The sequence below is a fragment of the Juglans regia genome, chromosome 7, assembly GCF_001411555.2.
Source record: "Juglans regia cultivar Chandler chromosome 7, Walnut 2.0, whole genome shotgun sequence".
Taxonomy (NCBI): Eukaryota; Viridiplantae; Streptophyta; class Magnoliopsida; order Fagales; family Juglandaceae; genus Juglans; species Juglans regia.
In genome coordinates, this window is record NC_049907.1 from 15,893,630 (window position 1) to 15,965,718 (window position 72,089).

Consider the following 72,089-nt stretch of genomic DNA (forward strand, 5'->3'; position numbering starts at 1 on the left):
TTTATCTATAGGAGCACCTAGAAGAACTCTACCTATGTGTGTAAAGCCAACCGGTTTTGTTAGGCTTGGTAAAGCCACCTATAGCACTCATGAAGTTGGGGTAACGCATGTGGCCAATAATGTGCAGTTGGAAAAAGAAACAGAAATATATATGTTGATATGTGTTAGTTTGTGAGTTCTATCAATAAGTATGATAGTTCAAGGACATAATGGTTGTAGAGCATAAGTAATAAGCTCTATTATTAAAAAGCTATTTACTGTTTGGTAACTATGTCTAAAACACTTTCAAACATGTTACAATTATTTCGAAACAATATAAAAAAGTGTCTTTTGAGGTAGAAATGACAAAAAAAAGTCATTTGAAAGTTGTGGTGTCGTGCATGTGATAAGATCAAAGGGCAAAGTTGTAATTATCTAAAAGTTTTATGGGTATCTTCGCTCATTGATAGTCTTTTTTTTAATTGGAACTACGTTTCACATTATTTGAAAAATCACGTTTGAGGAAAAGTAACAAAATGATGTTTTTTCTCAAATGGACTTTTTAGCTTATTTGAGATTAAAAAGTACTTTAATATGTAACACCCAAACAAACTAATTTTATTGTTAAAGAGCTTTCAAGTACTTTTTAAGACCCCTAACGCAACCCCAAACAGGCCCTAAATTTTCTCAAAATTGTTCCACTTCTTAACCAGGTTTTACAAAAGAGTATAATACTTACAATATAATTATTAGTAGGAATATGACAAAGAAAATAAAATTATTTTGGGAAATCTAATCCTTTTGAGTTGGATTAGATAACAGGGGAAACCCGAGCTTTCCTGTCCTTAGTTTTCTGTTACTTAGCTTTGTATGATATTGTCCAAATTTTACTCTTAAGCTTGTTCAAATACCCATCTGATTATAATAAATGTGAGTTCTCAGCATGCCCCAGATGAAGCAAGGACTCATCTACTGTTATTATGAAATTTAAGATTTCAATTATGTTCTCCACCCCCCCACCTTCCCCCGCTCACACACAGTACTTATGATGGTTGAGGTTATATGTTTCTGCAGAAGGGTGAATTCATCAATTATTATTATTATTATTTTAAAAGTAAAAATATTGTATATATTAAAAGGAGAAACACTTATTTGAGATTAAAAAGTGTTTCTGCAGAAGGGTGAATTCATCAATTATGACCCCTGAGAACACTGAGCTGATTCAAAAGTCCATTTACACCCTGATTTTTACCTTGAAGAACGTTGAGGTAAGATCCTATTCGTGCCTCAGTTTACTTTACTAATTGTGGAAGCTGAGTAATTTTTGTGCAAATCGGGTTTCCATTTTTTTCTTCTTTTAAACAATGCAGAATATAAGCTCTGATGTTTTGGGATTCACGGGTGATGAGGCTACAAGACGGAATTTAAAATTGCTCATCAAGTCCCTAAGTAGGCTATTGTGAAGACATTTAGGTGGTGGTGGTGGAAATAATCTTGTAGCTTACAGCAGTAAATTAAAAACACTATCCTCCATTTATCATTGTGGAGAGAAACCGTAGTGTTTGCTTCTTATGGCCTTTCGTGTATCTTGTTCGCACGGAAGCGCTCAATGGTATTATTCTACATGCAGCAATCTCTTGTCTCGGCGGAAATTTTAATACAGGTTTTGTTTTGTTGACTGCTTTTCCTTTCCTTCACTAGAATTAAAAACGTGGATGACTTTCTGAGGAATCTGTGTTGCTATATTAAGAAAGAAACTAGTGGTGCACTTGCACAATATGCAATAAAAAATTATTCATTTTTAAATTATATTTTATTTATTAACTTGATTGTGAAGTTGTTTGAACATGATTTCTTTTGCTACTAATTTTAATATATACTGTATAAATGGAAGATTAACTGTTTCAACCTTTACAAGTATTTTAGATTTATGGTCTCTAAATACAGGAATGGATTTGTCTCAACAGGAGCAAAAAATTATTGCTTCAGAAATTATCTGTAGAGGAAAGAATACAAATGTTCTTGACATTATTAATTTATGATAATCTTATGTGTGATGAGAATTAGAGACCTTTCTCTCAAAAGTCTATCAATCTCTATCTCTCTGGGACTTCTCTCTCTCTCCTCAAGCTCTCTCTCATCGTGCTTCCTTCGGGCGAGATTGAGATGGAGGGGTTGGGGCAAGAACGAGTTCACTTAGTGAATCCAGTTTGCCACATAGGGTGTAGGGTGTGTGATAGTGAATAGTGGTTGATTGGTAGATTAATTAGATTCCTTTCAAATTATGTATTTAACTCAATAAAGAGAAAACGAAATGTTATGTATGTAAGGAAACGAAGTGTTCTTGGTCTTTCAAATTCCATGATCTCTTACATTATTTTAAATTTATGATTATTTAACATATGAATGGACAATATGGCTCAACAGAAACATAGTTGCAAAAATTATAAATCTTATAGATAGATTGGCAAATAGGTTTAGCTTGGAGGGACCGTTTGTTTCCAGGTGTTCCACTTCTGTTTGATGAAAGCTTATGGATATTTCTCATGCTAATGGTTCCTATCAAGTTTCAACTGTAGTTTAAGATTGTGACCAACTTGTAGCCCTACAAAATTAGGGAGGCTAGATAGTTTCTACACTACAACTTTTATGAACATGAACTCGTTAGCTGGCAAATGTGTTTGTGTTATCAGCTTTTCCAAGTTTCTTTATACGCTTTCCCTTTGTAGGCTTTGTTATCAATGAAGAATGCTTCCCACTTTAGCAATTTTTTTTTTTTTTGCAAATAAATTAATAAAAAATTTATTTAAATTACTAAAATTAAAATTAAGTGAGTTATTAATGTGGAATCTGTAACTAATTTATTAAAAAAATATTTAATTATAATTATATTTATGATGTTGATAGTTATTACTTACTAACTTAAACTTTAGTATGCATGATTATTAATAATTTCCTATATTAAAAATTAAAATTCTAACATTTTATATATGCTTAATGAATATCAAATAATTTCATTGTAAATAAATTATTCATGCTTGCTTGCAATTTAGGTATTTAAAAACAAATTACCTAATTATTAATTACTTTAATTAAGTGTAAATAGTAAAGTATGTATGAATGTTTTATGTATTTACATATATTATCATATGATTTATAATATATTATTAATTAATAGCATATATTATTTTACATTTCATATAGTCGGTTGTAATCGATTAGATGAAAATTACATAATTAACTTATATAATTACTATATAAAAAAATATTATATATAAAAAAAAAATATTTCAAAAAATATATACACTAATTCGGTCGGTTTTGGTCCAGTCCAATCCAAAAATTACAGACCTCGGGACCGAAATTGACCACAAGAATTTTTTCAGTCCGGACTGAAAATTCTTCAGCCCTAGTTGTATGAATATTTTTGCTCATTGATAGTCTTATTTAAGATTGAAACTACATTCTACATTATTCAGAAAAGCAAATTTGATATTTTTCCTGAAACGTATTTTTAAGCTTTTTTATATTAAAAATTACTTTAATATGTAAACCCAATAATCTAATTTTATCATTAAAAAGTGTTTTAAGGTTATTTAAACACTTTTTACTATTCTTAACGCAACTGATCCAAATAGGCCATAAGTTCTTTAAGAACCACGTTTTTTTTTTTTTTTAACCACACGCGGTTCTTGAATGCAAGAGAGATGGTCATGCATCATATGCATAGAAGAAGTCTTTGTTTTTGTAAGTGCTTCTACATACCCTATTTTATTGCTTGCATCATGGCCCTTTTGTGGTTCTGATGCTTTGACATTAGCTGATAGAGATCAATAGCTAGGATTGCTACTGCTAATTATTTTGACGGAACGTCTATCATACTTATTGATAGAACTGGTGAACTAACACATATCAGTATATAGATTTCTATTTCCTTTTAACTTATTTTGACGGAAAATAATCATTTTGACTAGAAATAACTGACAATAAATAAGTAATTTTCTTGTAGTGCATGCTATAGATGGCTTTACCAAACCGGTCTAACTTTACACATAGGTAGAGTTCTTCTAGGTGCTCCTCTATGTAAATACACATTTTATATTATGCGAACTCATTAAGAATTTTAATTTGCTCAACCTTTCCTTTTCAGTAATGCAAGTCTAGCACTTGCACTATGCATGCTAATATCATCATCACCAACATGACTCTGTTTTTTCCCCACTGAACATATATAGGTTGGGTTTCTATTTCTTAGGTTTCGTTTGGATAGTGAAAGTGTTTCATCTCATATTATCTCATTATTACAACTTTCTCAAATTTTCAAACAAAATATAATAAACAATTCAACTTTTTCAATTTTCAAAATAATAATAATATTCTAATAATATTTTATTTAATTTTTAACTTTTATCTCAACTCATCTTATTTCATCTCACTATCTAAACGTCACCTTTAGAATCATCTCAAGTGTTATTGCCCCGTAGGCTTACGTATTTGCTTCCATGGGAACTTAGGACTTGAGAAGGGTTATTTGCCCGTAAGCTTGGTTCTTTACCCCTCACTCATGAAGAACATGGCATTTAGGTTTGTGTTTTCCTTCCTTGGGTATAATTTAGCTCTTAGGAATGGTTATGACCTGCTGGTGGGATTGTTTGTCTCCCCTTTGGGCACTTATCATGTGAAGGATTTTCATTCAGACTACGTAGGCTTACATTCTCCTTAGTCCTTGGTCCTTCCTATATAACATTGCACTTGGGCTTTTGGAAAGGGTAATCAATCTATTGATTTGTAGCAAAAGAGAACATAGGCTTGTGCTTACCTTCCCCCAAACTTGAGAATGGCTATCAATGCAAAGCCTATGGATCATTGGATGGCCTGGCCCCAGGGAAATATTACCATTGTAAACCATCTTGGTCATACACGCCATTTTATATTTCCATTTAGGAGGACAACAGCTCGCCTGACTAGCCATCTTGTGCCTCTTTTGATGTCTTGCACCAAAGAAAGAATTGATGTCCATAAACTTCGAACCTTTCTAGCAACACAACCTGAAATCATGAAATGATTGAATTTGGCCCTAAAACAATATATTAGGCCATATGGATGAACCATACAAAAGATTCCAACACAAGTTCATTATAGGGAGAGCTTTTAAACATTTTGGAAGTTCCTAAATTCCCAAACAACCTTCCTCTAATGGCTTGGAAGCACTCTCCCAAGTAAACCCATAGATCTATCTCCCTAGAAAAGATTAGATAATCGATTAATTAAAGAAATACTTTTAAAAGGAACATGCAATATTGAAAGCATGTGGATAGACATTTATTGCTAACGCACGTTTAATAAACACAAGATTTCCTCCAGTTGACAATAACCTATGCTTCCAACTCGCAAGCTTCTTCTTAATCTTTGAAATCAAAGGATAAATCATACTACTAGTTACCAAATAAGAACAAGGTTCATGTGCCAAGTGTAAGAATGGGTATTATAAGACTCTAAATATGGTAGAAGACCATCTATTCATTAAAGGAAGTGATAAGAATTATACGCAATGAATATTTTATGGAGAAGATAAACTATGGAATGGATATAACGTTCGTGACAATACTAATGAGAATGTCTGGGTATAAAATGTTGATGATGTTAAAGAAATGTTAGTTGATATTTATATGGGAACATTTATGGATGCTAATGTAGAAGAATTTTCCACCAACCAAGGTCCTACATTGGCAGGGTCGGGAAATAGAAATTTTGAAGAGTCATAGGAAGATTCTCAACATCAACTTTATCCAAATTGTGTGAAATTTTCACAATTATCTTTCATTGTGAGGTTGCTCCATTTGAAGACAGTTAATAACTGGAGTAATAAGCCCTTTGATATGTTGATTGACCTGTTGAGAAAGACACTTTCCGATGGAGAAACGTTACCAAAGTCATACTATGAGGCAAAATAATTAAGCTCAAGGTTGGGCTTTAATTATGATAAGATAGAGGCATGCAAAAATGATTGCATGCTTTTATGGAAATAGCATATCGGTAGGCAAGAGTGTCCTATATGCAAAGAATCCAAATAGATTGAAAATGAAAGAAAAGACAAGAAAATTCCTCATAAGGTGTTGCGGCATTTTCCATTGAAGCCAAGGTACCAAAAATTGTTTATGTCAAAATAGATAGTTGCGGATATGAGGTTGCATAGAGAAGAACAAGTTCATGATTTGAATAATTTGAGGCATCCAACCTACTCTGTGGTTTGGAAAGAATTTGATAAATCACATTAATGGTTTGTTTAAGAATCTTGCAACATTTGACTTGGACTGATAATAAATGGTTTTAATCTATTCGGTAACATGATTATCTCACAGCGTGTGGTCAGTAATACTTATGTCGTACAACCTACCTCCTTAGAAGTAAATGAAAGATTTGTACTTCATAATGATCTTACTTATTTTTGAAATTAAGACATAATATGGACATCATACACATTGAGAAGAACATTTGTGATAATATGATAGGAACGATGAAGAATATCAAGGTAAAAGACAAATGATACAATCAAAGCACGAAAGAATTTGTATTAAATGGGTCTCAAGAAGGAACTACACTTAAAAGAGATGGTGGTTCTTATTTAATGTCACATGCACCCTACACATTTTCAAGTGATGAGAGAGAAAGTTTTTGTACTTGGATAGAATCTATAAAGTTCCCTAGCGGTTATGTTTCAAGTATTTCTCGGTGTGTGAACTTCGCTAATCATAGAATATCAGGAATGAAAAGTCATTATTGTCACAATTTTTTACAATGGTTACTCCATGTTGCAATCTGTGGGTACTTATGAAAAGATATAAGGATGAGATTGATTGAACTAAGTTTTTTTTTAAAGAATTATGTTCACGGATGTTAAATTTAGAGGTTTTGAAGCAACTAGAATGCAAGATTACCATCATTCTTCATGGAAGCAAGAAAACTCCACAATGAGCTTCAGTTGTATGTTTAATGTTCAAAATTGAATTAGATGTCATTTTGAGTAAATCTAATTATTTGTGGGGGACATACAGTGAGTAAAAGTTCTATTAAACTCTGTTTTGGGATGAGGTTAATTGATGATTTTGGTTGAAGGCTGACGAGCATAAAATTAGGCTTCAATATGCACTTAGTGATATGTTTGTGTTCATAAAATTCGCATTTGACGTTTTCTTGGGTTTACAATGTGTTTAATCATATCCTAAGGTCATAAATTTATTTATAATATAAAATACATGTAGTTTGTGAAGTCAGGTAAATTGTGAGGCCAAAATACAATTATTGAAAGTTTAGGGGGGGAATGCAATTTTTGAAAGTTGATGGGTTGTTTTGCTATTTTGCTGCTTTTGGAAGTCCATGAATTTTTTTTAATAATATTCTCATGATTAATTAGGAAGTCTCTAACCTTAGTATACATTTATTTCAACTTTTGAAGATTTCAATGTTTAAACTAAGGACAGTCTGTAAGTTAGCTTCTAGCTTACTTATTGTTTATGATAGTATGATGGATAATAAATGTTACAGTATGATTCAATGATTATGCCCTAAACTTTCATTGATATTTGAGATATTCATGTCATGATATTCTGTCATCTCTCATGAAGCATATATACATGTCATAAAACATGAGTCAAACATGTAAAATATTTTGTCACGAACCCAATGCTAGGATGGGGATTATCCTAGTAAAACTCTCATGTCCACTCTGGACGAAATCCATTTGTGATGGAACTGATCTAGATGAGATTATGAAGTTAATACTTCAATATTTGGATTTGGTTTTTATTATAATGGCAGAACTGCAAGACCTTTGGTTGTTAAGTTCTCTGTTTGAAACTATGTATGGTCTAGATGTTTGTACTTAAGGAGTTTCCCACTCCAATACGATATTTTATGTTTTAGGTTATGCCTTTTTTATGGATAATGAACAAATATGTATGTTCAAAGTTATGAAGAATATTTTGAAATTTTAGTTTATTCTAGTACATATCTTAAGTTGAAAGAATTCCTCCTTGATTGGAGTGAAGATGAAATAAAAAAGAGTGTTAAAGCGAAGTTACAAATAAATTACAATGACTATCATCATGCATTGCACAAGATATTCAAGAGATATTCAACAAAAAAAGAAACGGTTGCTCATGTTCTAGATGATTTAAGTCAAGCTAATTGGGAGATATTGTGTGATTGATGGCAGGCCCAAAATACAAGATATCTCATATTTTAAAACTATTAAGGAATGTTAAAGTTTGTAACGTATATATTTATAAGCTATTGTGTTAGGTAGTATTAATTCCATGACCATTAACACGCATGCAAAAAAAAATTGTTTTCTTCACTAGAAAACAATATAAATTGATGTCTATATTATTTACACACAATGTAAACTTTGACATTCATTTTAGCCCAACTTTGCAAGCAATTTATCATGATTTGTGTTTGTTTCAAAACCTAAAATTGGGTCTGTATTTAATGGTGGGTGTTGCATATATATATATATATATATATATATATATATACACGTATGTGATGGGTCTATCATTAGCCCAACTTCTTGAAGAAAATATATTTTTTGAATTGTAATTAATACATCGTGATTTTTAAAAATAAGTGAGTTTTTTTAATCTTGTTTAGTCTTTTGAAACGTGGGGAAGATACTACTTTAATTGATTTTTGTAAACTCGCACACTCGAAAGATAGCTCTTTCACCATTCCTATGCAAAAGAATATTATATAAGTAATATTGTATTTTTTTTTCTAGCCAAAGGTTTTACTTCAAATTGAGTCTTGATGTTTTCATTACTCCTCTAGCATGGAGACGCAATGTTTCTAGTTTTTTTTTTTTTTTCTTTTATTGGTGTGAGGAATCTCATATTTTTATTCATTGTCATTATCTAAGATATTATATAGAGTTCAATTTTGAGTTAGAGTTAGGATATGGCATCTTGTGTTATTTGCTTATTAGAGTCTATAGATGACCTGATATAGGTAATTTAATGTTCTATGCAAAGTTGTTTTTTATGTGCGAGAGTTTGGTTTGTAGATTGTTGTTTATTAGTAATTTTTAGATTTGGTGTTTTATGGCACAATGTCATTAGATTGTTCTTGCATTATTAATTATTGTGATTATTTTTCAAAAATGTATTGAAAATCTAAGATTAGACCTCTTGTTCACTTATTTTAAGTATGGTTGTAAACTATGCTATGCAACAATAAATAAATAAATAAAGTTTAGATTTCAACTTTGGTACCATACTTATCGTTGGTTCTTTTCTTTTTTGATATTTTATTTTGTTAATTGACTTTATTTTACTTGGGTTATACGTTGGACTTGGACAAGCACAATGCATATATATAATGTAACATCTCACTCCTCACGATTAATAATAAAGTCACTTTTAAAAATTTTCAAGAGCCGGAGTGCTATTACTAAACTTTGACTTAAAAATATTTTTTTTTATTCTAAAAGAAGCGCCAGGTACTAAGATTCTATAAATAAAATAATTTTTTTATTAAAATACTGAGATCATAAAAAAGAGTGTACTGAAGCATTTATTAAAATTTCTCAAAGTCCATGCCATAAAAATCATAACTTAAAATCTCTGAACATGATCTAGGCCATTGTCATGCCTCCCTGGACTAAGTCTTGTCTTGCAGCTCTATCGTCATAATTATCATGACCTGGATGGTTTAAAAACATAAAAATAAACTAAAATGAATTCATGACTCAGTAAGAAACTCATCATAACGTAAACATACTTAACATAAGATTTTTCATAAAATATTTCATGCTGAGAACTTAAAATAATGACTGATTATATTGATGCTTATCCTATGCATGACTGATTTAATAATAATAGTTATAATACTAGTTTAAAAGAACTGGCTTTAATAATAATATACATAACTAGCTAATATATGTTAATCCTAATTTATGATCAAGTCACTTACCTTGTAGTGTTGCTTCATAAAATTTTCGACACAAAATTGATCATGGTGCTGAACTAGGAGGTTTATAGTTTTTTTCCAAATAACACACAAAATGGAGATATTTATAGAGAGATTTGGGAGAGGGTGACAACCAGTTTGAGTTGGACTCAATTAATACATGTAGTGACACTAATTACGGCGAACACTCGGTCGTAATCATCTAAAACGAGAGTTTGCATTTAAAAACATGATCTAGTATAAGATTGACAATGACTGAGATTGTATAGGGACTTCATCAGTGATGATTTTCAGTTGAAATAAACTTCTAATGGCCGCTATTTATATTGTAAAATGAGTCTAACTCATTCAATAAATAATAAATGAGATTTAATCTAGTTATTGAGTCTAATTAAAACTCATAATCAACCTCAATAATTTATCGCTCATATGCTTATCCAATATGGCCCATTAATTATAATTTAGGCCCAATAAGATTTTTCAATATTCTGACCTTAAAATTATTTGGCCAGATCATTACAAACTCCCCTCCTTATAACAATTCCGCCCTCGAAATTTGTTAGATCTCAAATAACTTACATACTTATCCGCTACATGTTTTTCATGTCTCTTTACTCCTCAATCATTTAGTCAAACCTAATTTTCAAAAAAAAAAAAAATCGATCGTCTCATATTTTGGTCCGATGCCTCACTAATCTTTTAGGTGTATACGTTAGCACACTACGTGTCAACCAACATACACTTCAAATTCAATTCAAGCGTAAACAAATATCAACCTTTACAATGTGATTGATTTGAAAGCCTAATAATAAATTCACCCAACAATTATCTTAACTCCACATACATTAGTAACTAACGATCTCAATAGAAATACAACTTTGCACATGAAATAATAATAACAAAATTCACAACGTAAAATAATAACTTCAATAAATCGTAACCTAAGATTCTCCAAAGTTCGGATCCTAAATCTTACAACTTATATTTGGTGATAGAATAACGATACCTATAGAACATAAAAGTACCGACAATCATCATGAAATACCATATACCATACATAAATTTATGTCATAACTTCAAAACCCACTAAATTCATCCCTAATTTCTTCAAATAAAACTCTACAAAATATAAGATTATTTCCTTGTGAACAAGATGCATTATCAATCTTAAAACCAAAGGTTCCTTACCTCATATTTAGAAACTTCCTTACCTTATGCGCTAAAACTTTTACACGTAGTAGGTGTAATTTGACATACATATATTTTAAATTTATCATTCTTAATTTTTATTAGTACAATAAATATTAAAAGTTAAAAATAGGCTTGGATATGCTTTGAGGAGACCTTCGCCTAGATATGTTTTTTTTCATTTTCAATTTTCAAAATTCATTTTTCCTTGTAAAAAGTTTTTTTCTTTTGAAAAGTCTACAAAATCTTCGGCCTGAGCTCTGATACCAACTGTAGCATCCCATTCTCCATGGTTAATAATAAAGTCACTTTTAAAAATTATCAGGAGCCGAAGTGTTACTACTGAATTTTGACTTAAAAATAATGTCTTTCATTTTAAAGGAAGCGTCAGGTACTAAGATTCTATAAATAAAATAATATTTTATTAAAATACTGACATCATAAAAGAGAGTGCGCGGAAGCATTTATTAAAATATCAAAACCCGTGCCATAAAAATCATAACTTAAAATATTTGTACATGATCGAGATCATTATCACGCCTCCTTGGACTAAGTCTCATCTTGTAGCTCTATCGTCATAATTATCTTGACTTGGGGAGGTTTGAACACATAAAAACAAATAAAAATGAGTCCATGACTCAGTAAGAAATCCATCATAACGTAAATATACTTAATATAAGATTTTCCATAAAATATTTCATGTTGGGAACTTAAAATCACGACTGATCATACTAATCCTTAAGTTATGCATGATTGATTTATCTGAATTAACTGAATGATCTGATTTATTTGACTGATTTGACTTATCTGGTTGGCCAACACACTTAACCATGTGTGCAAGGTTGTGCACTAACTTCCATTGCTGCAACAAAGGAAGCCAACTGTACAATACTTTAGCATACTATGATGGACTACACTTGAGTCTTTGGCTTGCACGCCCACCCTAAAACTACATTGAGGCTATGCATCTGAATGACCATTTGATTAACTGTTATGAGATTATCTTACACTTGATCTTATGAAAGCTTACGTGTCTTGTGCAACGTGAAATGCATGAATTTATAATACATACATAACTATAATATGCGGAATGAAATATGATGAATGACATGCTTGTAAATATCATGACATGTGTGGTACGTAAATACTAGCTTCGAAAGAATTGGTTTTAATAATAATATATATAACTATCTAAGGTATGTGTGAGGGGTAAAATAAACCAGGCCCAAATTTATTTTCAAGGTTCAGCCCATCAAGGGAGTCATCACTAGAAGACAAAAAGAGAGAGAGGGAGAAAGGACAAGAAGGGACAAGGGGTGAGGGTGTCAGGAGAAAGTAGGAAAGGGAGAGACGGTCAAATACATAAAGCTAACATCCCTCACCACTATCGGCGCACGCATGAAGAGGGTTAGATAAAAGGGACTGTTGCCTAAGGTTTTGGGGATTTCTTTTCTTTTGGGGGGATTGCTTCTTCAGCCTCTAGACAAAGAGCTCCAGAGATAACATCTTCTCCAGTAAGTAAATCTCCAACTCCCATTATACAGTGAGAAATGAAATGTTATGAGAGATTGTAAACAGCATATTATAGTGGAATCTCCACTCCCCAAACTCTTATGGACATAGGCCTAATATCGAACCACTGTGTCTTTCTTATTTTTTTTTTACATTTAAATACTGTTCACCTCCATGGATGTACATACCGACACAGTACAGCCGCACCGAATCATCGCGGGGGCTCCACATGTCACTAATTGAGGCCCAACCCAGCTCAGCGCGTCTGGGAATGGATCTTTCTTCCCTTCCGAGCTGCACCGTTTTGGGGCATTAACAGTATGTTAATCCTAATTTATAATCAAGTTACTTACCTTGTACTGTTGCTTCATAAAAGTTTCGATACAAAATCGATCATGGTGCTGAACTGGGAGGTTTATGTTTTTTTTTTTCCAAATAATATGTGAAATGAAGATATTTATAGAGAGATTTGGGAGAGGGTGACAATCAATTTGAGTTGAACTCGGTTAATACATGTAGTGACACTAATATGTTGAACACTTTGACGTAATCATCTAAGAAGATAGTTTGAATTTAAAACATGATTTAGTAGTTCATTCAATATAGGATTGGTAGTGACTGAGATGTGTAGGGCACTTCAATTAGTGATGGTTTTAAATTGAAATAAACTTATAATGGCCGCTATTTGAATTATAAAGGGAGTCTAACTCATTTAATAAATAATAAATGAGATTTAACCTAGTTATTGAGTCTAATTAAAACTCCTAATCAACCTTAATAATTTATTGTTCATGCGCTTATCCAATATGTCCCATTAATTATAATTTAGGCCCAATAAGAATTTTCAATATGCCGACCTTAGAATTTTCAATATGCGCTTATCCAATATACAAATTTATTTTTCTAAGAAAGACTTGCTCTTGCTTTTGTAGTGTAAGATGAAAGATTTATTGAGTAAGAGAAATGCTACCGGATCATCGTAGACTATATAATATATTTTCAATAAGGTTTTGGGACATAAACCTGGATATGCCAAAGGATTGAAAGATTATGGTGTGCCTATTTCATCATGATCTTCGCATTTGTCCAAAGTCATCCAACTCACTCAACAAGTAGAGAAATACAAGAATAAGATGAAGGTTTACAAGGAGAAATGGAAACAATTGGTGAATATGGTAGATGATAAAGTGAATATGATTGTCGCCTCTCAGAAATTATAGTACAATTAGATTCTCATAGAGTCCTAAAAAGACATTCTATTTTACATTTCTTTTTTAGTTTGCAAAGAACAAACTTTATTTGAGCGTTTATGAATAATGGTAGATTTAAGTAATAACTTTTGTTTTATGCATCTTGCATTATTACTAGAATTTGTTTAAGTTTTTTTTTTTCAATATTGATTATTATTTGGTATAATGAAAAACTATGCAATCATACGTTATGAAATATATTTTTCATTAATTCTAAAAGCACATCACCATTTATGATGATAAATATTTGTTGCTGATTTTAAATCATGGTACGTGGTGATGAGAATTAATCGTTGCCAATGGTAGACAATACTGACAAATTTAACTTGTTACTTAGGCTAGACTCATTGTTATGGTATTATTTGTGATAAATAGATTTTGAAGGCAGAAGTTAACTTTGCAACAACAAAATTTCTTCACAAATAGTTTTCTATTAGTGACAATTACTTTGGTCACTAGAATGTTTATATTCGCGGCGACACAAATTGTCTAATATTAGTGATAACCGTCACAATTACGTTAATTTTTGGGATGATTTTGATTTAATGGGGATTTTTGGAGACCAAATCCGAGATCCTTTCTATGACAAAAGACGAAAGTATCATCACTAAATGTGGTACATTTTGCAACGGTGTGCTTTTATCGTTATTAATAACTTTTAACTACGATTTTTTCAAAGAGTGTGCTACGATTTTTCTCTTTACAAAAAAATATTTGTGATGAAAATTCAATTTTTAGCAAATATTTTTTATTTCTCTCGAAAAACTTTATTTCTTGTAGTATATATACGACATTTGAAATCTTTATATGTTTGTTTTTTTAACAAATATTAACTTGTGACCCCCACAAAGTTGAAAGTATTGCACATGTGGATGAGTTGAAGTTGACTCTCAAACCTCCACCTTAAGATGCATTGATTGAGGAAAGAAAACCTCTCGAAGGTGCAATAATATATCAAAAGGTTTTAAGATTGAATTGTAATTCCTCAACCCTAGCAAAGGGACAACTAGGTCTGCGGCCTTAGCAAAACGAACCCAAGCTTCATAGGCTACGTTCAATAGGATCGTGCTTTATAGAAGGTGTACGATGAGAGATCCTTTCATCAAGGAAATTTGATATTTTTTTTTTCATATATATATTTTTTATATTTTAAAATATTTTAAAAAAGTTTTAATATTCTTAAAAAACATTTTTTTATCACTAAATAAAAAAAAAATGAATCGGAAAAATTTACCACCTCTCGGCCCAATAATTTTCCGCGTGCAATACTGAAGTCGGCTCATTGTTGATTTTCCCTAATCTTTTCTTTTTTGACTATATATCGTGCTTCACTTGCTTTATTATTATTATTGACTATATAAATATATAATTATACTCACATTTACATTGTATTAAATAATAACATTGTGTAAAAAATCCTAGTGCCTCTTTCCCTCCTCTCTCTCTCTTTCTCTTCTCGTAAAAAATAAGAGCTTCAAATTTGATTTTCGTTCTCTCTCATTTCCTCATTCCTCCATTCACCCATCTTGTTTATCAATATTTATTTTTTCTTAGTTTTATTTTATTTCATTCAAGGCTGAAAATGACATATCTACAGCTTTTCGGTAACTCCTGAGAGACACGCGCGGTATAAGCAGGTTCACAAATAAAAAATTGTTTGGAGGAAAGTGGTGGTTTTGCAAAAATCACAACTCGTAGTTCTTACGCACAACCCACATTTGCGCGTGGTCCTCACGTGCCACCCCTTCCGACAGTTCTTCTCAATATACATGCCAAATTACCAAACTCGCCATCACCAGATCTTTTAGATATGACCTTTGTGACTAAAAGGAGACAAGTGTGTTACGTTCACAGGCCATCACAGATTCTGAAATCTACTGGAGTTAGTCTAAATTGTAATCTGTCCTTTTTTCGTATCTATCTTATTGTTTTCATTTTTTGTTTCCTTATTGTTAATTAAAATAAAAAAAGAGTTCGTCTTTCGGAAGTTTGATTGTAAATGTTGAGTCATCTCTTTCTATTAATGGTAAGATTGAGTCTCTGTTTAGACAAAGAGTGCTGTCTCCTGGACGCTTATCTGTAAAAAGTATCATCAGTAATGAAAACAGACCAGTCACAAAAGGAAATAATGTACTAGTACATGGATATCTAAATGCATTACTTTGGTTTATTATATCATATTTGATATGGAGATATTTCAGAATGTATTCAGTCATGAATATAAGTTTTTCAAATAAATGAATGATGACATTTTCTCCTAAAAAAAATAATAACATTGTGTACTCGTTTCCATGGAGAAAATTCACCATCAATAGTACTGAATTTATTGGGAGCAATATTGTCAAGACAAATGAATATTATCAATTTAGCGTATTTTGATTATTGATTTCTGAAATTGATTAGTGAAATTATCAAACTTTCGAAACGGAAATTAGCCATTTAAAGTGAAATGGAAAAAATCATATTCCAATCTATGTTTCAACTAATGAAAAGTGTCTAAAACTCAAATACGTATGCATATACATATACATATATATACAAGCACATACATATACATATACATATACGTATCCCAAGATCATTTAAGCTTAATACTAATTAATTTGGGACAAGTTATTGGATCATTGTCAATTAAAAATTATTGGAGTATTGTTAAGTATAGAAATTTTCCAATAGACTGCTCTGCTTAGTAATAAGTGTGATTAGGAAGCTAAGCTTCTTGCTTTATCTTTCATTAACTTTGGTAAAAGAAAATCATTACAGTGCTTTAGTCATATCTCTAATATCTTAGAGAATACTTTTATTCTCTGTTTTAAGTAGTGCTGGAGCAATCTTCCCTGTCAAGACTATATGACTATGATTAGGTAATGAGTCCCCAACTCATGTGTCGGCAAAGCTTGTGGTGGTGGGTGATCATTACAACAGAGGAGACTTATTTTTCTGACCCTTTTAAAATCTCCCCCTCCCCCACTTTTTTTTTTTTTGATGGCCATAGGAGAATCCCTATTTATAATGAATGAAATTTATTGAACATTATTATAAGTACTGATATAATGATTGAAAAATTTTACTCATCATCTTCGTATTATACATTATACATAATGATTAATAGATAATATTGCGTGAACATAATATATATATATATATATATATATATATATAACATAACGATAGATACAATTTTAAGATGTGCAAGTCATATATATTCATTTTAAAAAAAAAATATGAGATCCATCATTGACAAAGAAAAATAATATTTACAGTCATAGAGTGCGTAAACGCCGCGCATTCTTTTTAAAAAAAGTAAAATGTTATATATAGTCATGAGTTGTACGAGCATTGTACGCTCATTGTAAAAAAAGTAAGGTCTACTATTAAAAAATTAATTTTTTTATATGAGTTCTATATTTACTCACTATTTTTCAAAAAGAGTATACGTCACTTGCGAACTCTACGACTGTAAATAATATTTTTCTTTTTAAAATGAATGTGTAGTATTTGCACAATCAATAACTATATTTAACATTATTTTTTTCATATATATATATATATATATAAAACTGGAACGGAATGAAATATGATATATAACATAAATTATTTCAATATTTTTTGAAATACCCCACCACCCATTTTCTGAATTAAAGCCAAAAAAATATGCTGGAAACCAGTAGGGTAGTCTTTGCTTGCCCGCGTTGTCCACGTTGATGTTAATGCAGTGACCGACTAGGTTAGGTATATAAGCCTGCAACCATATAAGGACAGGACTTTCCTCATATAAGGAAGGTAAGGGAATTGAGAATAGGAAAGTTCAATAATTACTACCTTTTAGGTAATTTTATTTATAATTATAAATTATGTAATTACAGCATAATTATTTTTAAAAAAATAAATAAAATATGAGATTCATAAAAAAAAATTAATAATAAATCTCATTCTTTTTTAAAACGATTACATAATATTTATGTACTTCTTAATTATATATAAAATTACTCAATTTGCATACGAATAGTTTACATATTCTTATCTACATACGAATAATAAGAGTAACTCCTTTTCCATTTGAGTTTTAAAATTTATTTTCCGTGTCTATCTCTTTCGTATCTAAATACATTAACATTAAAATTGAGTAGTAAGATAATCTTAATTCCAACAAATTTTACCAAAATATTTCTTTCCATATTGGGTTATGAGTGATGTGTTCTTAACGATAAATACTGTTTAGCAAGTATTTGAAGTAAAATCAATACTTTTCCAATTAAGCACCTGAATCTGCATTTGGCAACTAATTAAAGCGAAGATGAGAGTGCATAATGAGTTAGTAATAAATTCCTGACAACCAAGCAGTACAGTGTCAGTGTGGCATTTATTTGTATGTATGTATAGACAATATGGATTAAAGGGTTTATATTTATATAATACAATATTCCTACTGAATGAAAGCTATTTGCCTATAATATATTGTATATAGCTAACACTTTTATCTAACTCAACGCTATATATTAAACAGCTGTTTTTGATCACCCATTAAAATTAAAAAATGGTTATTATAATATCTAAATCATGGCTTCTTGCCATGTGGAATTAGCAAATCTAGCTGGTGATGGTCCAGACTGTTATGAAATTTGGAATTGATTCTATAGAACTAACTATTGGAAAATAACTTTTAAAAAAGTGTTGTGAAATTTAAAAATAATATAAAAATTAAGGATGCTACCGGCACCTCCTGGATGGGGGCCGCCAGCTCCACCCCTTCTCCCCCCGCATGGGATGGGGGCCAGGAGAGTTGGGACCCCGATGCTTGACTCCACCCTCCGTGGGCAATTGCCCCAATCCTCATGCTAGGGGCGGATTGGCCGCCAAGGCCATTAGCATGCTAGGGGGTGGATTGGCCCCCAAGGTTATCTGCCCGCCCCTCCCAAAACTCCCCACCACCCAAACCATCGCTGACAACCAACCAAAAAAAGTCCAAAACAAAAATCAAGTAGAAAGAGAGAGAGAGCAAGAGATACCTAATGCTGGGATGTCAAGGTGACAACATGAGACAACAACGGACGACAACTAGCAAATGGCGAAACATGGAAAAAGAGAGTTGAGACCGACATAGATAGAGACCACGAGACAGTGTTTAACTTTTAAACTAAACTTAATGTAAAACGACGTTTGTTTTATTAAAAAATGAGTTACATATATATAAACATATACTAGGTCGGGTGACGGGGTAAATCCCGAGCCCCATCCCCTAGTGGCGAGATGTGTGCGGGCATCCGCCCACACATCTATTGTTTGCGGATGGAGCACCCTAATAAGAGATAGCAATTTCTTACACAACTCATGAATTTGATAAAATACCCCACATGAAATATAAGATTATGATTAAACGTTCATATCGATTTTATTAATAAACAAGTCAATTTCCACAATCATTTAGGTTATTCGATGTAATTGGATTCGAATGCTTTTTGTTTTTTTCATTTCATGTTAATGTTGACTGGAATCTCAAATATCAACCAAAAACTTGAAAAGGTTAGGTAATATTATTGTGTACAATTTAGATGGGTAGGGTGATTGGGTCCACAAGCGTTGCCTATCACATGTTAGTAAGAAACATAGAAACAAAATGAATAAAAATAGAGGAAGCAACCACTTCTATTATCTTGGGGGATATCATATGACACCCATCTTTATCAAAGGTAGCCGACAAGCCATGTACCTTGTTCCTACCTCTCCCAATCCATTTGCATTACAAATACACTCATTTCACTTATTAGATATACACATAAATTTTATATATAAAGAATTTATATATTTTATTTGAATTCATAGAGAAGTTGAATAAAATATTATTAGAATATTATTATTGATTATAATAATAAAATGAAATGAATTTATATGAATTTTCAATCCATGTATTTTAACATAATACGTTACTTTTATTATAGAATAAATTTAATAATCTTTATAAAACTACTTCAGCATATAAATTTAATTTTGTAAATTTTTTTTTTATCAAAATGTCACTTCTTTGCTAAATTGATAACCAGCGGTCCAGCACCCAAATTTTTTCTGAATTTTATAAAATAATTAATAAATAAATAACCCACAAGAAAGATCTTTATTTTTTTCACTGCCAAGATTTCCCGGTCCAAGTTCCAACCAGAATTTCCGAGATAAATTTGGCTTTCACTGGAGTTGTCAGCTTCAAATTTCTGTACGCTTCCCATCATTTTTAAGTTTAATGTGTGAATGTGTTCGTGTGTCTACATGTGTGTCGCAGTCTGAACTCATATCATACCCTCGGACTCTGACATCTGCTTGTCTTTAATTTTTTTTTTCTTCTCGCTAACTTGCAAGAAGCAGACATTAATGATTCTCCCCCGCATCTTTTTCTGTTTCCTACAAATTTTCAGCACCATCCCCATATCCAGTACAAACACTTTTACTCGAGACTTCTGCCCCTTATTTTGTTCCGGGAAAGTGCCTTTTACCCTTCTGGATTTTTTCAATCTTTTGGCTCTCTAGCCTACACTACAAAACCCTGCCAAAACAAAGAAATTTCGGATACGTTTGTGGATTAAAACTGTAGAGATTTAGCACTGCCAAGTGCCAATTCTTGGAACCCAGTTTTTTACTTTTCTGGGCTGGGTCATATGATTAAGGTATTGTTTTGATAACTCTACCAGGTTGGTGTCTTTTTTTCTTTTTGTTTGTTCTTTATTTTTTGGTACCGGAAGCTCAGACCTTACAAATCTGCATCTCAAAACGGTGCGAGATCTTTTCAGATTTGGTGTTCTACGATAAATCCCATTTTTCGTAACGGAACTTCATGTGGGTCTAAAGTATAATCCCGGTTTGCCTTCTCTGCAAGACATCAAAGTCCATACATTTGATACCTTTTCCCGAAATGGGGATTGAGGAAAACGTGTTGTGAGAAAATATTGAAGATGTCAAGATTATAAAAGTTTCTGCAAGATATTCGTGTTCACATCTAAAGTCTTCGAGATTTCTACATCTGGGCTTTCAGTGTAATGCAAACTGAAGGCCCCAAACAAACATGGCCAATCTTGTTCCTGGTGTCCTCCTCAAGCTTCTGCAGCACATGAACACAGACATAAAGGTTGCTGGAGAGCACAGGTCATCACTTTTGCAAGTTGTGAGCATTGTTCCAGCGCTTGCCGGCGGTGAGTTATTCTCAAACCAAGGCTTCTATCTCAAGGTCTCTGATTCCTCTCATGCCACCTATGTATCTCTCCCTGATGAACATGATGATCTGATTCTTAGTGATAAGATCCAATTGGGTCAGTTTATTCATATTGAGCGCCTCGAAGCAGCCTCACCGGTCCCGATTCTGCGTGGGGTTAGGCCCGTCCCAGGGCGCCACCCCTGTGTGGGAAGCCCTGAAGATATTGTTGCTACACACTCATTGGGATTTCTGAATAATAATTCTTCTTCAGGCTTGAAATCTGGGGAAAAAGTGAAATCACCTAAGAAAGTCTCAGGGAATAATCATGTTTGGGAAAAGGAAAAAGTTAAAGAGGAACAGCAATTGGATAAGAAAATGAGATCTTTTACGAGATCGAACTCACAACCGTCGAAACCGGCTTTGAGTTTGGATGTAAAGAAGGAGTCTTTGGGGAGACTGAAATCGTTAAATTCACGGTCTATTCCTTCTTCTCCGACGAGCTGTTATTCGTTGCCGACTTCTTTTGAGAAGTTTGCTAATGGGGTCAAGCAGCAGGCAGAAATTAAGGGGGGAAGGAAGGCGGCAGCCAAGTTGGGAGTGTTAGAGAAGGTGAATGCCGTTTGCACTAGTCCCCTTCCCTCAGGGAAGAAGATAGCCATGGGAAATCCAATTAAAAGTTTTGTTCAAGGGATTGAGCTGGGGGCCAAGGCTCTGAGGAAGAGCTGGGAAGGCAATTTGGAGGTGAAGAGTAGAGAGAGTTCAAAATTAAGGGCCACCAAACATGATCTGACGCCTGAAGTACGGAGTTCTGTAAGTTCTATCATTCTTTACTTAATATTTTTTTATAGAATAGTTGCTTGATTAATGTACTCATCATTTCAAATGCTTTGGCAAATAAAGCAAGCGGTTAGAAACAAAAAGTAGCAAGCAAGGAATTCATGCTCCTATTTGTCACTGAAATGAGACTTTCTCAACCAAAAGATGCCCTGCATAATCGGGCTTACTATAGTTTTCTTCTGTTGGCTCTTTCACGTCATCTCATCTTCAGTGACGGTATTTTCAAATTTTGATGCGTACAGTTCAATCAAATATCATCCCACTGTGCATTTCTCATCTGAAAAACCCGAAGTATTTATTTAGTTTCCTCATTTAATCTCGTTTATTTCTGGCTCTGAAAATCCCAAGGATTGCATATTTACCCTTATCTTTCATGTTGAGATATGGGTTGTGGGAAATTCTTTCTTGCATTTCTCCGATTGTTTCACTTCCTTTTCTTTTATTTTCTTTGCCTCCTTTTGCACTTCTTCAGGTCAAACAACTATATTTATCATCTAATCAAAATGTATTTGCCAGACTCCTAGAGTAAGTACGTCATCAAGGATAACTACATCATCAAGATTAAGCACATCAAGTGACAGGTTGCCATCCAAAGAGGAGAACGTGGTCCAATCATTTAAGGGTGAAGTTAAGGTTCAATTGTCTGCAAAGAAAGTTTCTGCATATGGAACTTGGGGCGATGAAGAAAAGCCAAGTAAGCAAACAACTTCTGCTGGAAAGAAATCATCCAGAGAAGTTTCTAGTAATGGACTTCCTGGAAACTTGGTTAAGGTTTCCCTAAATAGTAGAAGATTGACAGATGGAAATGTGTCATGGACTTCACTCCCTTCATCTCTTGCAAAGCTTGGAAAGGTATAAACTCCATGACATATTGTAGATATCTCAAAATTCAGCAAGAGGAAAAGAAAAGGTTGCCTTTGAGTGTTTGCATTTGCTGGCACATGGATCAGATTTTTCACAGGAAAATACACTTTAGCCCCTCCCAAATTACTACTCTTTGCTATATGACCACCAAAGTTATCACGTAATCCTCCAATTTAAAAAGTTTGTTGCCATTAATCCCCTCTTTTAATATCTAACCATTAAGATGGACAAAATAGGTGACATAAGAAGATCTTAATGGCTGGATCTCAAAGGAGGAGGCTAAGTGCGAAAGGAGTGATACTCTGGTGGATAAAGTGACAAATTTAGTAGTTTGGTCGACAAGTTACAAAAGAGCGGTAGTTTGAGGGATAAAGTTTAATTTTCCCAATTTTTATTCACTCCGTAGTCTGAATTTCATATGTATAGGTACCTACTTAAATGATACCCAGATTGGAAGATAAGCTCTATGACTTTGCAATTTCTTTTTCTTATTCTGTTCTTCCACATTTATTATGACAGGAAGTTATGAAGCACAGAGATGCTGCACAGCTGGCAGCAATAGAAGCTATTCAAGAGGCTTCTGCTGCAGAGACCTTACTTAAATGTCTAAGGTATACTTACTCAAATGGAAAAAAAATATTTAGAAAATAAGTACAGGTTGTGAAACTAGAAATATCTTTGTTATGCTGGATAGTTGTAATGAATCATTGCTTATGATTTCTTGTAATTTTTCTCAATCTATCCCTTGGTTAATACCTTTACTATCATATTCTAAATTGAACATTACTGATATTACCCTGGAGGGCATGATTATGTAAACTTTATATCCGGAAGTTATGCAGTGGTGGTGATTATAGATGCATATGCTATTATATACACTGTGAAAGATCTGTTGGCTCTGCTTGATTAGCGCTCAAGTGTTCTGGCATAGAAAAACGTAGTTGTAAAAGTGAAACTGAGCAGAGAAACTGGTGGTTCTGGCGGGCTGTGTATAGTCATACAGTAGCATTATGTTTGAATATATCCAATGGCGGACTGATTACTATCTGCTAGAGTAAAAGTTTCATCCACCAACCTACGGAAGCTAAGCTCCAAATTGGGTTTCTAGCAACCTTGAGCAATTTGAGACGGCTTAGTTAGACTTGCAAATAGTTGAGGATGATAATGACATTTTGCAGCTATGGTAGCATTATCTTTTAATAAGCTTTCTTAGACTATATTTAAGACAATAATGTAAACTGGAATGGTATGGCAAGGAATTGAGTAAAAGTGTTTGGAGTTTGTTGATCTCTAGCAAATTGGATTCTAGACTCTAAGGCAGACCTGCCTTTCTCCCACTGTGGCAAGGACCACAAATTGTGATTATGGAGGCCTTGTTCATGAGTTATTCCGAAGGAGTGAGGTTTTCTCGGATATGAACTGATTGGATACAAATCTTTGATCTTGAGTAAATATCATTTTACAGGAGGGTTTCTTTTATAGGTATGGTGCTCTTGGTTATAATATATTGTCTAGGCTAGGTCTCTTTTAGGCGCTGCATTGTAATGCATCATCCATCAATGTGCTTACTTCACAAGTTAATCCATTCATCCTGTTATATTATTTTAGTTTAAGGAATCTAGGGAACGGAGAAGCCTGAATTAGGAGAGATGCTTTAAAATCTGAAGTTCTTTGGATCACTGTATCTAAATGACTTAGGCCTCGTTTGGTTACAAAGATAAGATGAGATGAGAAATTTGTAAATAGAAGTGAGATAATTTGTGAATAGTAGTGAAATGGTTTGCGTTAAGATGCTTTATGGATTTTGGGAACGGAGAGAGAAAAAGTTGAATAAAAAAATAATAAAGTTAAAAGAGGGTTAAAATATAATTTTTTACTATTATTTTTGTTTTGAGATTTGAAAAAGTTGAATTGTTTTTTTTGTTTTGTTTGGAAGTTTGGGAAAGTTGTAATGACTAGGTAATGATTAGATGGAAAAGCTGAAAATTTGAAATTGAAAAATGTTTGTGTTTGAATGGTGTTTGGATGTTGAGATGAGATGAGATGGGATGAGATGGGATGTGATGGTTTGAAAGGTTTGTGAAACCAAACCAGGCCTGCCTTTTGACCTTGCTTCCAGTTAAGAGCAGTATGTCATATAAACAAATGTTGCAAAAAAAAAAGAAAAAGAAAAAAGAAGATAATGTTCGGTATGAGTGACAATACAAGATAGAAGGAGAATGATTTGAGTTCAGGTGAAGTAAATCTACCTCGGTTGAGGAAAGATTGGACAGGGTGATCAATGGCTTGATCTTGCGCAATGAAACTAAGGGCTGTACCACTACAGTCATTCATAACAATGAATGGTGGTACCAGGGGTAAAGAATGCAAGTCAAGATTAGGAAAAGGTTAATTACCTATGACAAAATCATGGATAGCTGCTACATATGGAGTTGGTGCAAATACACAATTGTATTTGTGAGAATTGGGTGATAGGGCTTTTTCTTATATGGTGATGACTAGACTGGGTTATGAAAGAACTTGGATGAGCCATGCTCCTCCCCCATAGCAGGAGCAAAGGTAGAGCCATGCTCTGGAAACTTCAATAAGTTTAGGAATCCAGAAAGTATGTTTTCAATATATTTGCCTTTTTTTTGCCAAAAAAAGGTATATAATTAAGAAGGGAGAACCTTCAGAATCCCATAAGATAGTGTAAGGGCTTAAGTGAGGGTCGGATTAGCTCCCTCAAACTGATTGGTCTTACCTCTGAGTGTAGAGTAGAAGCCGAGGAGCCCATTCAAAGAATTGTATTTGAAATTAAACTACGTTGGTCATCATGTTGCTGTTATCATCTTGGTATATGGAAGTGATTGACTTGATTTGTAGTACACCCTGTGCAAGACATCTCAGCTCTTAGATTTTAGAGAAAAATACAAATATGAAACATTGTATGATCAGTATTTATCATCATTACCATCATTTTCGACAGCAGAATCTACAATAAGAACAACAATTCCTTGCATCAGAAAGAGCCCCTATTACTCAAATTAATATAGGGATTTTTTTATAATTTTGGAGCTTTGTCAATTTGGATACTGCACAACCTTGATCTGTAGAAAAATATGGGTTTTCTTCTCTTGATGATAATGTTGGTTGTGAGACACTGATCATTTAGGCAAAATGAATTGATCATGCTTTTGCTTGTAGCTGAAGTTCAACCCTACAGATCGCCTTTATAGTAATTTTTTGGGAGGGATATAGTTTTATGTTTACATTTTTAATTACAGTCTAATATTTGTAATCTGCTATATATTTCTGCTGAGATAATGCTTGTTTGAATTTTCATTTTTGCAGCATGTATTCTGAGTTAAGCACCTCTTCGAAGGAAGATAACCCTCAGCCAGCAGTTGAACAGTTCTTGACTCTTCGTGCAAGCTTGAATAATGCTCGCATGGTGGCTGATTCTCTATCAAAATTTATTCCAAGCGGTACCTCCCCAGATCATTCAGAAAGCCTATCAGAAGAAGCATTAAAGGCCATGCATGACAGGCGAAAACATGCAGCTTTATGGGTCCAAGCTGCATTGGCAACTAATCTGTCCCATTTTTCTGTTTTCAGTAAAGGACCTTCCTTGAATCAAGTTCCAGCTCCAACTCCCACTCAAAGTCAGAAGACCCTTCCAGTAAACCAACCAATATTAGTCCTAGAAAACTCTACCAAGAATGCCTCAGCAAAAATTCAAGGTAAAACCCGCCAAATGGTAGGTTCTAAGCTTTCACAAGGAACTCCTCGTCGGCTAGGGGATGTGTCATCCATCAGTCAGAAGCCGCAGGCCCAACCCCCGCCAGAGTGGATTAGAGGAAATGGGCTTGATGAGGCAGTTGACTTGGCTGAAATGTTGCAACTGCAGTCCCAGGATTGGTTTTTGGAATTCGTGGAGAAGTTCTTGGATGCTGATGTGGACGCCTCAGCCTTGTCGGATAATGGTCAAATAGCAGGGATGCTGACTCAGCTCAAGAGTGTGAATGACTGGCTGGACGGAATTGGATCGAGCAAGGATGAAGGAGAAGCACTGCATATTTCAGCAGAGACGACTGACAGGTTAAGGAAGAAGATATACGAGTATCTCCTTACACATGTAGAATCAGCTGCTGCTGCACTTGGTGGTGGCTCACAATTGTCACCTCAGTTCCAAACAACAGAAACAAAAGCTAGAAGGTGACTTAATTTGTAATTTTGTATATTGCACACAAAAATGTGGTGTTTGCAATTCACTGTGGTTCTACCCCACTGCACTTGTGCACATTAATTGCCAATAGGCCCCACTAGTTCAGTATATTTATTCGTGTATATATCCTACTTGGGTTTGGGGTATAGGAGGAGTAATTATATCTTGACAGGAAAAGCATTTGATGAGAAGAGCATGGATTTTTGTATCAGTTTTTTCGTTTGTTGGATTTTTTTTAAATGAAACAATACAGATGGAAGCAAATTGGAAAGTGAAGAATGTCATCTTCTTCTTTTTTTTCTTTTTCTGGTTACTTTTAGCCTTATTGTCTATGTAGAACAAAGTTGTTTTCTTAACATTAGGTTCCAATGCAAGGAGAGAGAACCTTGGGGAAAGAGAGAGAGTGGAACATTGCTATCTTTCCATGAACTTGAACACTTAAGTCTATCATCTTGTAAGGTGAGAAATAATATAAATCATTAAAGCAGAGTTGTTTTCTCTTTTATTTATTGGATGGATTTGTTCTTTATTGGCATTGTTGTTAAATTTAGCAATCCCCAAGGAGAATGCAGTAGGGATGGATTTGCACCAAGTTTCTTCTTCAAGTGTTGGGATATTGTGGAAGAGCATATTTTGGAGGCAGCCACTGAATTCTCCAGTGGTGTCAATCTTCCTCCTTTCTATTCCTTGTTATTCATTGTAACAATACCCAAAAAAGAGGGCTCGAATAGCTTCTCTAAGTTCAGACTACTCTGCCTTTGCTCAGTAGTTTATAAGATTTTTCCCAAGTATTAGTGCTACTACTATACTGGTTCCCATTCTTCCAAGAATTATTTCCAAAGAGCGAGGGAGCAGCTTTCCTTAAGGGAGAAGCATCCCTGATAACATCTCTTTAGCACAAGACATGCTACAAAGCCTCAATATGATAGATTTATTTATTTATAAAAAAAAAAAAAAAAAAAAAGCCTCAATATGATAGATTAGAATTAATGGGGACTATCTAGTGAATGTTCCAAGGCCTTCAAAATTTCAGATTAATGGGGATAGCTAATTTTTATTAGTGTTGCCTCTTTTCCATTTTATATCTTATCAAGGATTCTCAGAGTACGTTTGGATGTTAAATTAAGTTGAGTTGAGTTGAATTGAGATGATAAAATATTGTTAGAATATTATTTATTATTATTATTATTATTTTAGAATTTAAAAAAGTTGAATTGTTTATTATATTTTGTATTGGAATTTGAAAAAGTTGTAATGATGAGTTGAGATGAGTTTGCTTTCCAAACGAAGCCTGAACTTACTAAGCTATTAGACGAGGAGGCCTATTGTCACCTTATCTTTTCATAATTGCTGAAGAATTAATGGGAAGGCTCATACTCACCCGACATTTGCTGCTTAGGATTCTTACCCATCTATTATTTATGACGAACATGACTAGAAATGTTAGGGTTAATTCTAAAATCAGTATCTAAGTTTTTACGTTTTTACAATTGGAGACCTCAGTTTTCAATCTTTGCAAAATTGATGCTTCAACTTCAAAAAAAAAAATTGTAATTAGGGACCTCTGACAATTTTCAGTTGAAAAGTTCATGGAATGCCATGCGTCAGTCTTTGATTGGTTGACACGTGACATTGTTATCCATGTCAACCAATCGAAAACTTATACTTAGCGTGATGCCACGTGTTAATCATGCCATTAATTTTCTAGCGACAAATTAACGGATATACTTAATTACGAATTTCTTGAAATTCATGTATCAATTTTCAAATTGTAATTCTACAATTAATCCAAAATATTATTAGGTACTTGTCCTAACCTATGGCAGATTTTTCCATTGAAGAAATATGTAAGCCAAGCCAGCTGAGGAAGAAGGTTTGGGTGTTAGGGATATAGAAGAGGTGGAAAGGAAAGGCTGTGGTGCCTATGAAGTTTGCGTGGAAGTTTCACTTTGAAGAGACTCGAGGAAAACATATCATTTTGCTCTTAGTCTACGTGTGCTGTTTTCTAGTACTTATATAGAAATAAGTCGTCAATATTTAATACCATTTAGTAAATAAGTCACTAGCTGTATGTACTTACTAGGAAATTAATTGGATAAGTATTTATAGAAATGATATTTGCAGATTTAGGATATGTAAATTTCGTACACTATATTTGAAAAAAGTGAATAAATTTAACATTCACATAAAAAAATTAATTTTTTAATAATAAACTTTTTTTTTATTTTTTTCAAATGAGTATGAGAGATTTCCACACCTTAAAACTATATTACATTTTAAAGAATTATCGAAAAAAATAAAATATTTAAAAGACGATGGGATGACTCCAGTAGAACTCCAAGCTAATCAAAATGTCCAGGTTCATAAACTTATGGGCACTTGTTGGATGATCATGCGAACAGAGAAGGGAAATTAATTGGGGTAATTTGTCAGGTTTGGGTTGGGAGAATTTATCTCATCTCATATAATCATTATAATTTTTTTTAATTTTTACAAAAAATATAATAAATAATTTAATTTTTTTAAATCTCAAAATAAAAATTATATTAAAAAATTATATTTTAATAATATTTTATTTAATTTTTAATTTTCAACTTTTATCTCATCTCATCTCATCTCATCTGCATAACCAAACGAGACAATTCCAATTTCCATCTACCTTTGGCTATTATGGAGTTGTTATGTCTTTGACATGTTAACTACTGGTCCACATATTGATGTTGTAAGCCATATTATCAGTTATTGAAAATCTCACAGGATGATTCTCTTGAAGAAGCAGAGGAAATTACTAATGAGGAACAAATGAGCTGATCTCACAGGATGATATTCTTTAATGCGTGTTATTTTCTCAACATTATTTTTTTTTTATTTTGAGATTGTTTAAAAAAAATAAGAAACACAAAAGACTATAAAAAATATTTTTTTAAAAAAAATATAAATAAAGGACCTCTAAAAAAGCTTATATAAAATGACCAATAGATGACTGAAAATTGAACATCTAGTTACAATTTGAGTAGTCCATATTGTTAAGATATAAAATATATAATAAAATCTACATTTTCTTATTAGCTTAAGATTTTGGAACAAGTAATGATTTTACATGATATCAAAGCAGAGATCTTAAATTCGAATCCTGACTCTACACTATTTCATTTAATTAAATATTTTATGTGTTGGGCCACCAATTGAGGAGCCTGATACACATGAGATGAGTGTTAAGATATAAAATAAATAATAAAATCTACATTTTCCCATTAGCTTAACTTAAATTTTTGAAACAAGTGATAATTTCTAGCATATATCCGAACTTCAACGTGCGCCTTTACAACTTGTTTTTTCACCTTTTAAATTAATTGTTCATTGCAAAATAACAATATATTCACAGGCATCTCGATATGTTTCTCTTGAAAACTTGTACAAGGTTAAAATGCAAAAAATAAATGAACGATAATAATTTCATGAAAATGAACAATATATAAGCTTCTCCATTTTACTTGCGTAGAATGGAGACGTAACTTGTGCCTTCAGCTTAGCTAGAGTCACAAACAATCTATCCTTGGCTGGCTTGCCGCGTCACACTGCATTTGAGTTCTTGCTCAATGCTTGTGGAAATACAAACAATGGTGGTTGAGTATGATTCTCTGCGGTGATGGGGTTCTCTCTTGCCAAGGTTGCCATGTGATGTAATGGGGGCGAACTTGGTGGAGACGCATAGAGGATGGATCTCTCTACTATTTCACGCCGCACGCTCTCCAGCTCTTGAGATATTTTTTCTGCACGCAGTGCTGTCAAGTATAAACCTGCAGCGAGGAAGACTGTAGTTAAGGAGAACACTCCAGCTGCAGAGAACAAGCCTTCTCGAATGACAAGGCAACTTGGTTTTGGCCTGTTCCAATTCTTAAGATGGCCTGACTCTACGCTTAACCCGATCAATAACAAAATCTCTGCTACGGAAAAGCAGATCCTGCAAGAACCCAGAGAAAGTTGTCTTAATGGGATTTGATATTTTTCAAATCATGTTTGACAGTTCATGCAATGGATTTCATTTATGGCTGGTTCTCTTTAATAGTTTCCCTATATTCTACAGTTGATATTCCAAATCCTAAACAACATTTCAGTAAATTCAGCAGATGTTAGAGAAGCTTTAGAAAGCTGGAAGTACAATATTTATGCTCAGAAAAGCTAGAAAAATTGCTCGACATTCTGCCACTTGGGATGAATATGAAATGAAAATGCAGAAATGCTCATCAGTTGAAAAGCCAAGTTGGAAAGCGAGAATGTTTTGACATAATAAAGCAAGATGAGGTGATCGAAAATGACTCATTACCAAGTTGAAACAAAGAAAAATCCGGCTAGCCATGTTAGAGACTTGGCAGGAGCTGAGTCAGGTTCCCAAGTAAGAGCCGAAGGTGGCGATATTGCAACCGCAATCAACAGGTAGGTGTGTTCCACCACCATGGCAACAGCTAGTCCAACAAATGCAGCAGCAGCACAAAACAATGGTGTTTTCCCACTGCCACTATACACACATTCATATTTCCCTTCGTTTCCTTTATCATCGCTTCCCACCCAAGTGACCTGTAATAAAACCCAACAAAAGTAGTAATTTCATGACATCAATAATGTCATGGTTGGCTATAATATTGGTCTGTCATTGTACCTCAGAACGCAAGGCTTCCGCTATGAGACAAAGAACAAAGCAAAATAGGCCACAGAGAATGATCAATACTATGAGGAACGCCCAGGTTTTGCTACCAAACTCGGTGCTTCTGCGGCTTGGTTCGAGGTCGGAATGCGTGATGGCCATTCTCTAAAAGTCCAAAAGAGCCACAGCTCATGCAGCCTCAGGAAGAAAGGCAACATGGGGTTTGAGCTTTTTAGTGACAAAAGAGACAGAATTGTAGAATTGCTTGGAAGAAAGGTTGCTTTAAGGCCAAAGATTCTCAGGTTCTGAGCTTTAATGTTAAGTATCCACGATTGCTGGTCCTAAACATAATGCTTTAAAAGGTATTGTGCTCGTTAAAGACAAGTCACCAAGTTTTGTTCTGTGGAATTATGTTGATCATGAATTGGATACACGCGTCCCATTTCTAAGGTCCTTTTTTGGGCTTGAAAGTGTTTGTCGGTATCCTGTTGAATTGGTTATGCAGACAGCCATATATGCACATAGAACTGTTATATCTACTTTATAATTGATGTGACTTCATATAATTCATTAGATCTACTTTATAATAAAAGTAATTTTATAATCTGACGTACCATATCAAACTACATTAATTTATAAATTTACTTTTATATAATTCCTTTGTGACTAAAATATTTTTCACTTACTTTTATATAATTCCTTTGTGACTAAAATATTTTTCACATGCATATACGTAGTGGACTTTAGCTCAACCTGCTCAGCCTCAGATATTGACCAATATGATGCTTTTAAAAGATAGAATCTATAAAAGATCGCACCATTGACGCTACAAAAGAAATTACTGAGATTAGTTCAAACCGCAGAAAATGAATTTAAAGACAGTACTGAAGACTGCAGCTTCAATCATTTATACAAGTGTAAAGATTTCCACAAATCTAATAGCATGACGGTTCTGGCTTCTGTTCAGTTTCCTTTGCAAATAGGACATTGTGAGATGCCAACATGTGTCCCCAAAACAAAACACGTGGACACATGTTCTCATCCAGCTGCATCCAATCTGCACAGGAAACTGAACAGAAGCCAGACACACGAGTAAATAGCAATCTTAAGAACCAAGATGTAATAAAAGCTGCCCAGGTACACCTTTGGTTTCCAAATAGACAAGACAGCACAAAACTTATTCCAAGAGTGAGAATTCTTCCTGCACCCCACAAAGGTGGCTCTTCTTCTCACCCCACTTGTTCCTAAAATATTCCGTTAGTGGACACCAATATAAAGATTGCATACTTGCCATACAGCCTTTCATCTCAGAGTAGTTCCTTCCTCCATACTTCTTCAACTAGGAAAAGAAAAAAAAAAAAATGGCTTCTGAGAAGGCCAATGCCAATGGCAGTGATCTTGATGCCCGAACCAGCAGCAACCAAGCGACTACAATAGATAAAAAGCCTGACACAAAAGGCACAGCCAACTCCAATTTGGGGAAAGCAGTGGCGCAGAGAGCACTATATGGGTCGCACAATCGTCAGGCTGGGGGCAGAAAAGTTACAAATACCGGTGCCAGATTGCTGCCTAGCAGGCTAAGCAAGGTTTCTTTGGGTGAAGATTCAGCTGGGTAGAGGGGTAGTAGTGTTGCACCATTTTGATTATTAAAAAAAAAAAAAAAAACTGTCTTGGAGTCAAAGAAAATGCAGAAGTGTCATCCTTATAATGTTGTGATGTAGCAAGTGATGAAGTGTGGGAATTTTACATGTATATAATAATAAACCAGGTATACCGTCAATTAAGATATATTTTTATCAACTTGATCTGAGAAACAACAGGCAGAAAACCATATTCGATGGCTCAAATGCCTCAAATGCAGCGTGAAATTTGAAAGGTTTCAGAAAGGAACTGCAAATTATATGCTTCCCATTTTCCATTGAATATCGTAAGTTGATATCATTTCAATCGAGTGCCCCTAAGTTCTAAAATGGACAAAAACAAAAACCCAGTAGTTAAAAGATTTGGTCAGTTGCATAGTATTGATATTTCGCAATCCCATTTTTCAAGGCCTAAGAAAAAAAGCCACCTCTATCCCATTCACCAGAACCAGACCAAATGTGATTACCATTTAAACACCTCACAAGGAATTGAGAATCAGAAGCAAAAAACATGGGATGCCAAAGCTGTGAAGTCGTTAATGATGGTCAAACAAGAGATTCGACATATATTAAATCAAATTGATGCCTAATATAAGCAACTTGAGACATCTGCAATCATTTGAAGATATACACAGGATTTAAATCTTCTCATACGTTCTGAACCAGCAGATTCTTGGTTCACAAATTCCAAGCAAAGCAAGGGTAAGGTGCAATAGTGCACAACAGGGCATAAGCTAAACAGAGATCAAAGGAACTAGCGAGAGAATAAGTATACAGTAAACTTTAATATGGTAAGATCTATTATAGGTACAAGCCTAAAACAGATGATTTTAACGGGGTTCACTTTATGTATGAACTCAACATGTTACCAGTGTCATTTTTTCTTGCCTGTGAAATTCACCATATCAGGAATGTCAAGTTAAACCTTAACTTGAAGGTTTATCAATGTAATTACAATGTGGTGCAGATCTTTAGTAGGATGTAACAAAATTTTTTGTATCAGCGAATCTTGAATGGAGAAAAAGAGAGAGGAAAAAAAGCACCTTGCAAAGAGGTAATGGACACCAAGATAGGCGACACCATTCTTTCTACATCTAATAAATACCGTTTGCAGTGATGCATTACAAGTACCCTAGTGCATCTCCATGCAAATCATCATCTCCCATTATTGAACAAGCTGATCCATCATGTCCAAAATGCCCACAGCAAGGCCCTGAACAGTGCCTTCGTTTTCTGGTAATCTCAGTTCCATCTTTTGGCCTTCTCTCTTTAATCTTTCCTAAAGTGATCGAATCATGAGGATGACCGATCGTAAAACTCCGAACAATTCCATCAGCATCTTCCACCTCTGGTAGGATCAATGAATCAGATGGACAATTATAGGAAATCTCATTCATACCATGTGTCGACCTAGAAAGTTCTTTAACACGTGATAACGCTATGGCAATTTGCTCACAGGCAACATCAAGTCGTTCCTCCATTTCAATTGATTCTGTTATGAGTGTTGAAGCCATGGACTCTAATAACTGAATTTTCTCAGAATGCTCTCTTGTAGATGCAGTCTGGAAGGGGTTGGTAGAAGAGGAATTGACAACACGCCAACGGGTGGGTAGATATTGATCCGGAATGTGAAAACAGTTATTAGTTGACAGGACACGTAGAACATGTCTGCATAGGATGCCTGAAAACTCAAACTGATGGCAGCTACAGCTGATGTGCCCTTGACAAGGAGCCCAAATCACTTTGCACCCTCCATCCATCTGAGTATGGTGTCTGACCTGGAAACAACCTTCATCAATCGGAAGAGATGCATACTGCGGTGCCAACACAAGCTCGTCTTGGAGTTTACCAAAGGCATAGGGAGTAAGAAGAGTGGCAGCATGGGATTCAATTGGTGAACCTGTTTTGAGGATCATTTTCTGCAGTTTCCATTGCATCTTTTGCTTTGCTCCAACCCGGTCATTAAAATCAACGACTTCAGCTACCTGAGGAAATAAATAGTGATTGCAAAACAGGTTGACCAATTACACATACAAAATAAATAAAGAGTGGTTGGAAATGAAATAAAGGACACATACTTGCTCTACAAAACGGTCCAACTGAGACTGCGCACTCAAAACCCGTTGGATGAAAGCATTAATTGACTCTGACTGACATGTACTCATTATTCCTGCAAAGAAGTACAGTCGCAAGAATGATAAAACCCAAACTGTCCGTAATGCATACAAACTGGCAATGTGCTTATTTGCATTGAGTCCATACTTATTCACCATTTCCCTCCACCCCAGTTCAAAATCTTCCACCGATTCCAGGTTATAGAGCCGATAAAACTCAGCTTTCCAATCATCATAACGTGACCCAAGCAGTACTGAAAACCAATCTGAAAACTTCGCGACAATGTGCCAAATGCAAAAGGCATGTTTGGTTTCAGGCATTTCAATAGAAATAGCCTCTTTTAGCCACATGTTATGGTCAGTTAATATTGTCTGTGAAGCCTTTCTTTTCATGAAGCCCAAAAATGTCTGTATAGAGCAATCATATAACATAAATGAACTTATGCTCACCAAGAACTTCAGAAAGATAGCATAACAGAAATCTGGTTAAATTATTTATGGTGATGAATCACATGCTATTTTATGATACTTCACATGCAGCATAGTCATATATCAGCAAAACACTGTATTAGACACTCTAAGACAAAAACAACCATAAATAAATCTTATGACTTCTATTGTGTTCTTATGTGCGGGGGTCATTGGTTTAATGGACTAAATGTCCATGATTTTCTACTTTTAGTTCTAAACCCTAGTTGGGTACTTCTCATGTATACTTCCTGTGTACTTGGGCTATGCTTCATTTTCTTATGAATAAAATTCTTGATTACCTAAAAAAAATGACTTCTATTGTGTATTTTGCATCCCATTCAAAATTCCGCACTAAATTGGAAGATCAGTTCAACACAATTTGGAAGATTAAGGCCAAGCTCATTAAATGTTTATTTCACAGCCCATTCAAAAGTTAGCAGTTCATGTCCGATGCAAATACTGAAGGCTCACATGTAAAGTGGGTAATAGAGCAAAAAAAAGATGATGATTCTGCAGTTCTTCATATGCCCACAAGCTTCTTACCTTCAGTGCCCAGGAAAAGGACTGCATATTTTCATCCTGTAGAAGCACACAACCAAAAAAGCATGTCATTCCATGGTTGTCCACTCCAAGCCAAATGCCTAACAGCATATCATAGGCATCCAGGCGGTGGGTTGTATCAAAAACCATCGCATCTCCAAATGCCTCATACAACTGAACTGAGGAAGCATAAGTCCATGCAATATGTTCCAGCCTGTTGTGCCTGTCTATTTTGAAGTCATACTTGAAGTTAGGATTTTCATCTTTTAGTTTCTTACACATTGCAATAAGATCAATAGAATCACTATCTTTATCAACATTTCGAAAAGACTGTAAAAGATTTCTGACGTCTATTTCTGTAAATGGTAGACATCCCAACTTAACGCCTTTCTCTAGCTCCAATAATCTCAACATTTGTCGTACTGACATTCCAGCTTTTGCAAACATGCAAATCCGAATCTTGTCATCTGGAGATATGGTACAGTAGGCAGGAAGGAGACGTACTTCTTGTGGTTTCAGAAGTTCATGGTTGTGGATGTTGCTAAATCCTGTAACACGCCACTCAGGGACTTCAAAATCTGCCCGCTTAACAATACGCATATATGCTTGACAACCACAGCGTGATGATTTACGATTTCTCTGCATCTTTCCATCTTCAGATGGTTTCATCTGTGGATATCCACCACGATGGCAAGCAAAGTCCCTTCTCGTAACTCCCCGACCGACCCCATCCTTGCCTCGAGTACGATGGCGTCTAATCGAAAAGCCACATTGTTTTGCAAAACTGCAATAAAATTCATAAGCGGCTTCTTGGGAAATGAATCTCTGCCCTATAAATGGAACAAGGTTCACAGATGTTTGTCGCGATAAAATTGTGTTGTCAGGTGTTCCCTCTATGGTGCCGATATCATCTTGAGATAAATCTGTGCCATTTTCAGAAGATTCCATAACTACGCTTGTTCCTTCTGACATTATTTCCTTGATAGATGGCTGAAATGGAAAATAAAGAACCTGGAGCAAGAATTTAACAGCTTAACGAAAAAGGCAACTCAAGAATACAATGTGCAAAGAAAAACACGCCTCAGGGCAATGCAACCTAAATATTTGTGCTCTGAATCACATAGGCAATGCAAAAGAACTAAATATTCTTTAGTATCAGAACTAAAACAGCCATGCTCTTTAGAATTAATTTTTGACCAAATATTCTAGTTTCCACCTACTTTGATGGCAGCAAAGAACTGAGGAAGGCATGGTTGTTTCAAATTTAGAACCATCATCATTTATGGGTGTTCGGATAGCTCATTACCCAGATGGGACGTTGCGAGTGTAATGTCTTTACTTTCAAAAGGACAGCAAAATCCCAACAGAATGAACATCAACTCCTGCTATAGGAAAAGATTGCTTTGAAAAACATATGTCCCAGAATAACAACCTAACCAATCACGTCAAACGTTGACATACCTAAAGGAGGCAAAATGCCCCAGTTGAAACAGAAAACATAAATAAAGCTCCAGACTAAACGCAGTGAACTTTACTTGAAAACTAAATTTCCCAATGTAGCCGTGATCTCCAACCCATTGGAATCCCTTGAAACTCACAGATCTCGTATGGATCTCTCAAAAGTAGATCAAACCCACAAAACACCTCATCGCACAAACTTAATCCATCCATTTCCAACGGTCGAAAAGATCGAGATAAGATCTCGAATTCCTCCAAGTTTTACCTTGGGAAAATCCCACAAAAAATAAACAATCGCAAATATGAAAACTGAGCTACATTTCCAAGTAAATTCATTTAAAACATACTTTTAAAAATAAATTTACATACCTGGAGCTCGATCTGAGAACCTGAAATGTGTATTTAACGGTCAAAAAAAGGGCCAGAAAATCAAAGAAAGAGAACGAAACTGTGGAACTGGCGGGGAGGAGTAACGCGCATACTGAGGAGAACGATAACCACTTTCAGGGTTGGAAAGCTATCATACGCCGTACGGATGCACGAGGTTATCGAGTGCCCACATAGATTGTGAGCCGTTGGATCACAACGGAGCTAGGATTTTGTTATGACCGGGTGCCGTCGGGGCACTCATAGTTTCGAGTGTGGTGCTTGCGTGCGCATGTGGCGTATGAAATGGACAGCTGGCACGAGAACTTCTTGTTATTGGCTAATGTGCCTTATCCCCGGTGGCGTACGTTAGGGGATACCCTAATTTGCATGCTGTATCCACAAGCCGCTGGCCCAAGGCCTAAGGCCCAAGTATGATAGCATCGGCGAGGTTACCAATTTGAGAAATAATATATAAAGAGTTATGTTACACGTGAGCCTTACACTCTACATCACTTAAAAAATATATAATTTTATTCTTTTATTCTTATATTTCATATTTCATGAAACATGAGGATAAAAGAATAAATTTATATATTTTTAAGTGGTGTGCAGGAGTGTGAGGCTTATGTATATAATTTTTTATATATAAAAGCTCTAAATGCACAAATTTTATATAAGTTTTTTTTATAAAAAAATGAATCTTATCATGAAAAATGTGAAAATTTTATTTCTTTTTCTTTACGAGACTTATGTTTTTACAAAAGACTTATACATTTGAAATTTTTATCTAACATTTTCAATTTGAATTTATAATAATATTATAGGTGTTGATTGACAGCCTCATTTTATTAGTTTTTTGTTTTTCAATTTGAATTTTAAATTTTAGATTTTAATATTTTTACAATTTTTAATAGCTGAGACGTCATCACGTATAATTATGTAAGTAAAATTATTTATATAAATAATATTTTATTATAAAAATAAATTTATAAATTGACATGACTTGATATGAGGTTTCAAGTTATAAAACTTCTTTTATTGCCATATAAATCAAACGGCTCACATTAAACTATGTTAACTTGTAAATTTATTTTTATAAGATTACCTCATAAACCTATCACTTGTAGTTAAAGAAACCTAACGAGGCTTGAAAACTTAATTGAGGCATGTGTATAAATAAAATAAAGAAAAATTTTATTCATCATCCTCACAAATTACACTTTTTTTTTCTCTTACCAAATACATGGTGTATGGATCATAATGAGTAGAAGAATTCAATTAGTTTAAGAAAAATAAAATCAAAAAATAAAAATAAAAATAAATGTAGTATGTGGAGATAATGACTAACAAGCTAAAAAATTGCAAAAAAATGTTGCAACTTATCCCTTCACAAAAATTTAAATTCAAATATATGGTTGAACTTTGTATGACAAATATAAAGGTAATGTTAGATGTAATTATATGATGTGTAAGTTCCACATATTCCATTTGAAAAAAGTGAGTTCTATTATTAAAAAAATATTTTTTTTCATGTGAATATCAAATTTATTCATTTTTTTTTAAAATAGTACGCAGAACTTACACACCATAAAATAAATATTATTTCCCGATAAAAGCATGCAAACTTGACAAGAACTCTTTGGTTTGAAATTTAATTCGATATAAGGGAGAGTTAAAGAGCAAATGTTTTGAGAGTAGCTGATGCAAGCAATATTGTCTTGCCAAGTCATCCAGTTGGTCGGCATAGCAGTACTAAAGATAACAATAGATCAATATCTTCCCATGGGCCATTGTGATCATTTGAAATTTATCAGCAGCTAGCATAAAAGGCTTCAGTTGTGATTAACATTATCTCTCTAACCTTCTTTGTGTATGTGTGTATATATATATATATATATATATACATATATTGTAAGGGGAATAATCTCCAGGGTCGGGCCCGGGTCTAAGGATAAGGTCTGGATTGGGCCGAGCCGGCCTAGGAAGCCCAAGAAGAGAAGCAATCGGACAGAGTATACTAACAAGAGGATGAAAGGCAAGACTATTTGACACTATTACTAGCGAACAGTCAAGGACATCCCCTGACCCTAAATCCCGGCACCCAGACTGGTTAGAGATCGAAGGTAGACGTGCCTGACTAAGACCACACCACATTAATGGAACAGGGAAGACCATGCCAGGAAGGGGAGCCATGTCGCATTTAATGTATCCTAGGGCTCAACATGCCACAACATGCCTCTTGGGATGTCAGAGACAGTCGTAATTAGGTCGAACTGATTTGAGGCGCGGTAGGTAAGTGACAGGAACACCCGATCCCGTACGGAATGGCACACCTACAACTCCCACCACAAGGGCCAACCTAGCTAAGTATAAATACCCCCCTCTCATGGCCAGAGAGAGGGTTTACTCTTTTGAATACTTATACTCTCATTCCTTAATTGTCTATTTCTCTCTTATACTGAAACTGATTTGAGCGTTGGAGGTACCCCGGCTCCCGAGGCCCCCACTCTTCATCCCAACAGGAACCAAGCTCAAACCCAACAGCGTAGAGTTGTTGAGGCCGCGAAATACGATATCAACATATAATATATATATATATATATATTTACCGTACTTTTAAATATCTAGAATAGAATTACGGGTGAAACAGTTTTAACTAGGTGCTCATCATGATCTTGTAACCATATTTCATGTAATGATAAATAAATCTATCATGGTTTGGTCATCTTGGCCAACTACTTTCAACCTCAAAATTCTTTCAAAAAGAGAAATTATATTTGTAATTTTTGAGATATTGTGCAAATCTTGTATACTCATTTTAGAAAAAAAATGGTAATAAATATAAAATTCATATGAAAAAATTAATTTTTTAATAAAAGTTCATTCTAATCTTTTTTAAAAGAGTATATAATTTACACACTTTAAAACTGTATGGTAGTCTAACATGTTAGATACATTTTTCAGAGGAGAATTGCTGGACATACGACAAGAATTACCTACGTACCAGTACGTATTTAATCCCGCTAGCTGCATGCATGATCGATACATGCATGTACTGGAAAAATGTGAATTTTTAATAAATCAAATTAAACTGCTTCTTACAAGGCTCCGAACAATACAGTACTCATCATGTTGTTCGTGAACATAAATAATCAAGATGTGTAATATGGTAATTAAGTTTGTCTGTATACAGTATAATTATTAGTTGGAGGTGGGGCTCGATCTGTTAAGTACTGCATGCATGTACGTAGTCATGGTAAAACAAAGGTACTGATGAGCGACATACATGCGCGCGGTAATTTCATTTATTTAAGAGCTGGATTTCCGAACGAATGGCCCCTAGCTAGCTAGCTAGCTAGCTTGCTTCATCTACGGGAGAGCGGAAAGTAAAGTTTCATGGTCATGATCATGATGCCCCTCTAGCTAGCTACCTTATCCTCCGAATATTGAGTACTCGTCCCCCCGCCAGTACAAAATCCTTGGTGTTTCGTCGTGTCTAAGCAAGACATGTTTGATGTCAAGAATTGAAATAGTGCTTTGCATATCCATCATGCTTCTCAAGGCCGGCTAGGAAAAAGACATCATGTGTGTGTATAAAAGCAGAAAAGAGTAAGCACCATGATATCCTGAATCTGGATACCTTATAAAACAGTGGGGGCTATCTTGCTTTGTGCTTGTTTACCCTAAATAGACAAATTTCACGTAATCTCTTTATAAAAAAGTCAGCCCTATTTCAAAAAGTGTAAAATTTTTTTTTTTTTTAAAGTGAAATCTATATAGAAAGCTTGCATGAGATTTGTCTATTCCAAGCAGTTTATAAAACCCCCCAAGCTGTCGGCCTATAGATAGCTCATGTAAAATATTGATTCCTTGCGAGAGCTAGCTAAACATGCTGCGCGCAGGGCCATCCCTCCAAACTCGTGTCTTTTAGTTTAGTGCATCACACACAGATGCACACAAACACAAACACAAACAGAGGGATCGATCATGACGTCGCTGTTTATGTCGTCCTTAAATTCTCGTTAGCTTTCATTTCCAGGGTGCCCGCTTTTAAGGGCTGCTGAAAAACCTCCCCTGGACGTACGTACACTTTTTTGTGTCCCGCATGATCTCCTGGAGCTTGATGGGAAATGGTGAGAATTAATTAGACTCATCATGATCGATCCATGACTTTAGAATTAAAGATCTTTTAAAGAGGATTCTACTTTTTTCTTTTATATATTTCTTCATTTTTATTTAAAGGAGATCATCGATCGATCGTTCGTTCTACTTGAATCAATTCATGATGAGTACTTTCGGTGGTCCTATTAATTCATCGATCGAGGTTCCACGAAAGAAAAATGATCAGAGCGTGAAGTCAAATGAGCTTGGATTATTGCGGGGAAACACAGTCATCATCCTGGCATACTACGAGGACTGCAACACCATTCTCGTGCATAGAAGTGGCCGACACTCAATTTCATCCATTAAATACATCCTCGATCGTTTGTTTTGCCCTGTTAGTGTTTCCATTATTTTGTCGTGTTTCTTGTTGGGAGATGAATCTATCGTTATTTTTCAAGTGAGGCTTTGATTTTAAGCTTTTGGATTTTTATAGTGGAGTTTTTTATTGTGAGAGGCTTGGATATATATACAAATATATATATATTTATATGTTAGTAACTTAGTACCGCATTTAACTTAAAAGCTTAAACCCTAGATTTGGAGGCATCATTACATCTACTCATGACTTTTGTGACTACCAATTATGAAGCTGGATTTAACAACTTGTACTCTCATGCCTATAATGTATGTATATATATGTATGTATATATATATATATATATTATATTTGTCTGTATATATGTGCATGCACGTTCTCATGTGAATTTACAGCCCCAATTATATATTACATTAAGGTCTCTACCAAAGCATGCTGCATAATATTAGATTTTTCTCTCACAATGAAACATAAATGGACGGCCGGGATAAATTCACAACTAAAAGTTTGGTTTGGATTGAGAAACACTCTTAACTCATCTCATCTCATCATTACAACTTTTATAAATTTTCACATAAAATATAATAAACAATTCAATTTTTTCAAATCTCAAAACAGTAATAATTTTAAAAAATAATATTCTAATAATATTTTATATAATTTTTAACTTTTATATAAACTTATCTCATCTGAACTCACTATCCAAAACTAACCTAAATCACGTAGTGGTAAACCCAAACTAGAAAGGGGCACCATTATACGTTGGATTATTGTGTATATATATATATATAATATATGTGCATGAGTGAAAGAGGTTAAATTTCTCTCTCTCTCTCTCTCTCTCTCTCTCTCTATATATATATATATATATATATATATATATATATATATATATATATATACACACACACACACACATACACACACCCCTATATGCAGCATTAATAGCCATAAAAATGAGTGGTCGAATAACAAGGGCCCAAACTCTCAAATTAACTTTATAAGCAAATGCATGTTGTGTAGGGGCCAAAATGAAGTAATTAAGGCAACGATGTGAGCTAAAAGGGGAATTCGATGCCCAAAATTAGGAAGGAAAGCAAGGGGCGATTGCTCAAATTAAGTACTCTTTTACCAATAGTCAGCTACCCACAGCCGGTAAACTGCACAAACATCATGTGGTATTGAAGTTCACTTGAAGTTAAATACAATTCAACTTTCCAGGCCAACAGCCGATTTTCTTGTTACATGAATTTGGTTCGACGTATAGGTGATAGATATATATATATATATATATCTATATCTTCACGTACCGTATGGTATATACTTTGGTTAACATTATAAAAGATAAAATCTCCTCCGTATATATAGTTTTCATTTGGCTTTTCAGTAGGGAGAGGAAGGAAGGAGGGAGGGCCGGGGGACGCGCGCGCGCTGCAAGCAAAAGTTGCGTCTTTGTCATGAGAATCCAAGTCCAACGTAACAACACACAAAATGATGAAATGACATGATCTTTTTAATTGCAGATGGGTATAGTTTGAGCATGAATGCAAGACGGATCGCTATCAGCTAGTCTTTCATAGCAAAAGACAAGCAGCAAACAGTATTAACAACACGGCATTAAAATCTGACTCTATAAATACAGTAAGCATACATACGAGAGAATTCATTCTCCAACAGATATATGTGTCGCACCCATTTCCTTTAAATCACGTACAGAGAGAGGTTCTTTAGCATGAGTGCGTCAGGAAACAGCGTCCTCGATGACTCCGAGTCCGGCCAAAAAACATCCTCCGTGCTAAAGCTATTTGGTTTTCCAGTGGCGGGCACTGTCGATCATGTGCCCGTAACAGTGCCATGTGATGCAGATAGAAAGAGATTGTTTGAGTGTCAATACTGTCACCGAGGGTTCTCGAATTCTCAGGCACTTGGGGGCCATCAAAATGCTCACAAGAGAGAAAGGCAATGGTTCAAGCAGGCCGAGTTCCTAAACGATCATCATCGACGGTCAGTAGTAGCTCTTCCAGTTATTGTGCTTGGGCATGCGGGGGGATCAGAGCCGTTGTTTCGCTCCAGTACTACTGGGTCCCCGAGCAGGACAGTACTTGAGCAGCCACTTCAGTCACCTACGGCGGGTTCGGCTGATCTGCCCTCTAGAAAAGCACAGTTGATTGAGGAAGTAAGTGGAAGAGACGATGTCGATCTCCGCTTGAGGCTGGCACCGGCCTCAAAGTGATATATCCTTAATATATATATATATATATATATATGAATTTCTTGTAAAAATTAAGAAATGAAGAATGTGTCATCATGGTCTAGAACAACATAAATTTGAATCAAGTATCGATGTTGTCAAAGTAACGGTAAAGTACTATATCAAAATATGAGAGTTTTTTTGAAAGATAGGGATGGGTTCTCATTTTTCTTTAGTAACAATATTCAAGATGTGGGCAATTAATTTGGTTTTATCAATTAATTAATATAAGTTTAAGGGAAATATTTTATGCACAAAGAGATTACATAAAAGTAATTTTATAAATTGACGTGGTGATTTATCAGATTATAAATTTGGTTCGATGTGATTTATCAGATTATAAAATTACTTTTATTGTAAAGTAAATTTAACGGATCAGATAAAGTCATGTCAGATTGTGAGATTGTTTTTGTGTAATTTTTTTGTGGATGTAGTAGTCCTCTAAGTTTAATAATAAGGGATATATATTAATTAATTAGCTGCAAACCATTAATTAATTAATATGTCGAATTATCATGCTTGTAATTCAATATCATACATATATATATCTGATGGAAAATTAATAATGTATATTTTTATTTTATATGGCACGGGCAGACCATTCAAGCTTAATTTACTTAATTTTTTCTACCATATACACATATACATATAGTTTAGGTTAATTAGGCCGGCGGTCCATATAGTATGCATACATATATATATATATATAATATAATATGGGTAAATATTTTAGTTTCGTACCATGTTCTGCATATAGAAATTTAGGACTAATTTGGAGTTATTTAATTTCCATCGTTTTTTCTAACACCGAAAAGAACTCATGAGCTGCAAAATTCGATCGGCCCCGTAATGAATTAAAGTTGTGAAGAAGTAGTATGCCGAATCAATAATTGTAGGAACAGTAGCTGGCCAAGGCCCAAGATTTAACATCTTATACCATCATTACCGAGTTCGCTTTCTATATTTTTTTGGTTAAAGTTCGGCCATTCGGTTGAAAATGCTGGGAATAATAAGATGGACATATCTATAGTGTATTCAGTGTAGGACTGTTCATTCCCAGCCCGGCCTGGAATCCAGATAACCAGGTTTCGGCCTGGAAAAAATTTGGGCCGATCACTGCATAAATAAACTCGGGCTGAGTATCAGGTATCAGGTATCAGGTTTTAAACTAGGAACCCGGATTTCAAAAAAAAAAAAAAAAAAACCCAGTATCAAAATGATGTCATTTTGCTTGATCAAAATGGCATCGTTTTGATACACCTAAAGGTCAAACCCTTATGCCGAAACTCTTCTCCAGTACTTCCTCCACCTTCGAGTTTCTTCATACTCTCTCTCCCACTACAATATATTTAGTTTTTTGCCACAACGACTTTTGCCTCAATAAGCATGAAAAATTGCCGTAAAACACCAATACTGACAAAATCAAGTGGCCACACGTTTGTAGATAATTGAACGCCAATTTAAGTATGAAATTCGGCAAAAGTGAACTTTGCCGCAAATATCTACTTTTTACGGCAACTTCAGTCGTTGCTAATATGAAAAAAAACCCGACAAGAATATTTCAATCAGATCATTCAACACCGCACACTATACTAATTGCCGCGCAGATATGTTGCCACAAATATACCTTTTTCATTAAGAAATTCTACAACTATTCCCTTTCTCCTACAAATAGTAATCGCCGCTAATGAATACTATTGGCAACCTACGTCTCCACAAAAAATCTTCTCCCGCAAAGAGACATGATCAAAATAGGCTTTTGATGACTAGAAGTATCGGTGTAAATTGGTTCTATTGGCAAGTTGATACCTCTGCTAAAAGACAATTACTGCAACCAGACTTCACCAACAAAAATTTGCTATTGACAAAAAGTTTCATGGAAAATACTTTTATTGTCAATTTGATATTGTTGCTAAAACAAAAATATCCGCAAATGGGATTCATAAAATATATTGTAAAATCGATGAGAAGAACAACTAATATATTACTTTTTTGTTATTTTGGATATTTCTAAAACCCAATTTCTGTAGAGATACATCATCACCAAAGATCAGATATCAATTGGTTTTGTCCAAAAATATTTTTATTGTTGAGTTGATTGTGCTGCTAAAAGGCAATTTCCACAAAAACTTGTCATAAAAATAAAGTTTCGCCCAACATGACTATAGTATTCAAGCTGCATGCAGGTCTCAAATTTTGCCACTAAAACATCTTTTTCTACAAGGATACACAGTAGGTAATAGAATACTCCAGCTACCCTTTTTATATATATATATATATATATATATAGGATTGCATTTGAGGGAGAAATATTTATTGCTTATTACATATTAGTCAAATTTGATGACCATATTTTCTACCTGTAATGGTCTTTGGGCATCATCTTTCCAATCCTTTTTATAGAAGCTAGCTATCCCATTGTTATAATGATCAATATGACATAATGGTCATTAATGACCCAAGATAGAACCATCGAACAATCTAATATACTTTGCTGATAACACTGCTGCAGAAATGCCATTATCATAAAAACCGAGTTGATATAAGCTCTATCAACTCCAAAACTAGCTAAAGCACTTCCATATATACACACATATTTTATATATTTCTTCTGTTATTATTAAATATGATCCACATAAAATGCAATGTTCACAATCAGCCAATAGTCAGAACGTAGCAAAACAAGAATTTCCAACAATATGGCAACTTGTAGAAGCAGTTCATACACCTAGATTCAAGAACTGCATGTTAAAGGACTTGATTTACACGTCCAAAGCACGAGCTATGGTCTTGGCTCAAAAACATCTTTCCTCCAAATCACTTTAGTCTCTCAGACAACATTGTGTCTTTAAAATAGTTGCAACTTTTAGTCCCCTTGCTAATTGATCGAGATATGCTGTATAAAAATAACAAGATAATCTTATATATTACTATCATGTTATTAATAATGGAGGCTATCAGACTGGAATAACTCTAAGTAGAGATAGCTCATGAGTAACTTTCTACACTTAATGATAGTTTCTAGATTCATGCAAGATCATCCTAGATTAAATATCCACTATGTAAAAAAATCTGCAATATTATATGCTATCCAAAATATCCAATAGAAAAAATCTGCACATTATATGCTTAGCTTAAATAACCAATGGCAAAAAATTCTGCAACATTATATGTTATCTTAAATATTCATTGGCAAAAAATATGCAATACCATCAGCTATCTTAAATATCCAAAAATACCCAACCCTACCATTTGTACACATTATTTGCGAATAATCACTTTTATCCATCTATATGCATGGTATGACATAGAGCAGCTAATATAATAATTAATAATGCAATACATGGACCAAGAATGCAAAGGAGTGATATGCACCTATGAATATGAATGTGTTGTATCCCTTCCTATCACTTCCAACCAAGCCACATCCTAAGTTGCTCAACAAAAGTTTTTTTATGCGTTGATAATCCCCATTGTTCTTCAATGAAAGAGATGGTTCAGGTATAACAGAGTGGCCTAGTCTCGTTGCATAACCTAGTCGACGTCCTAAAACATCCCTGAACACTGCATTAGCTACTTCATCCATGTCTCCATCCACCTCGGTCTCATTCAATTGCTCAAGCATCAGATTCTACATCCATAGATAATGAAGCACCATTATGTAATGTTTAAGAAGTTTTAATTTAAAAACATCAAGATGATTTAACCACTTACATAATTTTGCTCTATATCTTTGGTGATAAATTTACATTTCTTTCTTGACCAATGCACTTCTTTATAAAAGGCTACCAAATTCGAGGCTTGTTCGTTCTTTATCATCAAAGACTGGATTAGGTACTCCAATCACATAATAGAAATAACTTTTTTTTATAGATGAATGTACTAACTACGACTTACCATTTCCTCCATAATCCTAACAAAAGGCTTCCTACCACTTGTATGGTTGATCCGTTGTTTTCGCCTATTCTTTCTATTTCTCTTTTTACATTTTCTGATATTTAATTTTGAAACATTACTTCATCATTCTATAAAATGATCACTACTGCACTTGTAATAAAAAGTGATATGTATATCATTATGTTTTAACAAAGAGAGAACTTAATATACATGGATATTTACCTTGAAACCTTCACTTGACCACATTGCACATAAGTGTTCCCATACGGGCTTCTCCACCCAGGTTGTCCCACCAGAAAGTGCCGCTTCGTGTGTTGCATACCCCAGGTATTGCTTGCGCAGTAAGTAATGGAATCCATTATATTTTTGAGCAACTGTGTTTGTCACACACTCAAGATGAGAATTTTGTATCCAATCCAATATAAAGTTAGCCTATGAAACAAATATATTAGTGAAAATTGCATTTCTTTTAAGACTTGGTGTTTGCAGTAGTAAAATTGTGTTTCAGACAAAATGACTAATGAAATGATTTACTCGAACACGGTCGATGAGCTCATCTTTCTCCTTTTTGTCTACTTTTTTCCAGCTTGCATGGCGCATATTTGCATGAAGTCTCATAATCATTTTCACTTGTCTAGAAAATATGTTGTAATTCTCACACGATGGACCTCTATGTCCATCCTTAATATTCAAATGTATCTTTCCAATTTTTCAAAGGCGTTTAAAGAGCGTGTCTTTTTTGGTTCCCGACATTAGATATGAAAACATAACAAAGATGCATGCTTTACAATTTTTTTTTTGGCTATGCCTAAAACATATATGAATCTTGGATCATATACGTTTGGTGAAACTGCATAATACTCGTATAAATTAAAAGTCTTTTGGACATGAAAAGGAAGTTCCAGAATTATATCATTCATGCCAAATTTATACCACACTATCAATTTGACATTTTACACTAATGGACTGCAACAACAAATAAGACTTAATTTAAATGAGTTGCTAAAAGTTAATGCTGCACACCAGTTAAGTCAACAACATCTTGTACATGGTTAAGAGGAATTGCATCATGTGAGTGCTAGGTAATTGTACATCCCAATCAATACAGAACAAGACACTGTAATTTTGGCAAACCAATCTAAGAAACATGCATGTATGTATGTAACAAATAATTAAATAAAACTTAATACCAAAAAAACTATAATTTTTACATACAAGATTGCTTAACTCATGTTGGCTGGAAAAAAAAAATCTTGTTTTTGAGTATGGGTGAGTGGCCAACATTTTACGTGATATGAAATAAATCCATGACACCATCTTGCTTAAACTTTAATTTTAATATGAGACTTAGCCACTCAAACTATAATGCAACTCTAGCAAGTGTTGACCGTGACAATATATGAATAATCTCTCTTATTAATATATTAAAGCAAGTGTAACATGAACAAAGTAGAAAAATCTTTTGAGAGAGAGAGAGTCAGAACAAAGAGAGAAATGGCAAACCCAAGCTCTTCGTATTATTGACAGTAGTGTGATCCTGGGTCTTTGATAGACCCCAGGTTGGAAGTCAGCTTGCTTCACTTTTGGAAAGTATGAGGTTCTAGAAATTCCCAGATGCCCACGTCTCCTTCAGCTTCTAGACTCTGTCCAGTGCTCTGCTTTTATGTGACCCAAGTGAGTGGTCTCCTCTTGTGTGATAGGAACTAGGGGTGGTTAGCTTAACCACTATAGTGATTGGAAAGGTAGAGTTATCAAAGTACATATTTTTTTTTCTTTTGTTATGATAATCTCTCCTTTTTTCCCGCTTGGATTTGTCTTTCCCACCCCTGTCTCTATCTTATTTTTATCTTCTATGTCCTACTGCCACTACTGTAGCAAGCTAATAGTGCATGTTTTTTTTTTTTTTTTTTAACAAAGAGTTTCTAACACTTTGTTATATTTGTTAAAAAATAATAAGTTTACAATATTAGAACTAACACATCCTTATACCATGTTAAAAAAGAAAAAAAATGGAAAAATATAACAAAAAACTCCCATACATAGCCACCAACGAAAATAGTAGGATTTTTGCATTTTTAATATGGGTGGCTCTATAAGCAAATGGAGAATTGAAGTATAAAAATAAATAATAATGTTAATTTAAATATGAGTTAGTTTGCATAGTCTTGTGAATCCCTTTGTAAAAGGAAGTTCAATACAAGTGTTGATTATGGATTTTATCGCTTTAAAACCCCCTCTAGGTAGTGTAACATTAGAAATTGGTGATTTTATGAATAAGTCATAAAATTTGTACTTTTTTTTTTAAGAAGAGCCGGTAGCCACCCACATAGCAATCCCATTCCAAGTTTATTAATAAACCCTCACATATGGCGGAGGAATACCGTGATTACAAACAAGTCATAAACAAAGAACCCAAAAAACACCATAGCCACTAAAACATGCCTATAAAACATCCCAATCCTACCTAACGACATAAACATAAAGAAAACTAAACAAGCCTAAGAACCCAAGAAACTAGATATGAATGTTAGGAAGTCCTACCTTGTCTAAACGAATCATGCCTTTTACATACCAAGGTATAGAATCGAAAGAATTAAATCTCATATTCAGGCCTTGCTCGCCTAAAAGAGCCAAAGCATTTGCAGGACAATTACCCACGTACGTTCCACAACAACATATTGTCCATCACAAATTTAATTTAGAAGGATGGGATAACACCCTTTGAGATTGACACAGCACCTGTTTTTTGCCATTGACCTGTGATGATCCTTGTATCTCCGTATTGGAATCATAACACTTTTCTTTCATAATCGATGGTGGCCTACACTCAATCTTCCCATAAGACATGCTTTCAATCCCATCTCCATCTAGAGGCGATGGAACATTATCACTACATTCTAACTCCATCAACTTCGAAACCAGATTCGTATGCCCTTACTCTATAGCATTTCCCCCCAACATCTCTCCCAACATACCCCATTCTACCACTTGGTTAGTAAACTTTGTTTGCAGCACAGCCCCCTCAGCATCACGCAGATCACGCTGACCCATTGGACACCCTGTAACCGCCAGTTGCTCACGCTCAGCCTCCTTTGCCACCACTCCTCCACATACCAAATTCCCATCCTCACCCGGTAATGTCAAGACCGTCGAATGAAGTTCTGTCAACCGTTGATCACCATCTGTATTAATCTCATCGTCCTTTAATTCAACTATGGGCAATTATTTGGTTTCTTGATTATCTTTATCAGCCACAGTAAGACCCAAGGAACTTTGGGGATCCTCATGCACCCCTAAATTATCAAAAGGCACATCAACCTCCTTGGACAACTCCTTACTTGCCTATCGCTGAGCCATGGCCCATTCACCCCCTGAAGACTTCCTGTAACCATCCAATCTACAAACTTCATCTGTATGGCCTTGTCGACAACACTTAGAACAATAGAAACCTATCTTTTCGTACTCCACCAGCTGCCAAATTGTTTTATTCCCAAATACCACGATCGAGAAACCTTGCACTGGTTCCTCCTTCAAATCCACTTCAACACAAATGCAAGCACCCGTTGCTCTCATCTGATTCAAAGTTGTATTATCAGAACCCAAATACCGACCAAATCTTGTGGCTAAGATCTGCAAACAATCTTGCCGATATAGGTGCATGGGAAGCCCAGGCAAGAACAGCCACTGCGGCGTTAGAGAAGATTCAATGTGAAGATCGAATTATTTCGTCCATTTGAACAGCCGAAACACACATCCTTCCATCCACCTGCCCTCTCGTGCCCATGCATGCACAAAATCCCGCTCCGACTGCAACCGAAGAAGCACATGATGCCCATCCATGAAGCTAATCATTGGGCCCTCCACTAACCCCCACGATTTAATAATATGGCGTCTAATCTTATCTATCGGAGAACACAAACGTACAAACTTTAACATCAAGGCAAAACGAAAGTCTTCGGCTACTTTAGACATCTCCACATCTCTAAAAATGAACCCAGGCTCCCCATTGGAAGGAGACACATCCTACCTCACCATAGCTTGAACATAAGTTGACTTGACCAGAACACCATCATCCGAAGCCCCCATAGTAGTCGAAGACCCCACAGGAGGCGGGGCCATCACCATGGCCACGTCCCAGAAACCCAAGACTCCTAAGACAGGACTCTTGTGCGTTTCTTGTTTGCGAAGAATTTCTTGGACCTTATCCACATACACCTCTCATCCCAGGGGTGCCATTTTAAATTTGCACTTGTATGAACATACTTGAGACTTCCATTTTACTCAAACACCGAGCAATGGCCTCACACTCAACAGTAACAACACTCCCATATAGCACTTCCTTGGGAAGACGACAACATGAAACTCAATTTTCCATTATTTAACATCATATACCCAATTCTTGGAGGTTTTTTAATTGAAATATTGCATCTCAAGGCTTAAACTCAGCAAATTAATAAATAATTATGCAAGCCAATGTAAATGAGCCCATTTTTATTTCTTAATTTCATTGGCTTGTCATCACATACCTAATGTTAATGCATTCCGTCCTTACATAAATTAATTGATAGGGATGTTTAGCGAACTGATGAATACCCCATTCAAATATCAGTATTGAACTTGTTGTGACATGCATGTAGGGGAGACGTAGTAATGACCTACTGTGACAAGAGAATTTTATGATTTTTGAAACTCCTTTTGACTTGTCAAACCATCTTAATTCTATGAGAATCACATCAAATTATGTTGAAAGTGATACTTATATTGAATAGAAATAGCAGGAATTTATCCAACCTATTATACTCACCACAAAAGTCAACTATCTGCCATTACTTAATTGGACAGACCTAGAAGAAATAAGAAAATATGAGAGATTACATTCACACCCTAGAACATACAAACCATCTTAGTAGCCAGCTCATGATCCTTGTTATAAATCACGCTGCCACATACAGATTCATCTGCATATAAGAGTAATGCGTTTGAGTCTTTATATAGATTCATGCATCTATTCTATCATTGGTTATGAATTTATGTAGTATAACATATATTCAAGCTAGTATATATATTTATGAGTTGTATAGAAACCATTATATTATGTTACAATAGTATTTTTGCACATACCAGTTGGTTTGCAAGTCTTTGGTGGGAAAAAACTAATAGAAATCAAATTGTTATTTAGTAGCCGATGTTGATATCAAACTAATATCTTCAATGCACATTGAATCCAGCTTATGTGGTTGATATGACCGTAATGTTCATTCTGCCAAAAGTACTCATATATACACAAGGTAAGATTAAACACATAAACTATCGAAATTGACGTAATAAAATCCTAGAATCTGCACTTGCCCATACCATAATTTGAATATGAGGTAGTATCATCGTCAAGATTATTGTCTTCCTCGCTGCCACCACTATGGTCATTTATGTTGTCAGTTCCCAATTCGTCATCAAAGCTATCATTGTCAAGAAATGCCTCTTGGTCAGTTTGTTCAAATCTTTGATGTTCTAATATGGTTGAAGGGTCAATGAACAAAGGTTCTTCATCTACTCTATGCAATGGATTCAACAAGTCTCGGTCACTACAATTAACATACGACATGGTTATGATATTAGTTTCATTTTCCTAATAACCATCACTGTCAGAGATTCTGCATCATCATCACTCTCAACAAGGGAACTAAAGGAATGTTGTACACATTCCTATTAGTTATCTTATGCACCACATACCAATTGCCTGCCAAACTAATATCTTTTAAGTAAAACACATGTTGTGCTTGGCATGCAAGAGCAAAATGCTCATCTTTATACCATGTTATAGAAGTATTCAGACTCATCAAGTGGTCGCCAACACATATCACCATTTTCCTATCACCAATGTCCCACCAATTACATTGAAACAAATATACCTTACACCACCCTAGATAGCGCACCTTTAAAATATCATTCAACACCCCATAGAAGTCAATTGGCTTTGATTGATGTTCTTCACGGACAACCAAACCGTTGTTTTGCGTTCGACAATGTATCTGACGTCCTTTTGTATGAAATCTAATTTCATTCATTATACATCCAACATACAATGAAACCCACTTGTTGGCACCACATGTGAGTGCATAGATTTCATCAGTAACTTTGGCTGGATTCATCATACGCAACTCTCAAATCTAACAGGTAAGTCACACGCAACTACAATTAGTGTGTGTATATATATATATATATATATATATATAAGTTGAAGATACACTCGTAATATCTTTAATTATGATGCCCACAAACCACCATGCATGAGAATTTTTATCCAAGCTACAAAAATTACGTTGAAAATACTTACGTGTTTTCTAAACCACTCGGGAAATTGAGGCTGGTGCCAACGCTCAATGTTAGTTGTGCCTTCCCTTTTGATCTTATTATAATGCTCACTACAAAAAACAAAGTGTTATTAGTTTCAGTAGAAATGGATTAGACAAGTAATAAAGTAACTAAAAAGATTAATTACTTACACTAGATAATGCTCGATCTCGTCACAATTATTAAGCACTTATCAGTGGGCCCTTGGGAAGAGTGTTTCTTTCATCATGTGAGTGTTAGATGACCCTAGCGGACGCACCTTTTGTGAGAATATAGAAAAAAAAATTCTTGATTAAATGGTTGTAAAAGGTCTGAGTTTCTTTCAACATAGTGATATCTAGTCTCAGTGTCATTTAGATACATTGAGCAAAACCACTCAACATGAACATAGGCTTCAACAATTGAACCCTCAGGACGACCTTTGTTCCGGACATAACTCTTGAACTTGCCCAAGTACCTCTCAAAATGGTACATCCACCTGTATTGCACTAGTCCTGCAAGTAATGCCTTGTTTGGTAAATGAATTGTGAGGTGCAAAATTATATCAAAAAATGCAGGTGAAAATATCATCTCAAGTTTACAAAGGATGATAGAAATATTTACTTGAAGCCAAATCAACCCTTCAAAAGTCAATGTTCATGCACACTGTTCTTTGAAAAAGGTACTTAAATCAGTCAAAGATAGGTGGATGTCGGGTCGTAGGTAAGCACTAATCACAATTGGAAGCAACCTTTGCTAGAAAATATGATAGTCCTGACTTTTCATTCCTGAAATGTTCTCTTCATTAATGTTCACACACCTCGCAATATTTGAGGCAAAGCTATCGGGAAATGTAAGTTGTGACAGCCACTCACAAAAAGATATTCTCTCATTACGATTTAAGGTATAACATGAAAGACTCATCGCACAACGATCACCATCATGATGTAAATGTAATTATTTTCTTAGTCCGAGATTGGCCAAATCCCTACGCGCATTTGTGGTGTCCTTAGTTTTTCCATTGATACTCAGTAATGTTCCTAATATACTATCGCAAATATTTTTTTCAATATGTATTACGTCGAGGTTAAGTCTCAATTTCAAGTCTGGCCAATACAAAAGATCAAGAAATATGCTATTTTTCGTCCAATTTAATCTTGTAGTGCCTGTTTCCTCTTACATGAACCTTTGCCAAATTAGACATTAGGGACTATGCATAGTTGTTCAAGTGTAGCCTAGGCTATAAGTTTTGATAGTTGAACACAATATTCTTCTTTACCATCAAAAGCACGCTTTTTTCTTTCTCCAATGGTGGTCCAGCACTCTCTCAATCTCAGTCTCTCTCTCTCTCTGAAACCTTAGCCTCCTCTGCCAATCAAAGCTCCATTACCTCGTGCCTTGATCTTCATCCTCGTGTCGTTGTCTTCATTCTCGTGCCGATATATGTAAGTAGGTGCTTTTGTAAGGGCGTGAAAATTTTGTTGGTTGATGGTTCATCTTGTTTTGGTGAATTTTTGCCTTTAGTTTCTGCGTCTATGGTTACCCATTCTAAAAAGTTGAATGAGTTTGATTTGTTAGATAAAATTCACCACAAAACCTCTACCTCTTTCGATCTTGGATGTCATTAGACCCTAGAATGTGTTCCATTTGCTACTATATTAGTATTCTAGTTCCATAATTTCTAAATTAAACTTACCCAATAAAAAGCTTAAATGAAACTGAGTCCTTAGTATAAGAATCGGTGATAAACCCTTAGTATGGAACAAATCTTCAGCACAGACCCGAAATAGATTTTAAAACCTTCCTATTACGATCATGATGACAAAACCAAAAATATAGTACTACTGTACCGATGCTATTGATAATGAAGCTAAATTATCTAAAACCTTTTCTAATGACATTGATAATGAAGCTAAATTATCTAAAACTCTTTGTAATGTCATTGATAATGAAGCTGGATTTTGACTCGAGGGAAGGGCTTTCTAGGACTTGACACTAATATTATATATATACATATATATCCAAAAGGGGTGTGAGTACTGAGCTACACCTTGTGAATAACAGTGCAGATAACCTCCAACCCATTTGTCAAACACTTCATTTTTTTTTAACAAATTATTGGTAATTATTAATCGGAGTATCTACCTATCTATTTTATTGATGATGTCTCGCTTTAAGATCATATCAGATATGCCTATTTATCTTTTTTTTTCTTTTCTTTTTTCAGTCTTGTAAATGCAAGAGTTTGGCTAGGACTAGGTGACTAAAATGATAGAGTTTATTTTATATATCTTTGGTTTTGTAATTTGGATGAATGTAAAATACTTTAACTTTATCTATAGCTATTTTGAGTTCATCTATAAGTTATTAGGAAGTGTTTTAAATAAATTAAGAGTGTGAAAATCGAGTTCCAATGGTTCTATAATTATCTAGAAAAGAGTTTGAATGGAAAGTTGCTATTATTGAGAAAACTTAGTGCCAGGTGTCAACATCCCATCAGATGAATCTCTCACAACAGAGTCGCTTCGTCAGCAGAGTCCTACTGTAACTCAAATTACTTTCAGATTATTTATTTAAAGGGATCCGATTGGATTACAAGATCACTGATTTCGGCTTGGAGATATTGGAAAGTATATTCCAAGTACTTATGTGTGAGAAAATTTTCTTGAAGATTTTATAGTTATTTTCCTCTCTTCAAGAGTGATCGTGCTGCATGTTGGAGATTGAGTGATCATGATTCAGCCATTGGAGTTCCAGGAGAAATCCAATATTTGAAGATCGTCAAAGGTTTGGGCTGCTACTGTGATAGAGGCAAATGGGTCGTTTGTCGTGTCAAGTAAGAGAGTCAATTGAGAAAAGTTTTGTGATTGAGACTTGATTGTAATTGATTTTCAAATAATAAAATTGATTATTCTGGGTTTAGCTATCCCGTAAAGTTTTATCTTTAAAAAGTTCTTTAAAAATTTTCCTTCGATTCCAAGATTGGTCTTAAGAAATTTAGTTATTTTATGTTATTGCTTTATTAGTATTAAATAATCATGTGATTGACAACTAACTAATTTGTTGAGTGAATTAGTAAAACGTTGTATTACAATACATGTGTACTTGGGTAGTTTCAAGTCTAATGTAAAAATGTTTTTTAATTTTTTTTCCTATTGAAATTGTAAAGAAGTTTTGTCTAAATCATTACATTCCACTATTTCATATGCACCGGTCTTGTTTGACAGTGTATAAAGAGAACTATTATATGTGTGTTTGATTATTTATTATATTGTGTTTGGTGATCTTTATTACTCAATAAAGATGGAAGAAGATTTTGTAAGTTGTAATGTCGGTACACCCAAGGGGTTGGTGGTGACTCCTCTTCTATTCCAGTGGATGTGGAGGAACATAGGAGTCTTCCAACCCCTTCATCCACATATACATAACACCCTACCCGTTCATTCCCACATTTTCCCAATAAATCCAGAAAAACACCACGTAACCAATCGATGGTTTGAGAATACTTTACTAAAGTGCATCCTATTGACCACGATAACCTAAAAGTTCAGTGCAATTATTGTACTAAGTTACAGTTGTGACTATAAGAATGACATTTCATCTATGATACACCACTTCTAGAATACATGTGAAACTTCCCCTCTTAGAGTTAAAGGAGTTGAAAAAAGTCAATCATCTAGTGCTAAGAGGAATGCGGAGGGAAGAGTGTGAAACTCACAAGGTCTAGTGAAGTATGATGCAGAAAAACTTAAGGTGTCAACCGCTAAGTTTTTTATTATGTGTGAATTGTCTTTTAGGCTAGTGGAGCATAAAAGGTTTGTTGAGTTTGTGGCTGATTTAGAGTTTCGATTTATTATGTCATCTCAAATCACTTTAAAAAAAGATTGTATTAAACTGTATAACGAATAGAAGATACAACTAAAGAAATTGTTGGATAGTCAAAGAATTTGTCTTACCACTGATACTTGGATGCCGATACAAAATATGAATTGCATGTGCATTACCGCACATTTTATTGATTGCAATTGGAGATTGCATAAAAAAAATATTTAACTTTTGCCAAATTCTTGACCATAGGGGTGAAACTATTATGAGGGTGTTAGACTTGAGATTGCATGAATGGAGTGTTGATAAAACTTTGATCATCATAGTTAATAATGCCTCCTCAAATGATGTTGATATTAATTACATGAGGAGAAGAATAAAAGAAAATAATTGTACTATATTGGGTAGTGAATTTCTTCACATGCGGTGTGCTGCTCATATATTGAATCTTATTGTTATGGACGGCTTGAAGGATGTTTATGAATTTGTAACAAAGATTAGAGATTCCGTCAGGTATGTGAAATCTTCGCCGTCAAGATTTGCCAAGTTCAAGGCTTGTGCAGTAAAGGAAAAGACCAGTGGGAGAATGCTTTGCTTGGATGTTCTTACTAGATGAAACTCCACATATTTGATGTTGAGTATCGCTGAAAAACATAAATAAGTATTTGAACAATATTTGTTTATGAATGAGCAATTTGTGAACCCCACTAGTGATGATTGGAAAAATGCACGAAATTTTGTAGAGTTGCTGAAAATATTTTATGATGTTACATTGAACATTTCTGGCTTTTTGTGCTGCCCATATATTGAGTCTTATTGTTATGGACGGCTTGAAGGATATTTATGAATTTGTAACAAAGATTAGGGATGCCGTCAAGTATGTGAAATCTTCACCGTCAAGATTTGCTAAGTTCAAGACTTGTGCGGCAAATGAAAAGATCAGTGAGAGGATGATTTGCTTGGATGTTCCTACTAGATGGAATTCCACATATTTGATGTTGAGTACCGGTGAAAAACATAAATAAGCATTTGAACAATGTTTATGGATGAGCAATTTGTGAACCCCACTAGTGATATTTGGAAAAATGCACGAATTTTTGTAGAGTTGCTGAAAATTATTTATGATGTTACATTGAACATTTCTAGTTCTTTGTATGTGACGACTAATGTATAGTTTGAGCAATCTTACACAATTGAAGATGTATTAAATGATATGTGCTTGAGTAATGATATTATCACTAGTACTATGGGCATAAATATGAGAAGTAAGTATGATAAGTATTAGGATTGCACAAATAGATTCAATTTGATGATATATGTTGCTTTTGTGCTTGATTTTCGGTATAAAATGATGGCAATGAAGTATCGGTTGCAAAAGTACAAAGGGTATGAGTTGGTGGATAAGCTAGAGGACAAGGTTAAACTTCTTTTAGGCCGCTTGATCGAGTAGTATAACACATTTCGTATGGCTAGTGGAGGGAGTTCTAATGTGGCTCAAGGGAGGCCAAGCACTACTAATACAAATATTGGCAATGAGCCAGCACCACCTCTGACTAAACTTCGGATTATGTTCACCAAATACCTTGAGGAGCATGGTGTTATGGAGTTTAGATTGGAGTTAGAGAGGTATTTGTCTGAGGCGTGTGTAAAAGGCTCGCTCAGTTTTGATATCTTAGATTGGTGAAGAGTTAATGCCGCTAATTATTTTATCATTGTTGAGGTAGCACGTGATGTGTTAGTCACCTTCATTTTCACTGTTGCCTCGAAGTCTGCATTAAGTACTGGAGGATACATATTGAATCCTTTTAGGAGTTCTTTATCTTCAGAAACTGTCGAAACCCTCATTTGCGCCCAAAATTGATTAAGGACAATACCGATCGACATTCAGGAGTTATAAGAATACATACAGTTGATAGACCTTGAAGGTAAGTTTGAAACTTGAAATATTTTTTTAATATCTATCTAACTCAGTTTATTATATATCTAACTCAATTTTTAATATTTTTTTAAATGATTATTTAGCTTCATCTTCAACTGAGACTGTTGTGAGTCTTTCTTCCTATTCATGCTGAAAATTTTAGCATTTGTTACGAGTGAATATGTTCATCTTCAATGGAGTTATTAGTATTATACATGCAATGCCTATGTTTTGTTACAATAACTCAGTTTATTATATGTTTTGTCACTGTGGAAAGAGACTATACTAATGAGTCTGGTTCTTTGCAATTGATTATGTCTATATCTATGTGTCCTCATTCAGGTTTACCAATTTAAAAAAACCAGCTTTATTGCTTGTTGTTTTCTACCAACTTTGAAGACGTAAAAGGTAGGGAATTGTGTGGGCAGTGCTGCCAAAACAATGTAAAAGGTTGGAAATTGTTTTCTACCAACATTAATCACATTTAGTTGATTGTTGAGTCAGTATATATTTTCTTATCTCATTGGTGATTGATTTTGTAGATTGGAGATTTGAGAATTTCATCAGTGCAGCAAATTCAAATGAAGAGGGCCCAAAACTTGAAGATTTCTTAGGTTGTTGTTACTCCAGCTCTCCACCTGATGAAACTAAAGTCTATTGCCAAACCCCAGAGGACCATGACCAAAACAATATCTCCAAAATCAAAATCATTCATATATCGTAATTTTTTATTTTATAATGTAATGCATAAATACAAAATAATGTAGTGAATTGCATTGTGTGTTGCGTGCATTTTTACATGATGAATATTTTATATATTTTATTTTGCATGAATTTAATTAAAATGGTAATTAGTTTCTAACTTTAGTTCTTTTGAATATTTTGTATTTTTATGAAGTAGAACCGAACTCATATTCTCTCAGAGTCAGATTTGACGTGAAGAGGACATCATATATATATATATATATGTACTGTTTTTATATTTATATTTGCTTTTGCATGCATTTGGTTAAAATTAATAACATATAAACTTTTCTTTTTCTTAAAAAAAAAACCAGGTACAAGGCGGAATCCGAATTCATCGGGATTCTGGCCCGGGCTTGAAATCCGAGTTATGGGCTGGGTATACTCGGATATCCAATTTGGAACTCAGATGAACAGTACTAATTCAATGAGATGGTCAAATATGTCAATTAGTTTTAGCTTTCTAAATAATTTTTTCAAATATTTTATTAAGAGGTTTTCGATGCTTATCCCTTTTCATTCTCTTTCCTTCTTCATTCATCAAGAGTGCTTGGGTATTTCTAAGATTTTCTCAAAAAGAGCAAAGTCAGGTGTTTGTGTATTTATCTTTTTTTGAAACTAGGAAGGAGTACTTCCTAGGTGCTTAATTAGGAGAAACAAAAAATGGTTGTGTTCTCTTCTTGGCTCTTCACATGATCACCATTTTTTTTTTTAATCTTATCTCTACAACTTTCCTTTCTCTTTCCATGCTCTGTAGTTTTCATTTGCTTTCTTTTCTATATGCTTGTGCAGTCTTTGTTAGATGCAATATTTAAAATTTTTAGTTTGAATGAAATCTTTATCATGCTTGTTGCATTTAAGGCCAGGGAAAAAAAAATTGATAGTGCAAAGATAGGAATTGTTTGATTTACACTTACCTGCAAATTATTTCTGTATATCACCCAAACAGAGCTCCAGATACGTATTTATCGTGACAATCCCATACCATGTATCAAAGGACTTGTTATATTAATTACCCACTTAAATGTGTTATCATTTTTTTTTTATAAAGGACTTGTATGTAACTTGTTTATTTGAGACTTGTACCTAATATTATTCATTAATTAATTTGATTTAGTGAGTTGATAAAATGATAAATAAAGGAAAGGTTATTGAACTTACTATGATGAAATGGTCAGTGCGGAGAAAATTATATCATTTCCATCCTTTAACCACTTCGTATTCTATAATGTACATTTTAAATTATCAAAATTGATCATACATTACACCTTTTAACTATGATCATGTACTATCAAATCGCATTATCAACCACTTCTGGTCTTTAAATGGGATGATATATGTATATATATATAGTTTCTGGTGCAAATTGCAAAACATCGTTTGGTTAGATTGAGTAATGCGCTGCACAATCATTTTGAAAAAGAACGTAATTTACTATTAAAAAATTATTATTTTTTCACATGAGTCTCGTATTTACTCACTTTTTTAAAGGAATTGCACGGTGCTTACGCACTCCACAACTGCAAATATCATTTTTCTTAACTTATATATATGGTGATCACTTATCAATTAGGATCTTAAATCGTATATATCTCATAATCCATCTTAACCACTATGGGAAGGAAATTGGCTTCTTTTATACATTTATTGACCCATAATCTAATTACCTTACGCACCTCCTAATTACTGCCATATATCGCTTTCCGATTCGCATCATAGACTACAAAAAGACGTTATAAGGATGAAAAAGGCCCACAAAAAAAAAAAAAAAGACATTATAGTACTCTTCCACCCCATGTCTAGGGAAAAAAAAAAAAAATTAGAAATTTCCTAACTTCATCATAGTTTGGTTGCATGAGGGAAAATTTTTGTTTTTATGTTTGTTATTTCAGAAAAAAAAGCATAGAAAAGAAAAGTTCCGCTTTGGAACGATCTGGCTGGTTTTGGGTTTAACAACCCTCAATCAAAGGGCAACACGTCATCAAGTTTAACACTAAACAACATAAAACCAAAGCACCTGATAATTCCATATTTCACTGTCTTTGTTCATCCTCCGTCTCCCATTCATCAAATCAACTGAAAGAAGTTGGATTTTCACACAAAGCAACTCAAATCACAGACCAAACATGCATCAAATAATCACAAAACCAATTTAAATCACCATTTGTTTTGAACAAAAAACCATTTGTTTTGAACCTCATTGGAGCCATTCAAGAACAACAGAGCATTACCACCTCTCTCTCTCTCTCTCTCTTTCTCACACCTTGAATCGTTTCTATTTGGGCTTTTCTGAACATGACGCTGCTTCCCATCGCTACTTCCCACGCTACTTCCCATCGTTTCTATTTAGGATTTTTCAGTCGACACCGGTGCTGCGAAAGGGGGGAGGGTTTGAGGAGCAGATTTTGCCTGGAAGGGGGGGTTGGTGGGATGGGTTCGCCTAAGGGGGATTTTTTGGGTGAGGGGTTTCGAGAAAGGGTAGGGGAGGGCTCGACACAGGCGCTAGGTGATGGAGGGAGGGCCCGATGCCAGTGTGAGGTGATTGCGAGAGGGGGGGGGGGGAGGCGAAGAAGCATTTTGTCTAGAGAGAGGAAGAAGATTTCTGATGCGATGAATTTTATTAGTCTATGGTGCAGTTACAATGTTGATAAAATAAGACTCATATGTGGCATATTTTCATTGAATGGCTGTTATTTGAAGAAGAATAGATGGACCGGTTCAAAGAATAGACTCATATGTGTTTCGTTTCATGAGGGAAAATTTTTGTTTTTATGTTGTTATTTCAGAAGAAAAAAGCATAGAAAAGAAAACTAATAATGCATCATGACTGCACGAAAGGTTGCATGCATTTGAAATTATGATGTGTAGCTTGCATGCATGTATGCATGCATGCATATGCTTCTTCTTCAAAAAATTGAAAAGTACTTAATTCAAATATTCTCTTGATCTCCTTCCTTTGCTTACCTTCTTATGTAAGCTGCCAAAATAGGCATCGTCATGAGGTTTGTTTTATTACGTTAGTACAAGCATGATATTATTATCATTATTATTTGGTCTTGACAAAATATATATATATATATATATATATATCATCTACATGCAGGTACTATACACTCGAGGAAATCATAATCATTTTTATAAAGTGGGTCAACAAAATAAAATAATAATAATAATAATTATCAAGCACTTAGAGCATTGACAATGACCTGTCAAGTCTAAATTTTGATTAGAATTTGAGATTTGACTATAACTAAAATTTTTTAAAAGATTAATTCACATTAGACTAGTTATTTTAAAATTAAAATAATAAAATAATATAATATATTTTAATAATATTTAAAAATATATATTTTATAAATAAACTTGTATTTAATATTTAATATTTTGTATTAATATTAAAATTTAATATTAAAAAAGAGAGGTAATTAGATGGAAAAATTATAAAATTTTTATTTAATATTTGGACTTGGACTGGCATGCCAATGCCCTTATTATACTTGTTGGATAATAAAATAAATAGATAATGAGCGAAAGGGGAATATAAATATTTCTATAAAGAAAGAAAGTAAGACAAAAAAAAAAAAACGTCCGTTGCGAATCAATTGTCTCGCCCAACCTACGTGCCTCCTTGCGTGATTTTATCATCCTTTCCAAGGACAGTCATTCAAAGTTCAGAATTTGAAAATCCATCCCTCTCCGGAGAGAGAAAGAGAGACGTTACGAACTTTTATAATAAAAAATATTTAAAATTATTTTTATTTTTACTTTTTAAACACACAAACGGCAAACCTCAGTGTTCTGATTCCATTTAATGCTTGAACTATGCGACGGCCTTCGCTCTGCAATCATATAACCTCTCACTTCTCTCCGAAGCTGACCCAGAAATATTTAAATTTGTTTTTATTTTTTATTTTTTTTAGTCCATCTCTCTTAAAGTTCTGTGCAAAATCTTAATTCCTTCGTCTCAGAGACCCCCATTCACCCCCTTCCCCACCCACCAAAGTTTTGTTGCATTTATGGTGGAGAGAAAAGCAGAGATCGGCAGGCATTTCTCATTGCTTCAATGTAAGTATTTCTTTTTACTTTTCCTGAGAAATTTGGGTTTTTAAATTAATTTTTTTTTTGGACTCAGATTTGTGGGTTTGACTTGTTTACTTCTTTGCTTCCTTAGAGATACAGGGCTTGTATTATTTTCTTTCGCTTTAGTGGATTCATGGGTTTGTGGGGGTTTGGTTGACGACGAAATGTAGGAAACTGGGAAAAGATTGATTATATGTGAATGCTATAGTTTTTAAAACCTCGGCTGACATAACTGATATCCACAACCGTCTAATATATTGCAGAAGATGTTGACAATTTCGTGTACATATATATAAATCGTGGAATTTTCTCTTGGTTTGCTTCTATCTCGTTTCTTAGACAGTTTTATACTTCATTTTTGCTTAAGCTAGAGAGAGAGATTTGAGATTTTGGTATTTGGTTGGCCGAGTTCAGGGATGCATTCAGTGGCTTCATGTTCATGGGATGCTGAGCAAATGCAAGATCAAATTGTATTGATTTTGATTTAGAAATAGTTATTTCCTGTTGTTGACAGTACTGCAAATCTAATGAAACATAAGGGTTTTTTGCTGGATCTTATGTTTCTGTTTCCTCTTTCGTGAGTTTAATTTGTTAGTTGTCTCTCTTTGTTATTCAACATTTATGACCTTTACCCTACCATAATAATAAACAGAGAAAGGTAGGAACAACAGGTTCAATTTTAAAGTTTAGGTCGTCTGATATAAAAATCTTTTCAACAGTTCAGAATATATATGTGGTATTTGGAAAATCATCATCCAAAGTTCCCCTTCCACGTCAGGGTTGACTAATATTTTCTATTATTAGGACTTCCATATGAGTGTGTAACGTGTTGGGCGTGTTTGTTGTGATTACCTATTAGAAAAGAGAAACCCTTTTTAGATGCAATTTAAGTCATGCAACAGGGTAGAAGATTATAAATTTATTTTGTTTGATCATGTTGCAGATGGATTTTGGTTGGCGAAGGGAAATTTGATGCTCCTCTTAATTCTGCAACCATAAACATTGAATTAGCCTTTTCATTTTCTGCATGAGAAAAATGGGAGTGGAGAAAGAAGGTTCAAAAAGTGGAGGTGGTTATGCGGGCAGCTTCTTTCACCTATTTGACTGGACTGCCAAATCGCGGAAGAAGTTGTTCACAAACAAGTCAGATTTACCTGGTAGAAGTGTATTCCGACCTACTAAGATATTCAATATCAAATATCTGAGTCACCGTGCAGAACATAATTTTCTTTGTATGATTTTTTCCTTCATGGCTATATATACTTATATTTTTTTTTCTTTCTGTGCAGAGCATTCCAGACAGGGAAAGAAAAGTGATGGCAACTTGCCAATGACGCGGCTCCATCTGGTGAGAATGTGGCTAGTTAGGGCTTTATTTTTCAAGATCTTAATACTTGAACATCATAACTTAATTTCAGACAGTCTTCTGATTCTTATGATTGGTCCAGATAGGTGAGGATGAAACTGGAGCAGGGTCAAGTATCAAAGGAAGTAGTGATTTTAGTTGTGCCTCGTCAGTTACAGATGAAGGATGTGGAAGTAGGGCCCCTGGGGTAGTTGCCAGGCTTATGGGACTAGAATCCTTACCCACATCGAATTCTTCTGAGCCCTACTCCACACCATATTTTGACACTCATTCACTTCAAGATGCTCATTATCCCACGAATTATTTTGATTATCATCATGACCCCCAGATAATGTATTCTGGAAATCTGCTGAAGAAGGTGGAGGGCCCTGCACGGAACTTTGTGGAGTCAAAACCCCCAAAGAAGCTAAGTAGGCCAATTGAGAAGTTCCAAACTGAAATATTGCCTCCTAAATCAGCTAAATCTATTCCGAGTACGCACCACAAGCTTTTGTCCCCTATCAAGAGTCCTGCCTTTGTTCCTACAAAGAATGCTGCTCACATAATGGAAGCAGCTGCAAGAATTATTGACCCTGGACCTCAAGCTGCCACCAAAGCCAAATTGCCTCTGGTAGGTTCTTCGTCAGTACACTTGAAAGTTCGGGATCTCAAACTGAGAGTGGAGGCCGCCCAAAAAGTGCCAATGGTTGGGTCTTCTTCTGTGAACCTGAAAGTTCAAGATCAAAAGGAGAAAGTCAAAGCTGCTCATAAAACATCCAGGGTTGCAGAAACTTCTCGAAGGCCAGTTGAATCTAACGTTGCCAAGTATCTCAAGGGGCAGTCTATGAACAAGAGCTGGAATGGATCTGTTGATACATCCTTTGGGGCTTCTACTGGCATAGAAGAAGTCTCTTCTGGTTTAGCAAGTAAGACTAAGTCAGTTTCACTTGCAATTCAAGCTAAAGTCAATGTCCAGAAAAGGGAAGGAATAAATTCAGGTACCAGTAGAAGTTTGACAAGACAGAAAGAACAAAGTGAGGTTAGCATAAACCAGCCCTTCAAGAGCCAGCCAATAATCCATAAGAATTTGCCTAAGAAATCTTCTATGCGTAATGCTTCTGGAGTTTTAAGGCAGAATAACCAGAAGCAAAATTGCCTCATAGAAAAAGAAAAATTGCATTCGAAGTCCTCAGTTTCAAACTCCCAGGGTAGAAAAGTGCTTTCTGTGGATTCATCTTATGGGCGTCACAAAAACTTAAGTAAATCCACTGGGAACTCCAAACTTGGATCCAGGAAGCTAGGCTTAGAGGTGGCAGATGGTGATAAAGAAGCTTATTGTAGTGCAAAGAACTTCCCTAGGAAGAAACGAACAATAGATAGGGAATTTCATTTTGAGAAAAATCGGATTGCCGATGATATTTTGAATGGCAACAGTCAGAAGCCAGTCCAATCTAAATCGGTTATCAATCGGGACTTGGGTTGGAGTCAAGACAGCAGAAAGAAAGGTGTTGATGTTGTTTCTTTTACATTCACAGCCCCGCTGACACGATCGATGCATGGTTCTGACACTGCTTGTCAGGTTCCACAGAAAAGTAATGGTAGTTACCTGGATCACCGAGGTAAAAGTGGGTCGCTTGACACAGATAGTTTGAGGTTATCTTCACTGGGATACAATGTGATAGGGGGTGATTCTTTGAGTATGCTTTTGGAGCAAAAGTTAAGAGAATTAACTCATGGAGTTGGGTCTTATCCCTGTGACTCGTTGAAAGTTGGGTCAGCTTCTAGTTCTGCATCAATTGTGCAAGATTCAGTATCCTCTCCTGGTACAGTTAGCTCCAAGCCAAGGTTACCAGATAAGAGACACCAACATGAAATGGATACAGATAAATTTGGTGGAGGATATGACCCTGACTTTTCCTTCACTGATCCTTCTGCCTTCAGATGGAAAAACAAGTTTCAGGTACATGATTCTCATTAATCATTTCATGGAAAAACTCTTTTTGGCGATTCTTTACCTATTCTGCATATAGCGGTTGTGGATCTTAATAATGCTAAATACAAATAATCTATTATGTTACATTTGAGATGCAATGATTTTTGCGTTACATATTTGAGCAATCAAATCTCTTATTTTATTTATCAGAAGAATTGTTCAGAAAAAAGGAAAAATAAAACCAATTTTTAAGACAGACTATACCTTTTAGAAGGAATCTGTTTGGTTTGGCTGGACTGCAATTATCTAACTAGCCACATACGACCATCTGGTGAGTGCCTTGTCCTGTCTTTGTTGTGGCCACACTGACTGATTATCAGGGTTCTTGCCTGCTCAATTCCGTGCATATACAATTTTGTTTTCTAAAATTTAAGTGAAGGATGGGCATTTAAGTATTTACTCATCACTTTTAAGAAACTTGGACTCATAGCAAGTTAAATCATCATGTGTAGTTCATGTGTGGTACAATTTCAAGTTGTCTATGGGGTTTTATTGTTTGCAGTGAGACTCCCAACTTTTAGCAAGCTATTAAAGTTAAAACCGAGTTCTTGGTTCCAAAATTTAGATCTTAACCATGTGACCATTAGAGGTCATATCAATTTTCTGACTCAGTTATGTTATTTTAATATTTATTAAAATATTGCTACTCTTTTGAGCATTGTGGTTGTGGTTTTGTTACCAGTTGTCTCAGTAATGCCATAAAGAGCTCAACTCCCCTCCCTTCCCCCAATTTCTTCCCATGTCAAAACTTATCAGTTCCAATTAGTCCGATTTCATCCAATTTAATTAACATGGAAGCAATATCATCAGGTAGTCGATGAGATGGACGGATGCAACAGCAATCTTATTGAAGCTGGTCAATTTTCTGGTGGCCGACATCCTAGTCCGGTCTCTATTCTAGAGCCTTCCTTTTCAACTGAAAGTTGCGACTCTTCAGTCAGCACCGATAGTAATAGTGTGGAAGGTACAAGGAGCATATCCTTTATTATGCTTACAGATTCAGTTGTTTTATCTCATTCTTTTGTTCAGCAATGCTAAGCTTTCACAATCACTTTCAGGAAGCAGGATGTTTTCATCTGTTCAAGCTCAGGTGGTTCTTGGTTTGAGCTCATTGAAGAAGTTCCATTCGGTAGAACCTGATGCAGAATTGTCAGATTCAGCTTCTTCCATATCAACTGGAACTGTGGCAGAAAAATATACAGCCATGTCAGTTTTGACAGGACTTGCTAGATCAAGGCAATGGGAAATAGATTATGTGAAGGAGATACTTTGTAATGTGGACTTGATGTTCAAGGACTTTGCATTGGGTCAGGCCAGTGAGATTATAAACCCTCATCTTTTTGATCAGTTGGAAAGTCGAAAAATACAGTGGGAAAGAGAGAGTGGTGTGTCTAGGCAAAGTCGGAAGGTCTTGTTCGATTGTGTGAGGGAATGCCTGGATTTGAGATGTGGGCGATATGTTGGCAGGGGCTATGGAACGTGGGTAAAAGGGGTAGCAACAGTGAAAAGAAAGGAGTTGTTAGCAGCAGAAGTGTGCAAGGAGATTTCCAGTTGGAGAAGCATGGGAGACTGTATGGTTGATGAACTTGTAGACAAGGACATGAGCAGCCAATGCGGAAGATGGCTGGACTTCCAGTTTGATGCATTTGCACTCGCGGTTGAGGTTGAAGGCGAAATACTTGTTTCTTTGGTTGACGAGGTGGTTGCTGATATCTTGCAGCTTTAGTGCGCTAAGAACCATTATTTTTTTACCACCATTGTTAACTATATATGAACATGCGGGTTTTTTTTTTTCAGAATGTATTTTCTGTTTTGAAAAGAAGTCTGTTACATGATTCTTCATTTTACAGCTCCATTCAATGCATTCTGATTCATCAAGTCTTTATTCCCGACACAAGGCAGGATAGAATGGAACAATAGATGTTGGTCAACCCATACTTTCAGCAGTGTCGACGATATTAGTGCAATTTAACCTCATTATGTTGTTAAGATAAAACTTTTCTAACACTACATGGTAACTTACATGCAAGGAAGACTAATCTACGTCACAACCTCATTTCAATTAATTACTTTTATGCTTACTTTATAATTATAAATATCATTTTTCTTTATATATTTATATATTTTATGGCTTATTGACAGTACTATTTAGCTTGACTTTTATCAGCCTCCCATAAACAAGTCAACATCTTGTCACCTTCATCACATATTGCCCCTTGGTTATGACATCCAACACCATCTACCCAATTCCTACCCAACCATTCATCATCAAAGCCTGCATTATTAATAGAGGAAGAGCAAGCATAGCACTCCCCACCACCAGCATTTGAGCTAGTCAGAACGGTACTACTCTCCTTAATTTCCTCACTTGTGAAGTACTCTTGCTCTGTTCCCAAGGCTGCATTCACTCCCTTTTCTCTTGGCTCCTCAGGGGCCACGTTTCCCACTTGGATCTGCGCACTTTCCAGAATATGTGTTAGCCGCATCATTTCACCGTCTAGCCATTCATACGGCTCCAAGGCCTCATTTTCTCCGTTCTGGGTCTGGAAGGGACGCAACACAACTGCACTGTTATCACTCTCGATATTAGGGCTTAACTCTCCTCTTTTACTGCCATCACATTGGCTTAATATCCTTGCTGTGTTGTCCAGGCAAGGACCATAAATGCCAAGGTTTCTTCCGACCTCCCATTTCTGTTCTAGGCCCCATGAACCCATGCCCATTGTTGGGTTCTTTTCAACTTGTTCCAAAATGGTATCAGGTAGATCATCTGCTTTTTCTTTGGTGGTTGGATATTCAAGCACCCTAGTACTTGTGGTACCACTCTGAGCAGGCTTTGCTAGTGATATTCCAACAGTATTTGAGGCTGTGTTCTTGAGCTTTTTCGTATGTGGTCTTGTAGTTGGAAATGATCTTCCCCACCCTCTTGGCTTGCATGCAGCAGCCAGATTGAGAATTGTGGACAGGGATTCATTTTTGGTCCTGGTGAAGCTGTATAGCTTTCTG

General features: G+C 34.8%; 7 protein-coding genes across 13 annotated transcripts in view; 4 read left to right on the forward strand and 3 right to left on the reverse strand.

Moving 5' to 3' along the window:
• The window catches only part of LOC108985313 (protein TRIGALACTOSYLDIACYLGLYCEROL 2, chloroplastic-like), a 7,708-nt gene extending 5,920 nt beyond the window's left edge, over positions 1-1,788 (forward strand). For 3 of the 4 annotated variants that reach the window (XR_004802005.1, XM_018957569.2, XM_035692254.1), the window contains 2 exons: positions 1,157-1,247; positions 1,350-1,672. Coding sequence is in view for 3 of the 4 variants with exons in the window: in XM_018957569.2 (XP_018813114.1) it covers positions 1,157-1,247; positions 1,350-1,442 (184 nt within the window). In the remaining variant the exon portion in view is untranslated. Of the gene's footprint in view, positions 1-1,156; positions 1,248-1,349 lie in introns of all 4 variants that reach the window. The other variant, XM_018957571.2, reaches the window with a different exon arrangement.
• An 18,420-nt stretch (positions 1,789-20,208) lies between these two features.
• On the forward strand, positions 20,209-27,194 carry LOC108985314. Its single transcript, XM_035692365.1, has 4 exons — positions 20,209-21,885; positions 22,429-22,764; positions 23,296-23,387; positions 26,110-27,194. The coding sequence occupies exons 1-4, from the start codon at positions 20,947-20,949 to the stop codon at positions 26,975-26,977; spliced, it is 2,235 nt and encodes a 744-aa protein (XP_035548258.1). The 5' UTR covers positions 20,209-20,946; the 3' UTR covers positions 26,978-27,194.
• Positions 27,195-30,306: 3,112 nt separating this feature from the next.
• LOC108985312 lies at positions 30,307-31,826 on the reverse strand. The gene is made up of 3 exons (XM_018957568.2): positions 31,644-31,826; positions 31,311-31,561; positions 30,307-30,947 (listed from the first exon to the last, which is right to left on the reverse strand). The coding sequence occupies exons 1-3, from the start codon at positions 31,788-31,790 to the stop codon at positions 30,557-30,559; spliced, it is 789 nt and encodes a 262-aa protein (XP_018813113.1). The 5' UTR covers positions 31,791-31,826; the 3' UTR covers positions 30,307-30,556.
• Positions 31,827-34,093: 2,267 nt separating this feature from the next.
• LOC108985310 (protein FAR1-RELATED SEQUENCE 11-like) lies at positions 34,094-38,452 on the reverse strand. 4 transcript variants are annotated; one of them, XM_018957565.2, is made up of 4 exons: positions 38,221-38,452; positions 36,397-37,404; positions 35,347-35,790; positions 34,094-35,253 (listed from the first exon to the last, which is right to left on the reverse strand). In XM_018957565.2, exons 2-4 carry the CDS (start codon positions 37,363-37,365, stop codon positions 34,390-34,392), a joined length of 2,277 nt encoding a protein of 758 aa, XP_018813110.1. In that variant the 5' UTR covers positions 37,366-37,404; positions 38,221-38,452; the 3' UTR covers positions 34,094-34,389. The 4 variants fall into 4 exon arrangements, with proteins under 4 accessions (XP_018813110.1, XP_018813112.1, XP_018813111.1 ...); XM_018957567.2 differs by having other exon boundaries at positions 36,397-37,383; positions 38,221-38,401; XM_018957566.2 differs by lacking the exon at positions 38,221-38,452 and adding an exon at positions 37,700-37,834.
• Positions 38,453-44,318: 5,866 nt separating this feature from the next.
• LOC108985309 (zinc finger protein 8-like) lies at positions 44,319-44,933 on the forward strand. Its single transcript, XM_018957564.2, has one exon. It carries the CDS (start codon positions 44,433-44,435, stop codon positions 44,931-44,933), a length of 501 nt encoding a protein of 166 aa, XP_018813109.1. The 5' UTR covers positions 44,319-44,432.
• A 20,529-nt stretch (positions 44,934-65,462) lies between these two features.
• On the forward strand, positions 65,463-70,918 carry LOC108985306. The gene is made up of 6 exons (XM_018957562.2): positions 65,463-65,730; positions 66,689-66,902; positions 67,035-67,093; positions 67,194-69,050; positions 69,894-70,047; positions 70,142-70,918. The coding sequence occupies exons 2-6, from the start codon at positions 66,773-66,775 to the stop codon at positions 70,807-70,809; spliced, it is 2,868 nt and encodes a 955-aa protein (XP_018813107.1). The 5' UTR covers positions 65,463-65,730; positions 66,689-66,772; the 3' UTR covers positions 70,810-70,918.
• Positions 70,919-71,227: 309 nt separating this feature from the next.
• Positions 71,228-72,089, reverse strand: part of LOC108985307 (transcription factor MYB15-like) — a 3,193-nt gene continuing 2,331 nt past the window's right edge. The window contains exon 3 of the mRNA XM_018957563.1: positions 71,228-72,089. This exon is cut by the window's right edge and continues 75 nt beyond it. Coding sequence (XP_018813108.1) covers positions 71,228-72,089 — 862 coding nt within the window.

What these genes read in the sequence shown, in the direction of transcription:
- LOC108985314 (XM_035692365.1), top strand. Translation starts at nt 20,947, where the DNA reads ATGGCCAATCTTGTTCCTGGTGTCCTCCTCAAGCTTCTGCAGCACATG. An exon ending in CGCCTGAAGTACGGAGTTCT is followed by an intron (nt 21,886 to 22,428) that starts GTAAGTTCTATC and finishes TGTATTTGCCAG; the next exon opens with ACTCCTAGAGTAAGTACGTC. An exon ending in ACCTTACTTAAATGTCTAAG is followed by an intron (nt 23,388 to 26,109) that starts GTATACTTACTC and finishes TCATTTTTGCAG; the next exon opens with CATGTATTCTGAGTTAAGCA.
- LOC108985312 (XM_018957568.2), bottom strand. Translation starts at nt 31,790, where the DNA reads ATGGCCATCACGCATTCCGACCTCGAACCAAGCCGCAGAAGCACCGAG. An exon ending in CGGAAGCCTTGCGTTCTGAG is followed by an intron (nt 31,562 to 31,643) that starts GTACAATGACAG and finishes GTTTTATTACAG; the next exon opens with GTCACTTGGGTGGGAAGCGA. An exon ending in TTTTTCTTTGTTTCAACTTG is followed by an intron (nt 30,948 to 31,310) that starts GTAATGAGTCAT and finishes GGGTTCTTGCAG; the next exon opens with GATCTGCTTTTCCGTAGCAG.
- LOC108985310 (XM_035692388.1), bottom strand. Translation starts at nt 37,673, where the DNA reads ATGATGATGGTTCTAAATTTGAAACAACCATGCCTTCCTCAGTTCTTT. An exon ending in AGTTCTTTGCTGCCATCAAA is followed by an intron (nt 37,405 to 37,613) that starts GTAGGTGGAAAC and finishes TTCTTGCTCCAG; the next exon opens with GTTCTTTATTTTCCATTTCA. An exon ending in TGGACCGTTTTGTAGAGCAA is followed by an intron (nt 35,254 to 35,346) that starts GTATGTGTCCTT and finishes TTATTTCCTCAG; the next exon opens with GTAGCTGAAGTCGTTGATTT.
- LOC108985309 (XM_018957564.2), top strand. Translation starts at nt 44,433, where the DNA reads ATGAGTGCGTCAGGAAACAGCGTCCTCGATGACTCCGAGTCCGGCCAA.
- LOC108985306 (XM_018957562.2), top strand. Translation starts at nt 66,773, where the DNA reads ATGAGAAAAATGGGAGTGGAGAAAGAAGGTTCAAAAAGTGGAGGTGGT. An exon ending in CAATGACGCGGCTCCATCTG is followed by an intron (nt 67,094 to 67,193) that starts GTGAGAATGTGG and finishes TGATTGGTCCAG; the next exon opens with ATAGGTGAGGATGAAACTGG. An exon ending in CGATAGTAATAGTGTGGAAG is followed by an intron (nt 70,048 to 70,141) that starts GTACAAGGAGCA and finishes AATCACTTTCAG; the next exon opens with GAAGCAGGATGTTTTCATCT.